Source organism: Hesperophylax consimilis, chromosome 4 (genome assembly GCF_061612785.1).
Source record: "Hesperophylax consimilis isolate HC1 chromosome 4, BYU_Hcon_1.0, whole genome shotgun sequence".
Taxonomy (NCBI): Eukaryota; Metazoa; Arthropoda; class Insecta; order Trichoptera; family Limnephilidae; genus Hesperophylax; species Hesperophylax consimilis.
In genome coordinates, this window is record NC_142839.1 from 15,473,067 (window position 1) to 15,534,014 (window position 60,948).

Here is a 60,948-nt window from a genome sequence, read left to right on the forward strand (position 1 = left end):
TAAATACAAGATTTGGACAAATACAAGCTTTGGACAAATACACTACCAATACCATGCTATAAAGCATTCGACAGGCTAAGACTTGAAAATAAAATAGAGGAAAACAAAAATAAATTCAGACACAAAATGGATAAAAGAACAAAAAAGACAATATTACCAAAATTTTATAACATAAAATAAAAAAACCTACACGTAACACACAAAACCAATATACGAGTAAAACACACATCACTCACAAACACACGAGATTATATTTTAAATGTATTATTTTCTCTTTAAATTTATTATGTATATTATATTTTTATATTATAAAATGAAGGCCTCAGCACGGCTAAGCCACCGAGTGAAGCCAACATTACTGGATAACTCTGAAATGTAAAAAATATTTTTTTTTTTTTCCTATTATTTCTGGCTTTCACCCTTCAAGGGTGTTCTTGGCCATCATTTAAAATTATTGAGAAATGAAAGGTGAATTTAAATATTAATTTTATTTAAATTGGCAAATTTCAAAATTATAATGAAAATTGGAGTCGAGTTCAGACTTAGAAGAGATGAGATGTTGAATGGAGGGGAGGCAATTTTAGATAAGGCTTGATAGAAGAGAGGATATTTGTTTAGAGAGGGACAACCAAAAAATATGTGATCTAAAGTTCCCACTTCTAGACCACAGAATGTACAATCTGGGGAGTCAACAACGTGAATTTTAAAAAGATGGGAAGGAACGGAACAATGTCCGATCCTCATTCGAATGAGTGAAGAAATTTCTTTTTTGGAAAAATGAGGGAATTGCTGAAACCACGGTTTTGATGGAATAGTCCTTTGAATTGAGGCATAGCAGGCTCCCTTGGATTGACTAGCAATGTGCCAATACTCCGACCAAACATTGCGGGATCTATCTTTGATGATGGAAAAAATGTCAGATAGGGGAATGTGGTTTACGAGGGTAACAACAGGGTTGGACGCTCCTTGTTTTGCCAAGGCATCCGCAATATCATTACCCATGACACCAACATGTCCAGGAATCCAAATCAGAGTTACAGTTTTACCAGAGCTTTGAATGGAGGCTATCATCTCTCGAATAAGGCATACAAAGTGATCATCAGGATGAAGAAGAGGACTGGATTTAAGTTTTTGGAGGGAACTGAGAGAGTCAGAGAGAACGAGGGAATGTTCAAAATTTTTTTTGATTATATATTTGAGAGATTCTATTATTGCAATGCACTCGGCTGAAAATATTGAAAATTGATTTGAAATTGAATGAAATATTCTGTCATTAGAATTATTGTGGTAAACGTTAATACCTATACCACAGTTAGGAGAGTCGGGAGATTTGGATCCATCAGTAAATAAAAGAGAAAAGTTGGGCCATTTAGATGAAATAATGTCATTGAACATATTATTGACAGTTCGGGCCGGGAGATTGGAATGGCTTTTAAGGATTCCGATCCCTTCTATTATTGTTGGGGATAGGGTGACGTGACTATATTTTAATTTGTATAAGGGAAGTAGATCATTTTGGATAATGTGAAGCTCTGAGAGAGACTTAAAATTTTTACAGATGTCAGGAAGAGGTTTAGTTGAAGCTCTGATTGTAGATGAATGAGTTGAGTGAATGAACAACGAGACGCTGGGGATAACCTGATGACATTTAGAATTTAAACATTTAAGAACAAATTTGTCAGCAAATAGTTGACGCCTTAAATAAAGAGGAGGATCAGAACATTCTACTTGAAGGGAATTGATGGGTGACGATTGCATCGCTCCAGTTATAATTCGCAAAGATTTAGATTGAATTTTGTCTAATTTATCAAGTACATTTTTTGAGGCAGTACTAAAAAGTGGGCAGGCATAGTCAAGATGGCTTCGAATAAGTGCGTTGTAAAGCAACTTAATGAAAGTAGGGTGAGCACCCCACCAAACGCCAGATAATGATCTGATGATATTTAAATTTTTTTCGCATTTAGTAACTAAATTATTAATATGGGAAGACCATTTAAGTTTCCTATCAAATGTTACTCCCAAAAATTTTACTTCAGAAGCGTTGGGGATTGGAGAATTTTTAAATAAAATTTGAACGGGGGGGTTTTTATGGCGATTTGAGAAGGTGACACACTGAGTCTTTTGGATTGAAAGTTCAAGACCATTTAACGTGAGCCATGTGCAAAGGGCATTCATGGCTTCGTTAAGATATTTGACGGCGAGAGGGATGATTTTGGATGATAAGAAGAAAGCTATGTCATCTGCGAACTCAATAACTTTTACTTGTGGGGGAATAGCGACATGCATATCATATGTGTATATATTATACAGTAAGGGGGACAATACATCGCCCTGTGGTAAACCCTTCCAAATAGACCTACTTTGAGGAAAAATATCTGGAAGTTCAATGAAAATTTTTCTATCTAGAAATAGATTAATAATAGATTGAACAAACATGGGGGGAAGGCCAAGGCCTAGAAGTTTTTTTTTCAAGATTGGGATGGAAACATTGTCAAAGGCGCCTTCTATATCTATAAAGACGGCAAGACAAACTTCGTGTTTAGAAATTGATAAATTAATATCAGTACTGATGATGGCAAGGTTATCTTGAGTGGATTTTTTTTTTCCTAAATCCAAATTGAGATGGAGAGAGAAGCTGTTTACTCTCGACAAAAAATTCTAATCGGTTTTTAATTAATTTTTCATAAAGTTTACTGAGGGTGGATGAAAGAGCGATTGGCCTGTAGTTGGATCCAGAATTTGGTGATTTGTTTGTTTTTAAAATAGGGATGATTATTTGACAACTCCAGTCATCAGGCATTATACCAGTCTGGAAGATTTTATTTAAGATGCTTAAGAAGTGATTTAGAACATTATCATTACTATTTTTGATTATGCTGTAAGGTATACCATCTCTGCCTGGAGATGAGTCCTTGACTGTTGATAAACAATTTTTTAACTCAATTAAGGTGAACGGAGAGTCTAGCCAATGATTAGACATAGGAGTATTATAGATGGGCGTTATTTCATCTAAGTTAGGTACAGAAGGGGGGGCAATTTTGTCCAAAAATTCATCGATCCATTTAGAATGAGACGCTCGAGGAGATGGTGAACTGAAGGAGGATCTAAATCTTCGGATCATAGACCAAACTTCCGAAATTGGAGTGTTCGGAGATACTGAACTGCAGAAGTTGTACCACCCAGATCTTTTTTTTGACCTCAATACCCTTTTGGCATTGGATTCAGCATTTTTGTATATAAGATAGTTCTCCATAGTCATATTGTAACGATAGGAAAGAGATTTAGCTTTCCGAATTCTTACTACTTTGGAACATTCCTCATCCCACCAGGGAGTTGGAGGGAGTTTTTTGAGAGATTTAGTTTTAGGGGGAGGATTTGATTTATTTATTGCAGTTATGAGCATTGATTTGAAGTTATTATAATCATCTTTGACGGAAAATATATCGGTGGCGGGTGAATTTAATAGGAACTTGTCCATATGAGAGTTAAATTCATCCCATTTGGTGTGTTTCGTTTTAATTTTTGTCGAAATATGAGACTTGTCTGATTGGAAAGAAGTTTGATAAGTAATGGTGATTGGGAAATGATCACTGGAGCAAGGGTCGGGGGACACCACCCACGAGGAGAGAGAAGCCAGACTAGTAGAACATATCGATAGATCCACTGCACTGGGGTTTGTGCTGGGGCGTGAGATCCTAGTAGGAGATCCGTCATTCAAAAGGAAAAGGTTGGATTGATCTAGGAAATCCATCACACTTCGACCATCTCGGTCGGAGAAAGCAGAACCCCAGACGGGGGAATGGGCATTAAAATCGCCTAATATAAAGAAAGGAGGGCTTAGTTGACTTACAATTTGCAACCAAGTTTGTTTATTGAAGTGGGCTGTTGGGGGAAGATAGACTGAAATAAAGGATGTGTCCTTTATTTTAGCTGCAACCATTTGAAAGTCAGCATTGGGGGGTTTGATATTATTTATTGGGGAAAATGATATGGATTTTTTAATAAAAAGGGCAGCACCGCCGCCCGAACCTTCCGGGCGGTCGTCGCGGAGACAGGAATACCCTCCCACATTAAAGTGGGTGGATGGAGTAAACCAAGTCTCCGAGATAGCAGCCAAAGAAATAATGTTGGAATTTAATAGGTTAAGGAGATCAGATTTGTTAGAAATAGCACTTCGGCTATTCCACTGAAGTATTCTGACATCCTGAAGAGTCATTTTGAATAAATGATTTTAATGTGGAAATAATAGTAGCAGCGTTGGACGGTAGATTAGTTTGAGAAGAAATAAGGTCAATTAGAAGCATAATAAGAGTTTGGATAAATGAAGAATTGTCTTGGGAGAGTTTTTCAGAAAGTTTAAGAGAGTTCATTGAGGACGGATTATAATTATTTGCACACCCATTTGTGGCATTTGAAAGAGGTGAACCATTGGGATTTAAGAGCAGTGAGTTGTGTTGTGGCTGATCGTATCCAGGAGCCGGTTTAGAGATAGCGTTTTTGTATGTGAATTTAGTTGAACGAGAAGAAGTTGTTGTAGTGGAGGGAAGAGAGTTGGATGAGGAGTTGCTGGATAAAGCCTCAGCAAATGATTTTTTGACAGGCGGGAATAGTTTAGAAGCCTGCAGAAAAGACAAGTTCTGAGAGGCCATAGAAATTTTAATATTTTTTTGGCGAGATTGTTCTGGGCAAGATGTGTTGATAGCTGTATGTGAGCCTGAGCAGTTAAAACATTTAGGTGAGGATGAAGAAGGACATTGGTCAGCTGCGTGGTTTTCTCCACATTTAAAACATCTGGGTTGAGATCTGCATGCAGCTTTGGTATGACCAAAACGGCAGCAATTGAAACATTGAGTGGTGGGATAAGTATACATTTCAACTGGTAATGAGTTGAAGAATAAATATATATGGGAGGGAAGAGATTGACCTTCAAAGGTGATAACGACAGATTGGGAGGGCTTCCAAGAAATTATACCCTCAGAGGAGTCCTTGTAATTTAGCCTCCTGGCTTTTAGGATTGGGATTGGGATTGCCAATGCATTGTCAATTGCATTGGGATTGCCAATGTGTTGGGGGGTTGAAAGTGAAGACAGAATTTCTTCGATGGACAGATCGGTCGAGATACCTCTGACCAAGCCCATGCGAGTGACATTGAAAGTAGGGATATATGCCTTGAACTTTGAATTAGATGAAATGAAGATATTTTTGATGAAACTGTTGGCAGCTGACCCTGAGAGGAATTCGACGGAGATTCGGAAGCGACCCTCGGCTTTTACACCTCCAGGCTTGATTGAAAGATTCTTGCTATTTGATAGGAATTTGCCAAATTCAAGAGGGTGGATGGTTTTTCCTTGCTCAGTTTTTTGGGCGTATACTATGAATGGGCCACGGGAATGAGGAGAATAAAAGTTTGTTGGAGGAAGTTGAGAAAGTGCTGGTGGGGACTGTGAAGTCGAAGGCGAGTCAAGTTTTATTGGGGAAGAAGGAGTAAATTTCCTTTTTTTGGTAGAAGTCAAAATGACAGAATCACTGTCAGAAATTTCTACATTTTCCCCGTCTGGGGGGTCCGGAGAGGGATCTGGGGGCTTTGTAGGGGGTCCAGGAGGGAAATCTCCCTCCATTATTCACAACAGTAAACAACTACAATAATAGTATGAAAAATGACAGAAGTAAAAAAGTTTATAAATATCTGGAAATCAGCAGCGAAAAGTGACTCCTGGAAGATCAGAAGGGAGAAGAAACCTCAAGGCACAACACACTACACTTTTTTTTTGGCCAGAAAACAAAATAGAATGGAAAAAAATTAATTTTAGATAGAGCAAAACAAAACAACTGATGACAGCCAAATGTTCGTAAAAAAAAAAATATTGAACCAAAATAAAAATAAATCATGCCGCCGTTCTTACGATAGTTGACGGTGCATTGGTCAACTTAGTTGCCTTCCAAGGTTCGGAGATCACTTCTCGGCCGTAACAATTTGTTTATTTATATTTGTAAATATGTTTGAATATACCTATATATATTTGTCTGAACTAGTATTATATAAGTGTGAAATGAGGACCTTCTGAGACTCGGAGACCACGCACGAGATGAAGAATTTTATCTTACAAAAGTGACAAAGGTAAAACCATAAATCGAATTCCTAATATGCAAATAATAAATTATTTATTGGTTTCGTCACAATATAGAATGTCTTCACATAACGTATTGAGGTAGGTTATGTGTAATTACGTAAGGGTATAATTAACTATTTTCGTTTTAAAGTCCACACACAAAAGAAATTCTTTGCGTTTGTCAATAAAATGTTGCCAATGAGTTGAATCAGTTAATTATATTATTATAAACATGGTTTATTTATGTGTACAGGCAATCAATCAGTGAAATCACTAATAACCACATTGTTGAATTGTGAATACATTATTCGTACTTATGTATGATCTTTTTATAAAATCTTTGAATGGACTTCGTCGGCTGACACTGCTTCTAAACAATAATTAAAACACATTGTCAGTGACTTGGCCTCGATTCTCGACGGAGTAATTCCACTGGAATAACGAGTGGTTCGACCCACTATGGACCCACTCGTTGTTCGAGTGGAATGTCTTGACGTTTGGCGTTCGTACCATCGACGAGACTAAAGAATAATAATGTCGACCAATGTATGTACTTTCGACGGCGATTGCGAGCGGCCTGAATTGGAGAATTGGGTATTCGAAGACATGAGAAATGGTTCTCTGTGGTAAAGTACCATGCAATTTGGTTAGGTACGTACTCTTCCACAAAATTTGGGGAGGGGGATATATCTAAACATCAGTGATTAAGGCGATGCACTACGTAGTACCTAATGCAAAATCATTTGTTTTTGCCTTGAAAATTTGGTCGTCGTTTCAGATGCTTTAATTATATACTGCGAGTAGAAAACATTCTGGCCTTTGAAATAATCGAGTATTTTTTAGATTAGTCTTTTTATAAGCCCAGAAAAAAAATGTATAAGGCCTATGAAAACTGCTTTAAAGTTCAAAATCTCCCACTTACGAATCCATTTTCGGTTATGGTTTTATTGTATAGTGTGGCAAATTAAGTTATTTATAAAATGATCGAAAAACATAATAAAATAAAAGGCACTTTTTGGCCATGTTTTTTTCTTGAATAAATCAAAACAGGTGGATGGTGTGAAGCGGGAATTTAAGCCTTATCGCCATCTACGTAAGGTGTGTTATTGACAGCGGATCGATTCAAAATATTACACGACGTAGTGCATCGCCTTAATATTTATTACCTACGATAGAATTTCAATTCCCTTAGTTAAAACGGATCCAATTTGACGCGTTCGCCATGGGATAAATTAAAATTTTCGATTTTTATTTAGCACTTTGAAGTATTTTGTAGTTTTCTTGTGAGTCGTTTTATCTGGGAATTGATTTCAAATAAATAATCTTCTTTCAAAAGGGGTGAAAATCGGTCAAACTTCGTAAAAGGATAGGGATAGGATATAAGACGGATTTAAAAAATATTATTTGTTTTCTTATTAAACCTGATTCCCACAGAAATGCAGCACGGCACTGCTTTAAATAAAGTTATGTAATTCCAATAAGATGGATTTCAAATAAATGATTTGTTTTAACTACTAGCGCGGCCACTGCCCAACGTTGTTATGTTTAGTACTGTCCGTCATCGTTCTAATATCTTCTGTGTTATTCATTTTCATACAAGACGCGTGAGATGGAAGAGGACGATCGTCGATGACATACGCACGACCTCTCTCTGGGACTAATACAATATACCGGTATTAGGTATGTAGCAATATTAGGAAATAAGATGCTTTAAAAAAATGGTTTCAACCTTCGCGCACCTACCGCAGAATATCACGGCCTATTAGTGCGAACAGCAGCACGCCACTGCGCAATGTTCTGTAGGTGATTGCTATGGCCATATTAATGGGTAATAGAATGGAGGTTTAACGTGTGATGTAACAGAATGTTTATCGCGACCATCGTGGAATAATACGCAATGGCAGGTGGTTAACTACAGCTAGGGATTTAAAATCCGGAATAGTTTCTGAAAATCCGGATTAATAGATTTTATGAAACTCAAAATCCGAATATCCGGATTTTATGATAACAGATTCTTTAAAAATTTTAAATATCAATGATCAAAAATAATACAATAAAACACAAAAAAGCGTTTTCCTTATTTCATTTTTTTTATTTATTAATAAAAAAGATACACGAATTACATTACATAATATAAAACAGTTTTTAATTACATAATATAATATGATATAATATAAGTATTTGATGTACCCCCATAAATAAGCAAGGCTTGTGTGTATGGGGGGTGTTGTTATTTTGGTTTAAATTTGATATGATTCAGTTCAAGTGTTCGGAATACTTTTTAAGGTGGCTTTTGAATTCGTTTATATTTACATTCATGTTTCTATTTTTTTCTGGTAATGAATTAAAAAAATTAACCCCGAGATATTCGTATTTGAACTGTCCCGTTGTTTTTTTACATAATATTAACATATTATTTTAAAATATATAATAATATTATATAATTATAACATAATATTAAAAGGACGCCCCATTGAAACTTTTAAGAAGTGCTACATCTACTTATCAAGCACTATAATTTGGGTATATTATATGTACCTACATGATTAAAAGAAATGTACGGGTTCTTAAAAAATATATATGAATGTGAATAAATGTGAATATCGAACGAGAGTCCCGACTGTGACGTTGAAGGATAGATATACAGAGGAAGGTGGGGAGTACTTGGCACCAAATCTGGTCACCAAACAGGCCAAAAACATTTATTTAGTTTTAGACAAAATAATATGTTTTTGTAATCCTTATTTATATTGTTAAAACTAATGATCTATTTAATTTTCAGTTGTTAGATACGTTAAATATTTTTTTGATAAATAATAAACTCACCTCCTTGTACTAAATATTGTATTATACGCACTATATGAATATTCGGTATTGGATTAAAACTTAACCTTATTATTGCATATCTTAGAAATTTCTACATCTAAAGCATTTTACGTTACACAAATATGCTTTATTGAAAATTATGAAATCCTTATTTCATATTTGAAAATCCGGATTCTGTGAATAATCCGAAAATCCGGATTTCCGAATCCATCGAAGTAAAGGTGGCATACTTTCATCAGAGCTGTCTCTGTTGCTGAGAAACTTCCGCCTTATTGACTGTTCTTTCAATGTCAACCGACACACTAACTACTATACTCACACTTACAAAGTACACACTCGGAATGTTGCATACGAGATTCCTAGAGACTGACTAAATACGAGTAATAGGCTCTTGGGTTGTTTTCATAAATATGCAGGATAACTGTGAATTCCCGCTATAAATAAGATAATTATTATTCATATAGAAGAATAGAAAAATAAAACCACTATTTCTTGATTTCTTTGGTGACAAGTAGGTAAATGAATAAAGTTCCTTTCCAAAATGTTCCATATTTAAAACCTTACCTAACGTTTTAATAAATTTATTTATTGTTATTGTGTTTTCTATTTGACTTTTTCCCAGTGTCCGACTATTAACTAGGAACGTTTTGACCGGGAACATTTCTAGGTACTGGGGACATTTTCACTAGGAACATTTTGAAAGGGAACATTTCACATTTTTTCCGATCGATCAAGACAGGTAAAAATGGATGTGTCTATACACTGAAATCGATATAATTGATTAATTATTTGGGAATCATTTTTACAGAACAATCTAACATGGTGCTAACTAAAAAAATACGACTACATTCTTTTTTTTTCTATTTTTATACGAAAATTTTGAGGATTATTTCAGTTACTGAAAAATATTCGCTTTAAAATTAAACATATTCGGCTACAACAACATCAATAAATCTGTATTTTTCAATCTTAGCTCTCTAGATCACTTAAAATTACGAGACGCCACTGCTAAAGGTACCATCATGCTAGCAAGTTACCTAGTACGCCCTAATATATTAATATATATCCAGTTTCTTTATTGAGCTTCTGTGACCGAAAGCAATGGGTTCCGCGATAAATCTTCACAATGACAATTCAACACACCTTCAAAACTAACCCATTAACCTAATCAGCATAACCTAGTATTTGTTTAATCCAGAGATGTGCTTTATTTCAAATAAATCCATTTCAAATGGAAATGCAAAATGCAAAATGGGTATATTCCATTTTGCATTTTAAATGCATTTCTAAAAACCATTTTGCATTTTGCATTTTAAATGCTTTTCTCAATGCATTTTCCATTTTAAATGCTTTTTTGCAACATTCTTCCTACTATCTCCTTCACCTTTTTTTCATAAGCCCCAAATATCAGTTGGTTCTCAACCTCGCTATGAGAGATAATTTACATTTGTCAGTTGCTCCCTGGTAGGAGCCCTGGCAATTGAGTGATACCATTACAAAAAATACTGAGCATTGGCCCATGACGCTGTAATATTAAATGTTAGATAGCAGTTTCTATGTTTTTTCGTTGGGAACATTAGTACCGCGCAATTTTTTTTTGTTTTCATAATCTGTAGTCGTGGTGCTTTTGGATTTACCATCATGCAATATGTTTGTTCTACATTGATGTCCATTATTAAATGAAAAAATTGTTTAAAAATTCTATAATTATTTTAATTGTTTGACCTGAGAAACCATTTTGCATTTTCAATGCATTTTGAAAATAGGTATTTTGCATTTTGCATTTGAAATGCCTTTCTAAAAACCATTTTGCATTTTGAATTTTCAAATGGAAAAGTTTTGACCCATTTCCATTTTGCATTTCAAATGGTTTTGGGTACCCATTTTGCACATCTCTGGTTTAATCACTTCTCATTACTTTACAACACTTTATAAAGGTGTGTTGAATTGTCATTGTGCTGAGTTGTCAGATATTTATTTTCAAAAAATAACATTTTAAAAATAGATATTTGATAGATTACATAAATCTCTCAGTAGAATCAATCAAATTAGTAATGTTAATCATTAATGGCAAACCATATGGTTCATGTGGTGGAAAGGTAATGGATTCTGTTCGCAGTACAAACGTTGTATTTCCAAGAGGTTTAGTGTGTTACTGATCGTGTGAGTCGAATATGGGGATATTCGTGTTCGAGCAATAAAGCTCAATTGCATGTTCTTTTTTATAACGGAGGGTGATGGTTTCTAGTTACTAATTAACATGGGATATCTTGCATTCTTTGAGTGAATGGAGGATATGACGCCACATTATGTTTTTTTACCTGAATAATTAATAGGTAATAAATCTAATAAATAATGTATACTTCTAAGTTCTTATCAAGCATAATCATCATATTCTCAACATTTAGCACATACGTACTAAACCCATGACACCAGAGCCCTAGCTTGAACATAATAATAAATGAACTTAATTTTCCTAGTTAAATCTTCCCCACAGGAAAAACTAAACCCTTCCACACACTTTTCCAGAAATTATCATCTATCCACATTATGCAAGTGCATTATATAAATACAAAATAACACAAGAACAACACGTCAAATCACCAGAGATCAAATGGGAACATAATTCACCGACTCCAGATATTTTCATATCAGAGGGTTCGGCTCGGTAGAACTTCTAATTGGACCTATAAATCCTACTAATCCATCAATATAAATATTTAAAAAATCTTTCGTAATCCTACATGTATTTGAAATGACTGATTTTTGCATTCTTATGTATAAATTCTTTGACAGATCTAATACGCCTAAATTTTGAATGAGAGAGTTAGGTATAATGCCAGTAGCCGATATAAAAAATGGTAATATTTTTATAGTCTGAGAATACCAAATTTTTTAATTTCATTTCATAAATCTGTGTATTTTCTTATTTTATTTATTTTTATTTATATATAAATGTATATTTAAAGTAAATCATTATTAAGTTGTGCAAATATTTTAGTTTTTATTATTGTGGCACCTGTTTCGGAGTTCAAGGCCAAGGAACTGTTTGGTAATGGCCTTGAACGCCGAAACAGCTGTCACAATAATAAAAACTAAAATGTTTAATGTACACGAATTAAAATACTTGCATAATTAAAGAATAACATTCAATATTAAAATTAATTTATTTTTAATTACAAAAATATATAAGCGAAGTTCAACAAATCAAATACAATAAATAAGTCGACAGTATTGGTAGCACGACGATTATATTTAGATAATTTATGATTATTTTTATTTTTTTGGACTTTTGCGCGAACTGTATAAAGCACTAGTATTTCCATAGTTGCAAACAGGCGTTTAAAACAATGTGATCATGTCATGTTTTATAAGACATATCATCATCCAATATTATTAAAACATCATCGCTTTGTCAGTACATACATTAGGCTATATACAATGATGAAGCACACGAAAGGTAACAAATTTCAGAGGAACACCTTGAGAATGCACTGAGAATTGCAATCTCTTATATTGAATCATATACATCGATAAAATCGTTTAAGACGAAAAAAAATAACACAATTTTTATAATGCCTTCTCTTTTAAATTTGCAATCATATTAAAATTATAAATTAATTTTTCTTTCTTACATACATTTTTTATTTCAAATTATATGCGATCTAAAGCTGGACACACACGGCTAAGCCAGCGAGCCAAATAGGTCTCAGTAGGCTTGGCGTGGTTCGGCAGCTTGATATTCGGCGAACCCGAAATCCACCGAGCTGAGCCAAAAAGCTGTGTTTAGGCTCGGCTAAAATCCGCTCAGTATGAATTCAAACAAGGACATTATGGCACACAGAACAAAGATAACTTAGTGGTATGGCGTCTTCAAGCGGATGATTTTGTTCTGGATGTTATCGAAAAATATGTACCTATAATATTTTTCATTGCACGATTTTATATAATTTTTTGTTAATTATTTGTAAAATACTATTTTATTCACTTATATCAGCTTTTAATCCTCAATATTTAATAAATCTTTTTTTAATTATTTGTGAAAAAAAACCTCTTTTATGAGAACATTTACTACTTTAGTTCACAAGTGCGAATTGTGCACTCGATGGTGACGTAGATAGTGATGTCATCCCTAAAAAATTCCCGGGAAAGTTTTCTTTCTGAAGTTCTCTAGCCACCAGAAATATAACAACTAGCCCCTATAAATCTTTGACAACCTACCGATTTTAATTTTTGCTCATGGCATCATTGCCCAGCTCCTCGGCTCGGTCGTGTGTGCTCACCCAATTGGCACCATGTCAAATAGATTCAGCCAAATGCTTCTGGCCAAATGGCTCTGCCGTGTGCGTCCAGCGTAAGACAAGTTTTCCATTCAAGTGGTTGAGTACGTTGAGTACCTATGTATTAAACACCTAAACAATGCAGGAAGGAACGGCCAAAGTAATGTTAAAAAGAGAGAAGCTACATAAGTAACAGAAACGGGAATGGTATTCTATTATTTTATATACCTACTATTAATAAAACATAGGCACCGATTGATGAGCCAGTTTAATTAAAATGAATATTTAAGGTATATAAAATACCTAGAAAAGGTATTGGGTGGGTATTTCAACAATACAACATGTAACATCCTGTTTTCGGAATAAAATATCAATTATTTATTATTATTATTATTGCATTTGGTTAAGCCATGAGCCATTGGCGCTCCAAAACTGATAATATTGCTAATAAATATAACATTCAATATTTTAATGACCGTATTTTAGGTGAAGGTTAGTGGTCAATATTTAATTTGATGAGTATGCATAACCTTTGAAAAGCAATATTAATATTATTATTTGTGATTTCTCTCTCATCTGCTTTCTCTCTTCTTATGTTTATTCATTGTACTTTTAAGCATTGTGCGTAGAAATTTTAAAGTGATCAGTTCTCAGTACCAATCTAGAAATTCGTTCTGGATCTACATTTAATCGATTTTGAGTTCCAATCGTAATCTTGAACAGTGTTAAATAAATAAATCGTACGGTAATTTGGATTCTAATTGAACCACTGTGAGTTTAAATTGCACCAACTTTTTTTATTATTATTTTGGTACAATATTTTACATTTCGTAGTATAATCCAGTAATATTGGCCTCACTGGGTGGCTTACCATTTTATAATACGAAAAAATTATACATAAAACATTTAAAGAAAATATATATAATGTTGGTAAAGAAAAAAAAACATAAGATTAAGATAAATTTAAACTAAAAATTAAAGTTTATGTAAAATTAAATAAAAATAAAAAGAAATAAAGTTAAAATCGGTATATTTATATTGTTTGTTGTGTGTTTGTGAGTGATGTGTGTTTTATATTGATTGTGTGTGTTACGTGTAGGTTTTATTATTTTATGTTATGAAATTTTGGTAATATTTTCTTTTTTTTAATTTAATGAAAATAAAATTTAATAATATAATTATTAAGTTCTGCAAGTATTTTTTGCTTTTTTTATTGTTACAGCTGTTTCGTTTTTCAACGAAAAAGAAACAGAAAGAAGAAATAAAATTTATTTTTTGTTCTTTGAACCATTTTGTAATTTTGGGTTTGAACTTATTTTTGTTTTCCTCAATTTTATTTTCAAGTGTTAGACTGTTGAATGCTTTTATAATTGCTTTTGTTAAATGTTTTTTATACTTTTTAAAAATAAATTGCTATTTGTGTACATCCATTAGTTTTACACACACTCCATTTAGTTGGTTGGTTGGGCAAGTGGAAACCAAATCTATTTTCAGTTTTCTTAAGTTTTAATCAATATTCTACTGTTTTTAAAAGCAGACTAATTTTGCACCATTTTCAATGGTAATAGTCATGTAAATGTTCTTGAAATTATAATTTGAATAATGTTCAAAAGTGACCGACCGAAGTTTAAGTTTCGGCCAATCTATGCAAATAAATGAGTTTCGGTCGCGGCTTCGGTTTCGGCCAACAATTAGCCGAAACCCAGGTTCATGATGTGTCGGATCACGTTCGGCTTACTCGTATTCATACGAGTTTTCTTGTTTCTAGAATAATTTGAATTTTTTTTAAAGATGCTGTTATAAAAAAGCTTAAAGAGTTTGTAATTTAAACTTATTAATTATTTTTGTCAAAGTATAATGTATTTTTTACTGTAATTATTAGTTCTAATTTATTTTTTAATTCATTACAAGTAAAATTATGCATAGCTTACATTAAAGATTTTTTACAAAACAATTGCCCAAAATGCGCAAAAAGTAAATCAATTCACTCATATAATTATTAATGTTTATTTTTTCTTTGTGCTCTTTTCTTTTTCTTTTATTTAACACTAACTTTACTGAACTCTCACAAGTTAAATAATAGAAACGCTTAATTTTGGGGTAGATAATGTTTTTTTAAAGAGTTACGGTTCCAGTTTCAGCCGAAACTCGAACAGAAGCCAACACTAGATTACGGTTTCGGTTTCGGCTTTCAGCATTTTCAAATGTAGTTTCGATTGATCACTAGTGTTAAATGTTTGATAAAACATATGTACAATAAAACCAACATTTCGAGAGACTAAAAACCCACGTTTTTGTGCAAACTTTCGAAATAAAAGATTATTTTAAATATTAGGCTCAATTACAAGTATTTTATTTTATTGTAGAGTTTTAACATTGTGCTCTTAAGCTCGACGCTGTAAAAAAATATATCGGTGACTAAACCACACCAAATTCTTATTACCACACCAAGCAATTTTTCGTCATGTATTTGAATTAGAGGTGAGGCGTATTTATCGTACCTCCTTTTTCGGGCCAAGGGGATTGCCAAGGAGAAGGGATTCCAGTTCACGTGGATAAAAAACACCAGGATATTTGTGAGAAAAATTCCCACTTCGCCTCCCATACCAATTTTCAAGGAAGAGGACCTAAAGAAAATAGCCTGAGTCGATCTGCATTCTCTTCGCGTCGTAAAATGGATTTTTCATACACTCTTGTGTCTCCCCATACATTTCCCCCCCTCCTTTTATCCACTCTTATTACACTCACCCTCCCTCTACCATTTCACCCTCTCCCACAAACTTTCTAATTATTTTCTAAATCAGTCTACACTTCTCAAGAACCAACCTGGAATACATTTTACCGCATGTTGGCGACCCCCTGCACTCCCGACAATCAGACCTACTCGACGGACAATCGCGGTCTCACACACACTAATTATATTCTCTGCCGTGGTAAGCAAATTACCGTATACTCATTTGTCAACAAATATTTCACTCAAATATAAACTGAATAGTATTATTAACCGCTTTTACCTCAAATATGGATATCTACCTCTATCTAATTATATCAACATCAGAATAATATTATCACTAGCCGAGCCAGAGATGCGTATTACAAGATTTTTATACCATTATTATTTTAAACTACTTTATGCACCCATACCAAGAAATTATTGTGTTAGATGTATTTACTTTGTAAAACTGCATGACCACTATAACCGAACTCACTTATTGAAGTTATCATTTATATGTATAACTTACCGCCTACTCACTAATATTTATTCGAATACTCCCCATGTCTTTAGCAATATATCACCAGAACTGTAGAGGTCTTCGTACCAAGACTACGACGATCCTTCAAAATACCTTTTCAAACGATTACGATTTAATTGCCCTCACAGAATCATGGCTCACCAAAGGTATCAGAGACGAAGAACTTTTCGATCCTCGATACTATGTATATCGTAGAGACCGCGATTACGCTTCCACCGGTCAGCGTCTTGGCGGTGGTCAAATAATCAAATGATCAAATAACCCCAATGATTCTTTTATTATCTTAGGTGACTTTAATCTTCCTGAAATTTCATGGATCCAAACTTCGCCATCTGCTCATTATGCAGCTAGTAATTACTCTACTCACGTTAGTAATTACTTCGTAGACTGTATGCATTTTCTGAACCTCTCTCAATATAACGGTGAACTAAACTCAAGCGGCCATATCCTAGATCTGATTCTGTCAAATCTACTAATCTCCGTCGAATCTAATGACGACCCGCTAGTTCCTGAAGATGAACATCATAAAGCTCTGTCCATTAGTGTGCCATTTCAGGAAACTCCTTCATTGACAAATGCGAAAAGAAAAGTTTTTCTATGTAATCGTGGAGACTACGATTCAATTAATTTCGCCCTTGAACAAGCTGACTGGGCTTCCATTTTTTCTACCTCTCAAATAGAACCAGCGCTTGACGGTTTCTATACGTTTTTGAAATACCTCATAAATCTTCATATTCCTCATAAACTCTCGTGGAACTCGAAATATCCTCCTTGGTACAGTGCTGCCCTTATTAAGGTAACTAAGGAAAAATCAAAATACTTTAGCAAATATAAAAAACACAAGAACCAGGCTGACTATGACGCATTTTTCCTGCTTCGTAAACGGCACAAAGACTTATGTCGGAAAAGCAAATCCCGTTTCTTGAGTAATATTGAAAACAGTATTTCCAAAACTTCTGGAGCCACGTCAAATCTTCTACCGCATCCCAAGGTGTCCCAAAATGTATGTATTTTGGAGAGCTGAAAGCCAATAATGGAACGGAAATTGCAAATTTATTTTCAAAATATTTCAGTTCAGTTTCAAGCCCTTCGATCCACTTACCCTTGATCCAACTGACGTCGGGAACCATACATCCAATATAAGCAATATTGAGGTGACACGAGAAATTGTCTTAAAATACCTTAAGGAAATTGATACTCGCAAAGGTGCCGGTCCTGACGAAATACCTTCAATCTTTATCAAACAATGTGCACACAATCTAGCCTTACCCCTTTCTTTAATTTTCAATCGTTCCCTAACCGATTGCACTGTCCCTGTTATATGGAAATCTGCTTATGTGTCTCCTATTTTCAAAAATGGCAAAAAAACAGACGTTAAAAACTACAGGCCAATCTCCAAACTTTGTATATTTAACAAAATTTTTGAAAAAATAGTCTATGACCAACTATATTCTGCTCTTAAGCCCAGCCTGAATACGACCCAACACGGTTTCATTAGTGGTAAATCTACAACCACAAATCTTTTAACCTTCACAGAGTACCTGCAGGATAATTTGGATAACAGAATACAAGTGGACACTGTCTATACCGACTATAGTAAGGCGTTTGACAAGGTCGATCACTCAACCTTGTTGAACAAGCTTTTAAAATTGGTATTCACGGCAATCTTTATCGTTGGCTCTCTTCTTATATCTCCAACCGTAGTCAAATAGTAGTGGTTGCTGGATTTAAATCCGACTCTGTTGCTGTAACATCGGGAGTTCCTCAAGGCAGCCTGTTAGGACCGTTACTATTTAATATCTATATCAATGATATTGGTCACTGCTTTTTACACTCGCAGACCATCCTATATGCAGATGACATGAAAATCTTCTCACCTATAAAATCAATCGAAGACTGTCACAAGCTGCAAAAGGATTTACAACGTTTAAACGCGTATGTTAATGCCCATTGTCTGGAATTAAATATATCCAAATGCTTCATCGTACGCTTTACTAGAAACAAAAACATATTTATACACGAATACTCAATTAATCATCAACCTTTATCTACCAAATCAGAAATTAAGGACCTTGGGGTTATACTTGATAGTAAACTGAATTTCAATAAACATGTTGACCACGTAGTCACTAACGCATCTTCTATGCTGGGTTTCATAATCCGTTCCTGTAAACAATTCAAAGATATTGCTACTTTCAAAACACTGTATTTCTCATACGTTCGTAGTATCCTTGAATACGCATCACAAGTGTGGAACCCAGGCTATGCAATACATAAAAATAGAATTGAAAGTGTTCAAAATAGATTTTTAAGGTACCTTAATTTCCGCTCTTTTCGATCTCATATCAGTAATGAAGACTCTGCAAAGTTCTTCAATATACAGACGTTAACTTTCCGAAGAAATATAGCAGATTCGGTAATGTTATTCAAAATTACACACAATTTAATCGATAGTCCTGATCTTCTTCAACGCCTATTATTCCATGTTCCCAATCGCAACAGCAGACAGTCGCTTACTTTTAATCTCCCTCTTTGTAAGACGAATTCCAAACAAAACTCATTTATCTACAGATCCACACACTCTTTTAACTTAAATTATTACCATATTGACATATTTAACTCGACTTTACGCGACATAAAACATAAACTCAATAATCAACAAAACTCAAACTAAAAGTTCAATTCCTATATATTCCCGTCCTTTGCCTCTTAATCCTTATCCTATATTTCCCCCTCCTCCCCCCCACCCTTCTTTATTTTAATATTTTTAATATTTTCTAACTAAACAAGAAATTAATTTAAGAGAACATCTCTATGCCATTGTACACCATTGTAACACCATTAACTATTCATCAGTGGAAAGTTCATAATTGGCATAATTAATAATATTATTATTGTATCATTATATAATTAAAGATTTGCTGTCAACTTTTCCAAATAAATAAATAAATAAAAGTACCGGGTATTTCAATACGATACTTTGTACTTGTGACAGATCTCTAAAATACCTGGTTCCAAAATACTCATGAGTATTTTATACCGGGACTAAATATTTTTAATAGGTACTTTTACCAGGTATTTTTGATAGGTATTTTTGACAAGTATTTTTAATAGGTATTTTTGATGGGTATTTTCAGTAGGTATTTTTGATAGGTATTTCCGATGGGTATTTTTGATGGGTATTTTCAGTAGGTATTTTTGATAGGTATTTTCGATGGGTATTTTTGATGGGTATTTTTGATGGCGGAATTTTTTTCAGTGAAGATGCGTAACAACCCCCTCCCCCCTCCACGGATTTCAAATACTTTTATTAAATACTTTTGAGTATTTTGTCACCGGTATTTTTACCAGGTATTTTTTTTGTACCTGTACTCATTGTACCCAGTAACGAAAAGTACTCATAGGACCCACCTCTGATTTGAATCCGGCAAATTCAGTAATCCTGGCTGTGGGTCGTCTCACTATAGAGGTTGGTGGCACCGGTGCCGGGTCAAAGGTGTTTAATTACAAGACAAGTAATAAACTCCGCTATTGCCGCAGAATCAAGTAGGATATAAATATAAAAAACTCATTCAATAAAATCGAGAAAAAAAATTTAAGTACGTAAAACGTAAGATCCGCAACATATTATTTCAAAACACAAACAACAACGTTTTTTGGGTCGAATACCTGCTAGTTTTTGAACCTGCTATGAAAATCTTAGGAATTATTGTGAAAATTTAAATGTTATTGTAACTTTTTATGGCGTAATACGGGGCGGTAGTTTATTGTGTCATAATACGATCTTTCCAATAAACCATCGCTTGTGTAAAGTGTAAACAATGAAAAAATGTGAAATAATAGGTTTGTAATATTTTTTTATCTAATGAAGCACTCGCTCCAGGGGTGGACTTGAAAGTAAATCACGCATTATTTTTTTTTATAAATAATATAAATTACAATTTTGGTGATTTTCTCAACCACCATACTACGCTTATGCCCGTATTATAGTAGTCGTACATGATTAATGTAAGAATAACAACAATAAAACGTAAGGGAAAAGGAAATTGTTTTAGTAAAACAAAAATTTAAAAAATATATATTTTTATGGAAACCATATTAGAAATAAAAATAAAATATTAAAATTCAGATTAAAATAGTTCATGCAAAATTATACCAAATTATTTGATATATTTTTTTTAAACCGTTAAATCTTGGTACGTACTTATCTAGAAATGTACCTATTTACGGTCACATTTGAATTTAGCGATATAAAAAAAATAAATGAAAGAGTAAAAAATTTTTTACAATGTTAGGAAATCATGTATTTATATTATGTAGATAATGAAAAATTATGATTCATTAATCTTTTTTCTTTTAACCAGACTACCCAGGAGATAAATATACGTTTACTTGCTGGAGACACATACTAGTGATGCTACCATCCTGTAAGGGATTACTGGGGTGGAAAAAACTTTGCAAAACAACCGAATCACTTAAGTACTCATTATTTTCGGATGCTGGTGCATGGGTAAGTAAGATGAAATATTACTGCGTAATGCGTAAAATTATTTTTAATTCTCAAAACTACTTCTCATATCAGACAAGCGAAGTAGTGGATACCAAAACTACCTATCAAATCAGACAAGCGATGTAGGTAATACTAAAATAATGTTTTGAATTAATAATTATTTATTTGTAATGCGTATTTTATGTTCAAATGTTTGAGAGATTCTTTAATGAATTAATAGAGTGAATACAATTTTCTCAGACCCTTGGCTTCACTGAACTATGTAGGTCCAGTGGACATACTTTAGCGGCCTGTTCAAGATAGATATTATTTTAATGACTAGATATCCATTTCATAAGCGGTGCTACATTTTTTGTTCGATTAATATCAATAAAAGGTGTCTTGTATTTTTATAATTTATGGATGTTGTAATTTTTCAAGTTTACCAACATTCAAACGGTAAACTGCTAATGCAAAATATCCAGAGCGAAATATCCATTTATCAGAACCACATGTTACATACGTTTGTGAGTTGTGAGACATTGTGCCTAACGCACAATGATGAAGCCAAGCTGGCAATCTTTCAACGTAAAAGTCCACGAAAAATCTACCTACCTGCGTTAGAAAATTAATCTTTTAAGACAGAGAAGAATAGTGAACTCGTAAACCTAATAAATATGTAAAGCATTATGAGGTTCTATTGGTCTCAAAAACTGCGGTGGGCTGGTCATGTAAAAACAGTACCAGATGATGACAAATGGTTGGACGCCATTAAAATTATACAAGTATTTACTATTATTACACACTCAGAGATGTGAACGGCATCCGTCAACCGCATCTTATTTTTCTCGTGGTACGAGGCGGCATATTGGTACCAAGATCATTTATACGCTGGGAGCTGTATCGTAGGAGCAATAGCGGGGGAGCCGTACCGGGGAACTGTTCTGGGGGAGCCGTATCGGGGAACTGTTCCGGGGGAGCCGCATCGCGGAACTGTTCCGGGGAGCCGTATCGGGGAACTGTTCCGGGGGAGCCGCATCGCGGAACTGTTCCGGGGAGCCGTATCGGGGAACTGTTCCGGGGGAGCCGTATCGGAGGAGCCGTATCGGGGAACTGTTCCGGGGGAGCCGCATCGCGGAACTGTTCCGGGGAGCCGTATCGGGGAACTGTTCCGGGGGAGCCGCATCGCGGAACTGTTCCGGGGAGCCGTATCGGGGAACTGTTCCGGGGGAGCCGTATCGGGGGAGCCGAATCGGGGAACTGTTCCGGGGGAGCCGCATCGCGGAACTGTTCCGGGGAGCCGTATCGGGGAACTGTTTCGGGGGAGCCGTATCGGGGGAGCCGTATCGGGGAACTGTTCCGGGGGAGCCGCATCGCGGAACTGTTCCGGGGAGCCGTATCGGGGAACTGTTCCGGGGGAGCCGCATCGCGGAACTGTTCCGGGGAGCCGTATCGGGGAACTATTCCGGGGGAGCCGTATCGGGGGAGCCGTATCGGGGAACTGTTCCGGGGGAGCCGCATCGCGGAACTTTTTCGGGGAGCCGTATCGGGGAACTGTTCCGGGGGAGCCGCATCGGGGGAGCCGTATCGGGCGCACGCAGTATTCTCATTGCTCATTTCTGAGCTTACAGTTATCGTTCGACTGAGCCGTCGTTCAATTAAGCCATACGAAAATATTGAGCTATCGTGGCTCCTGTCTTCAACGAGTCATAACCCATCGCTAGCGTGGAGCATTGGTGAAGGTCGGAGAGGACAAGGGACTGGAGGCAAATAGCAAGGGACCACCGCCTGTGAAGGACATTTATGAAGGTAGTCAAATCCCCTCCTGTGATGTACATATTGATGATGATGAAACCTTTGTGTCCCTTAAGTTATTACTTCGGAAATAGAGACCGATATATCAGACCTGTAAAAAATCACGGGATAGGCTGAATTCCATAAATATCTATTCAATTTTGATAATGACAAAAATAAAATAATTTTCTGTTAAAAATAAATTAGCAATACTCATTTTTCTCCAGTTTGTATTTTGAAAATGATACTTAAATTCATAGAATATTTGAATTTATTAAACCATAATTCACGCAGGACTAACGTACGGACAACCGGAATTATTCTGTTTGATTAGATCAAAGATATTAGAAGAACGAGATATGCTATGTTGGCCGCCGGACCGTAGCCGGAGTACTACCTAATTAGGGTACTTTGAACGGTATCGGGACGTGTACGTACAGAAATCTGTTCTATGTATTAGTGCGGATACCTTAGCGTAAGCGAAGGTTTGCAGTAGTATTGGTGAACAAAACCGGCGACACTCGGCAAAACAATTCCACACAGTATGAACTACTCTTAGCACATCTCATTCTTCTAATATCTTTGGATTAGATACTCGGGAGTAGGTATATTTGGCCAGTGTTAACAACTAGGGGGTTTTCGGAAATCCGTTGTTTTAAATGCCATCATAAGTAAACTTTAGCTTGCCAACAATGCGTTTATCTATAGGTACCTATAAATATGTAATATAGATACTTCTTGCATTCGGTGCATAGTTTGTGAACGCCCATTGAACCAGTTCGCTCCTGACTTTGTAATAAAAGTAATGCAACAAACAAAAAACGCGAAGTAATATATTTTAAAGCCCAGCCAAACGATTATTTATACTTTACAACATGTGAAGCCAAAATTCAAATTGATGAATAAATTCAACTTTCGTTTGCTGAAAACTCATGATTTCGTGTAATGGTAAATGATATATTTTAGCGGTTAGTTCAGAAAAACGTAAAAATATGGACTATTTGCAGTATATTTGCAGTATATTAGCACTTGCCAAAAAACTTCTCAACAATTTTACAATCTAGGTTCCTACTTACTAATAAAGAATCTGTCAAAAGTTCGTGGTTTCGTCGCTCTAGTTCGTTTTTCCAACAGACCATTTTTGGCGAAATTGAGGTTGTTCTCATAAAGCATTTATTTAACGATACAAGTAAATAAAAAAAAAATATATATATTTTTAGTGTGTTTTCAAGACAAGTTTTTCTTAATTCCACCAAAATGAAATCAATATTCCGAGCTTGTTTATCCAACTCTGTGTCATAGAATGAGCTAATTTCATTGTATATGCGTTTTTCGTTCCTCCCGATTTACGTTTTGGTCTGTTGGACAAAAACGAACTAGAGCGACGGTTTGTCAAACATTCTTTAACGCCCGTCAAAGATCAAACAAATACTTTAAAAATTAAAGTTTTTCATCTTTACAATAATATTATTTCTACCTTAAAAATGCACCCATTACGTACACTAAAATTCTAAACCTCAAAACTTTACTCCAAATCATTCATAACCCCGAGCAACGCCGGGTTAAACGTCGTTTGAACCTAGCTAGTAGTTTATAATTCAGAGCATTTTATAATCCAACAGAACATAACACATTATATAAAAATAATAGAATTTGAACAAACTTCATTTATATTATTGCGTGTCATCTTATGTCTGGGTTCTTATGATTAAAATAACAATATTTCGTCGTGTTCTCTTCCTCGATTGTCGATTATCCTCAAATTACACTAGGTTCTTATTATTACATCATTTCCACAACACATTATTCTAACGTCTAACCTCCAACCAATATTAAAACTTAAACTTTTCTCTAAATCCACAGTATTTTGAAGTATTTTACCTACAGGAATCCATCTACCAAATCAAAAGCATGAATTATTTGTTACCAAAAAGATGCGACGGTTAAGTTTGCAGCCGATTGCTAACTGCTTTAGTAGTTACTAAGTTACTACAAGTGGTGAAGGGATGAACATTTGGTGAGGTAAGGAGTAGGAACCAGGGAAAATATTGGACGAGGGATTTAGGGAAATGGGGAAGTAGGAATGCGGGGAAGTAGGGATGCGGGGAAGTAGGTAACTAAGTATAGGTATAATAGGTATCTAGAACTAGAAATAGTGAAGAAGTTAGTTTAGAAATTAGATATTAAATTTTTGACTGAAACTAAGTCAGTGCTAGGATATGCAGTTTTTTTCAATATCTACTCTGCCTATGTCATCTTTGGGGATTCTTTGTGTAGGGTCTTTTAGGGAAAGACGGAGAGCAAGATGTGGGAACAAAAAAGGCGTGAGGGGTGGGTAGGAATCTGGGGGTCAGTGTGTCCAGGAGTAACAGACTTATGAATCCATCCCCGTACATCCATTTGAGAGTTCAAAATAACTCTCTCAACGATTCTCTCGCGATCTGGCCTGCCACGAAGTTGTGGGTAGAAGCATCCGCCACTAAGACCTGGACAAACCACACTACATAAACCCGGGCAACCCTAACCCAAACCAAACGTAGCGAATCACTTGTGGTGACCTATATCAGAAATGTTTTCCAATAAATTAATTGATAGTTATTTTTAACGAAAGATAGGAGTAAAAGTTGACGAGACCCATGTTGTAGGATTGATGAAATACAGGGGCCGGTAAATCATTCTACCGCCGAGCAATTGAAAATAAGATAAATTCTTTACAACGACTCGTTCGCATGGCGCAGTGCCCCGCTACCAAAGGGATCAATGACGCTAGTTCTTCGAAGCACCTTCCGCTGAATTACCAGTAGAACAAGGACAGCATTCTTTAAAACAATTTTTTGACAGATTTTAAAGAAGTTAAATGCCTTGCTGCTTTTCGTGGGTTATACCCAAATACTATAAAGAATGAGTTTTAGATGTATTGTAAAGTGACCTTAATGTCATAGAAATAAGTTGTTGAAAGGTATATACTACATATAAAAATGTAGTTTTTTACAACTAAATAAAAAAACATGCAAAAAGTGTAAATAAATTAGAAAAGTAAGTTCATTAAAAATTTAAGCCAAAAAACATTTTTGACAGCAACTTTATATCCACATGAATGACATAAAACATACGTGCGGTACTTAAACACATAACTACTTAATTATAAACCATAACTCCATTAACATACACACAAGTCTAGCTTTTATATGGTGGTACAACTGGTACATCTTATGCTGCGCATACATTTGCACATCCGAAACTCGGGCCGAGCAGAATTATGGGTAAGGAACATTGATGTAAATGGTAAAGAACGAAGAAACAGCAAATCGCGCCAAACGCCGTTTGCGGTTGCTTCGTTCCTTTCCCATAATTCGAATACTATTAGAAATTATTGTTATTTACATGGCAACATATTTTCTGTAAATGACGTATTAGTCTTTTGAATAAACGAACAAAAAATAATTAATATATATCTTACGTTATTTTTTTATTTAAAATAAGGAATTATTAAACAATTTGCCCAAAGAAATGTTATAACGTCATAACATTACTTTTTTCAAACTTTCTTCAAGTCGGTAGGTACCGTAATATTGATTATTCCGATTTGACAGCTCGTAGTACGAACCACGATCATGCGAACACTGGAGGGATAAAAATGTAGTATCCAACAGCGCAACAACCTTGAACCGGAGGGGGAACGTAACAAACAAATTTTTAATTTTGCCAAATGGTCGAGTTAAAACAAAACTTCGCTACACCCATTCAACAAAAATATATTAATAACAGGTAGGTGTCAGATTTTCAATAATTCATTGAAGTTGATGGCGAATTGTTTTCTAACCAATTGCGTACAGCGGCCACAAAGATTTCTCATAATTTGATTGCAGTATATTAGCATACAAATGCACTGGCGGCCTTCAACTGGTTTGTTTACAACTTTTAGCCAAATGATTTTTATTTATTTATTTTAAGCATTAACATTTTTAGCATTTTTGCTTTTGTTTATATTAGAATATTGAGGTCTCGTGCAGTTTTATATTTATTTATAAGCGAAATATACGAATATCCCAGAAAAACATTTTAATATATAGTATTTTTTAAATTTAATATGTGTTTTTTTAAAAAACATAAATACACAGTTATTATTAATTTTTTACAATGAATTATAAAGTAAAATCATAAGAGATTTTCCTCGCCACAATGAAATCTCTAATCATCTCTAATCTAAATAAGTGGCGGAATTCATGGTCAAATAAAAATAAAATCATGTAAGTAATAATAATAACAGGAAAGTAAATAAGAAAACCTCAAGCTTTATTGAAAACAGAAAAATAATAAAAAAGCAAAAATGAACTCTTACCGCAGTTCGTAATTTTTCAATTTGAGCAGAAATTCTTGAATATTATTTTAAATTTATAGGAAAGTTAAGTTATTCCTAGAGAAAGGTAGATATTTTGAATGTGCTTGGTATACAACTTTGGGCTTTAAATACGAGGGTGGTCTGAAAATTTTCCGACCTAACAATGAAACAAGAGTTTTTTTTCTTAAGTTTTTTATTTATTTTTCTACATAGTCTCCTTGTAACTCTACACGCTTTTCCCAGCGACGCTCCCATCTCTCTAACCCATTCAAATAGTACTTGGAGTTTTTCTCTACATAATAATTGTTTACAAAGGTGATTGCCTCCTCATTTGACGAAAATCTCTGTCCTCCGAGCGCAGTTTTTAGATTAGGGTACAAAAATAAGTCGCTTGGGGATAGATCTGGTTAGTAAGGCGGATGGTCAAGCAGTTCAAACCGTAATTTGTTGATTTTTGCCATGGAAATTTTTGAAACTTAGGTGAGTAACTGTCAAAAGATGCACAACTAGATTCACTAGCTTTTATTGACGAGTACCGCCATCTTTGCGTTGAGATCGGAAACTTTTCAGACCACCCTCGTATTATTCTGATGTCTTGCTGATGTCTTAAATTGTAGGTTATTTACATTTGTTTTTTTTTCTATTGTAGGTAGATTGAATATTGTAAAAAGGATTACCACTAGGAAACGTAGATTGTTTTTTAAGGTTACTTTAATTATTATCAGTCTATGAATTATTTTCAGCGGCTTTAAAATATTATCGAATGTTCCTCCCCAGCCAACACTTATTGTAATATAGAACAACAACTTACATTTATTGTAATATAGATTCTACAATTACATAGTACTTGTGCTCGTTTTAGGTTTTCTAGTATGGGAATATTTTGAAGTCTTAATATATAAATTCATTTCCTAATTTGTTTCAAAGTTCACAAACAAATTTTGGAAGTTGGACTAAGAACAAACCATGCTTGTTTGCAATTAGTTCTGTTAAATTTACTTTGGTATACAATTTATAAATTCTAATTCTTGTTTTGATTTAAATTTATCTATATGGTATATTATATATTTAGTTTTTTCGGTGTTTAAGAGAAGAGATTTTTCTTTAACCATTTAAAAAATATATCAGTATTTGCTAGGTTTTTAACAGTATTCCAGTTAGTATTTTCAATAATTATGACAGTGTCGTCAGCATAAGAGATTATTTTTCCATTTAGCTTTTGTATGAATATTTCATTTACATTGATAATAAACAGTATAAGTCCCAGGATAGTACCTTGAAGTATGCCGAAATGAGGTAATTTTGGCTGAAGCATTTTGTTTATTTTTACCATTTTTTTTAAAAGGTAGCTCTTTATTTATTCTGGATGTACTGTTGAATTGGATGTTAATTAATTTACTTGTAAATTTGTCCTGCGGCATGCCATCAAACATTCTTTTTAACTATATAATTTGTAATGATTTTATCGATTTATTTAATGAATTAAACTGCATCCTGTGTGCTTCTACCTCCCATAAAGCCGAATTGATTTTGATGAAATATGCATTTACATTTTAAATTAGGAAACTAGTTCAATTAGAAACTAGTAAATTAGTTCATTTTCTCTATTAACTAGTTTTTCAAAAAAAATCTTTATTTGAGATTACTGAAATGAGTTGGTAATTATTAATTTCTGGATTACCAGATTTTAACATTTCCTTCATTGTGTTTGTTTTTTAACTCATTGATAAGTTTAATGTTGTTTTCGTCTTCTTGGGTTCTTCCTTCATTTTGTCGTAGAATCCAATCTATAATTTCCCATTTGGTTAAATTAGCATTAAAGTCTTTTCATCATTAGGAATGGTTTCTTTTTCTAATTTCTTCGGCCAATATTTATTTATCACCTTGTTCTTTCTTTCGGCACGAAATTAATTATTTTTTTCGTCAATCTACACTCTTTACACTCCGATCTTCACTTTTGTCGACAAATTTAGTTACGTAGTTTTTAAATGTCAGTTCAATTCTCGAGAGTAGCAACAAAAAACTGGAAGCAAAAATAAAAAAAAAAGACTGCAATGGCGTGAACTGATGTCTTTTGAGAAAAGCTTTTCAAATAATAGAAAATATTTTCCTTTCGATCGCATTGTCAGAGATTTTTTTTTGGTGAAAGAGTTTTTAAAAGTGGAATCTTAAATGGCTTAAAAATTTCCTATCCATGATCAACTCAACCCTTTAAAAATGTTTCAATAATACAAAATAGCTTTTTTCCAGTTTTTTTTCATTTTCTCTCCATAATATCCTTTATCCTTTTTTGAATTAGAATCTGAAATGGCAAAAATTTCCTTTCCATGATAGCCTTCCCATTTAAGAAAAGTTTTTTTTTTAATTAGTGTTGGAATTTTCTTTTACATTTTCCTTACCATGAAGCTAGTAACTAAAAACGTTTCATTCAACGTTTATAGCATAGTTTGTTTGATAATAAAGTTATCCTTCAATAATTCTAAGCGAGTATTTCAAATTGGCGGTGAACATGTTTCGTTACGCCAAGTTAAAATACGAACACGTCTGACCCTCTTACATATGTAACACGTCGGATACCAGCTGGAAAATATACTCATCACGACATAAATTATACGTTATGATTTAAATGCGATTGTTGGTGTATTCACAAAATGAATCAAGGTGATTGCATTCGTTCAAAGATACTCATTTTGAATGCATTAACATAAGTTAACTAATGCACAACACATGTTTACCGTCTGACAGAAGCTTCGGGAATTATGGAATCCGGAAAATAAGAATACAAACGAATCTTCTATATTACGTCATGTTAATCGTAATAAGCATTTTCCAAAACAAATACGAAAGCTTTAGGTTTGGGCCTTTGGGCTAGTGAAAATCCTGTTGGTTTGAATAGAATGTGCTTTCAATAAATTGGCTTCAATACGGTCTAAATAAATAGGTAACAAAAAGGATTTGCACTAATAGTTGATTGAACTTGTAGGTTTTATTTTTCACAACAGTTTTCCTCAGAAAACAGAATATTTTTTTCTCAACCAAGATAATTGTAGAGATTTCGATAGAAATAATGTGTGTAATTAAGTTTTTAGTTAGACTGACTTAAAAAATGTAAATGTTCGTTTGTCCAATTTATTAAATTTCCGAAAGCTCTTGACCGATTTCTTTGAAATGTTGACACAACGCGAGGGTGTTTTATATAACTACATTTTATAAATGTTACCTGTGACAGATAAAATGATGATTGAAAATAGCACCATCTGTTGGACGGAAAAGCAACACGCGATATTGTTTTTCTATCTACACAGACAGACTGAGCCACAGCAACGCTTGGCGGGGTACTTAAAACCAAAGGGCGCTTTACATAAGTTATAAATTACATACAAGAAAATTTGTACAAAACCCGACTCATAATACAAATGAACGGACCTACTCGTACGTATCGTACATTGGAATTATTTGTACAATACTTTTTTACAAAATAGGGAAGGGGGCTTTATAAAGTACAAAATATAATATTCTTTCTTAGAAAAACGTTACGTTGTGGTTCAAAATTACATGTGAAAAATGCGGTAAGTTTGTATTACGCAACAATATTTAATAATGGGGTAGATTTAAAGTTAATTTTTCTGATTCTGATCATTGTACATTGTAATTTGTAAATTAGTATTTTCATTCGTAATTATTAATTTGAAAAATCGCACATTCTGAAACCGTTCCAACTGGCAGCAACGTCATTATGACATAGAAGTCGTCACTGTCTAGAAAGACGGCTGTCACCAACGGTGGCCGGCGTGACGTCAACGCCGCTGAATTCACGAACACGTTGTTTTGTGCAGCAAATCAAAAATGGCACATTTTAAATCGTTAACATAAAAATTTATTCATAGTCGTAATTTTTTACGAAAATAAATAAAACACTGTGAAAATACCTAATGCGATGTTATTGTTTTATTTCATAAGTCGGTTTTCTAATTTTTATAACTACATACACAAGACCTCACAATTAATACCTTCTTTAAAACATATACCATTTTTAATGTGTGAAAAATTAAACTCTTCCCAATGGACATGACTCTTAAATTTAAAATTCTGCGAGCTATAAAAATACCCGTATATACTATTGAGGATGATAGTCAGAATTAAAAAAAACTCTCGTTTTAGCTCTGTCCATCTTAAGAATGGCAACTGTCAAGTTTTCAGTCCAAATGAGGAGATAAATACTTAAATAAATAGCACCATTAATAAGACACTAGAAAAATAAATATTCGCAAGTACAGCAAAATGCTAGATTGAGAGGTATTAATTGTGGGCATCTCTTAAAGAAATATGGAAGAATGTCTTTGATTAGCATTGTTTACGTTGGAGGTTGGGAAATGTCTTGTCCCTAGCTACTAAAGGAGGCCTGAAAGATGGTGATGACCTCGGGTTCAGGAAGATGAGGGTGGTACAACTGCAGGTGATAAGGTGAAGGCTGCAGATGAGATGGATGGATGCTGTGTGCTGAGTAGTGTTGTGCGGGTCCAGCGGGCCCAGGTGTCCTCAGCCTCTCCCCTCCCCCTCCCCCACCCCGCGGCGCTCCCACTCTCCCCCCCGGTATATAAGAGAAGGCACCTCGCCCTCTCTGTGTACTCCACTCTACTCGTCACTGTGTTTCACGCATCAGTTCACCCCACACCTCTCACCTCACAAGGTAAGTCCTCAGTGCAGTGTTCTTCCTTCGGATTTCCACCTTCCAATCCTCAATCATCAAGTGCTTCGTCCCTACCGCGAAACATAACACAAACATTTATATTATTTTTATTATTACATAATATAGAACCGATTTTCGAAAGAAATAATTAAAAATAATTATCATTGTTTTTTTTTTGTTTCGTTTCATTTCACATTAATGAAGTCATTTCACATTAATGTTTAATATAATAAAACAACGGGTAAATAAATAATGATCGTTACTCGCTTAATAATCTGTTGTGGGAATTGCATCCCAATCAGTGATATCATCTTCATTAAAACGAAACAGAAATTAAATTCGTCAACATAAATTAACGATATTTGTATTGTGATACTAGAATTAATATTGTGTAAACTATGAACTTTTTGGGATACGATTTTCCATATCTATGAATCCTACGTTTCGGACAGCATTACAGTTTCTATCATTAAGGCAGATGTATAATCCAATTACACATCTGCCCTGATGTGACACTATAATACTGTCAAAAAAGTCGACTGAAAAATAAGGTAGCGCAACACGGCATAGCACCCCAAAAATTTCACTGTGTGAACTTTTTTGTTTAAAAAGTGGTAGTCGCATTTGGGATGGCATTTTACAAGAATATAAAGTGCTAAATACTTGAATAATTGTTTAGATACTCCCGAAAGCTGGATAGGGGTTTCCCGTTTTTTCGCTAGAATAAAATTTATGTACGGAAAGTAATATCGGCTTGCAAATAACTAATGATTATTATTTGTGTTGTAAACATTGAAGTAATCTAATTAAAATATGTAAAACCGAACCAAAAAAAATTCATTGAAATTATGTATATTTTCAAGAGAAAACTTTCGTAATATATTTTAAATAATTTTACTAGATATTTATCAATAGGATATTATCTCCTTTCGTTCGATATTATGTCATACCATAATGTCAGGGTTCACGATTCGGGAGATTAATTAAATACAGGTTTCCGAACGATGACTTTTTCATCACTGTGAGATTTCAAAATTCTCGGAAGTATGTATTTTTCTACTTAAATTTGTTATTCGCTTTTTGCGCGATTTTCTCGTGGCCCTGCAAATTCTGCCACAAAAACACACCAAGTTTGTTTTTTAATTATGAGAACTCATAATTATTCAATTTTCTCGAAACTTTTGGTGTTATGTAATGATTTTTTTTCATAACACAATATCTTGTTATTAATTTATGCGAATAGCCAATAACGAATTTGTGTAAGCGAATTTAATTTAACACCTGACTCTTCCACTCATCTCCTGAGGCTGTGTGGGAAAAAGTGGTCCGATTCCGAGCGATTGTTTGGCATTTAAAATGCACACTACGGGAAATGCATTAACCATAACAATGCAATGTTAAATGGATCTAACCTATATAAACACTTTAAAATATCTACCTAACTCCATGGATTAACTAGATGTTAGATATAATATACTTAGATACCTCAATAATTTTACGTAAGCTTGTTAAACACGACTTAGAAATTTCATTCATGTTTCATTGTGCCATTAAAATGGCAAACCAGTGTAAACATAATGAGCTTACACGTTTTTTGTAACTTCAGGAAACTACTAATAGAAGTTTTTTTTCTTTAAACTGTTCAGAAAACTTTCTTGTTATATTAAAAAAAAACCTACTTTAAAGATTAGTGGTGGTAACGTATTATGATAATAAATAATATTTGGTAACATTTAATAATTTACGACTTGAAAGCGATAGTGTATGCAATGTTGTACTAAAAACAAAGTTCATACACACAAGGAAGTGTCCCTTGCAATCCCATTTTACCTTCGGATTCAGCCTTCGAAAGGAAAACCCACCTCTCTGACCTTTCGTCACATCCTTGTTAATTATTATCGTGGCTCAAGGCACTTACAGCTTCTTCTCGATTATCTGTTAGTCCGCTTTTTATGAGCCAATTTTATGACTTTAACTTTTGATGTTAGATACGAGTATATCGTCGGTATGTATTAAGATTCTCGAGTGGAAGGCGTTACCTTAAATAATTATTATCTCACAAATGATTCACGTGATTCTAATAAAATTTGTCTTCATTTAAAGGCAGGTCTTTACTGTAACATACTAGAGCTTTAACGACTGCGATGATCCGGGACTAGAGGTCAACAGCCAAGTTTTTAACCTGTGTTGTACACATTAGCATAATAATAGACATGTTGTTATCTCATTCATCTGCCTTTGTCTCGACTTCATCCCGCTGAATTCTCGGTAGGATGATCGTCTTGAAAGCGAGGTCCGGGTGTAAATGCCTAACATACTAGCTAGTAACTGGTAACTGACTGACTAAACCGACTGCTAATCCTCGCACCTTGCCGTATGGCTGTATCGGGTCGGTGTTTGTGGTGCAGTGTCAGTACTATTTGAGTAGCGTTACATCACTACATAATGTATTAGATAATGTTTGCCTCTTTGTTGTTCAACTCCGTCAACATCTGTGTCAAGAGAGATTGTTTGTTAGTAATGTTGGGTTTCGTAACCGAAACTTTGATTTCTTCGACTCACGTGCTATTAGAGATGATCGAATGCCATTATTATAGCCGCATGTCAAAGAATGTAGGCGCATGCCACACTAATCAATTGATAAAGTTCTGTGTATACTTGACATCTGAAGTATAGTGAAGAGGCGAGAAAGATAGTTTATATGCATCGAGAAAGTGTGGCGTAGGTTAAAGGCAGGCCATGGTCAACCAGTACCTATTATTACACCGTGGGAATCGTGAAATATCCATTCCTCTCTTCACCTACGATGCAAAGTATAGGTTATTGTAACACTTACAGAGATGTTCAAAATGGGTACCCAAAACCATTTGAAATGCAAAATGAAAATGGGTCAAAACTTTTCCATTTGAAAATGCAAAATGCAAAATGGTTTTTAGAAAAGCATTTCAAATGCAAAATGCAAAATACCTATTTTCAAAATGCATTCAAAATGCAAAATGGTTTCTCAGGTCAAACAATTAAAATAATTATAGAATTTTTTAAACAATTTTGTCATTTAATAATGGACATCAATGTAGAAAAAACATATTACATGATGGTAAATCAAAAAACACCACGACTACAGATTATGAAACGACAAAAAATTTGCGCGGGACTAATGCTGCCAACGTAAAAACATAGAAACTGCTATCTAACATTTAATATTACAGCGTCATGGCCCTATGTTCAGTATTTTTTGTAATGGTATCACTCAATTGCCAGGGCTCCTACTAGGGAGCAACTTGAAAAATGTAAATTATCTCTCATAGCGAGGTTGAGGACCGACTGATATTTGGGGCTTATGAAAACAGATGAGTGGAGATAGTAGAAGAATGTTGCAAAAAAGCATTTATAATGGAAAATGCATTGAGAAAAGCATTTAAAATGCAAAATGCAAAATGGTTTTTAGAAAAGCATTTAAAATGCAAAATGGAAAATACCCATTTTGCATTTTGCATTTCCATATGAAATGGATTTATTTGAAATAAAGCACATCTCTGAACACATAGCACATATGTAGATGTATATACGTCATACAGATGTGAATTTAGTCACTATAAAAACTCAATAACAACTGCTTATCAGTTTTTATTAGCGTACTTAGCACTTTCCCAATGACAAAAACCCTCCAAAAATGTACTTTCAATGATTTTTTGTCTAACAATATTAACCTATTTGCGGAATCAATGAAAGTCCATGAACAAAACGCTTGGTTATATTATTTGCCATTGTTGTTTTTATTTTTCTGTTTCAATTGTTAAGCTTTCGAAAGAAAGCAGTTTTGCGATGTTCATGTCGGTCGTATTTTGTATGGTTTGTAACAAATCCCGCAGCCTTGGCAGCCATGACCAAAATACTTCCTGCCAATTACTCATATTTAAAAGTCACGTGAATCGTGGTCTCGTGGAGAGTAAAAGCTTTTTTACAACAAAATATACTCATTGTTTACGAGTTCGCTTAATCCCAAGGCAAATAGGCAATCAAACTTGCCGTACATCTTATGTGGATACAATATTATTTATTATGTTTTGTTAATTAAATTATTTTAGAATTCAAAGAAACACTTTGTGGTTTATACCTCAAATAAAACAATTATAAGATTATGTGAAAACCTCAAATTATAAACGTACTTGACATCTTCAAAGGTGTTCTAGATCTTAGCCATCGTTTGGTAAAATAAGTTTTTAAGAAAATGACATTTTAAGATTGTGAGAGTCAGAGAATGTAGAGAATTTTTAAATAGTTTAGTGAAAAAGTTCCCAACCTTTTGTTCTTCAAAACTTTACCATTTGACAGATAAGCGCGAAGCAAAATCAAATTGTCTTGGGACTAGGATATATTTTTACATCCATAATTTTAATTTTAAAATATGGGTTAGTAATTATTTTCGACCACATTTAGCTCTGCAATCGACCTTTGAGGAGCCCTTGGTTTAGTGAAGGAGTAAAACATTATTTTGAAGAATTTGGTTAATTGTATAATTGATATAGTATGCACGATGGAATATTTTGTATTCAGTTCTTACCATTAGTTTTGTATAGAAATAAAAAAAAGTTATGTGTAGGATAGAAATTTTGATTCGTGAGATATTTTTTAGCTTCATTTAATCACTACATAAATTCCAAGCAATAAACCGGCCAGAAGTTGGGCATAAAAGAAGCCAGATTGCATCTTGCTTTCGAGATCTTAAAAAAAACTCTCACGAATATAAACTGGAATTTTAACAGAACATTTATGCATTACTAAAATAGTCTTACTAACAACACTTGCAGCTCTGACTTATTCACAAAGTTCTCGCAATTATTACAAGATTACGACATTTTTATGTGGTTTTATTTCATAGGAAAAAAAAATTGAAATAGTCAGCTTAATTAAATAATATTAACAAAGTTTGTACTAAGGTCAGTTGGGGCAAATGCGTTTTGCTGGGCAGTTATGTCATCTTCCATATACTCTTGATTTGACGCAATCCTCTCGAGGGACACATTTAACCCAACTGAACCAACCCAAAATTTTAAGTTAAAAAAATTGAAATATAACTTAAAATCTTTGAGGAATTAATTGTTTTGAACGATATTTTCATTTCGTACGCGTACCCACGAATTTTGACTCGTAATAACATTTTATCGGATTCTGTCTTCACTAACAGACGCCTTAACATACCTGCAATCAATTATCATTTGAATGCACTTCAGATCCTGACTTGGAAATATTGTCGCAATAGGTCACGCAGGTCGCCGATTTATTTAGCCGTTGCGCGATTAGAAACAAACACATCTTAGGAAATCAGTCGCAGATCAAATAGTGGATTAGACAATTCCGAGAAGAACGTGGGAAAAGTCAACGCAACGAAAAATCGTTTTTACTCTCCATTGGGTTTACGGTTGCGTATTTTTAAACTACAACTTGTAACGAGCCCAAAAAAGACCAGTGGATTTCTATTCAGAATCCAATCTGCAGTCAGATTCATATCCTATTTATGCACCGCATACTTCTTATCATTGCTATCACGTTGACTCCAGTCAAATAAAAACTTTCTCTGAGTTTGTAAATGTACTTGGGTACATTGTAAATGTACCTAATGGACTTGAATTCGTGCACGTTGTGGGTAATCGTAATTCCACAGAGCAGGGATGCTCAGACCTGTAATAAAACATAAATCTATGTACAATAAAACTAAGTATAGATACGTAATTAAACCAATTTCAAAGTTGAGAAAATAAAATTTAAAAAATCCAGTAAAATCTCGGGCCGGTAAGCAAGCGCCATAAACCAAATGCTGTAAACCCTGCACAGAAAAGTTCCACACTGAACAACGAACTTAATTTTCTGCGCGTCTTACAGCACTCGTTTTATATCAATTGCTTTCCAACCCGTGGGAAGACGGGCTAAAACTGTTATAATATTATATTATTATTTTATATAATCTTTTGTTTTGTATTTTTTAATTCATAGTCCTTTCTCACAAATTTAAATAACTTATTTCATATTATGCTGCCTCAGTTAAAGCCACAAGGAGGAAATCCATATTTGGTTTTATTTTTCTATATAATACTTATGTACAAACTGATTAAATGTAAACTGTCAATTTCCCGAAAATGAATAAATAAATAAATAAATGGCAGACGATCGACTAAATGTAACGAAAAACAAGCGTTGATTTATGTAAGTCCACTTTATTAAACGTAAAACCTACTTATACACGGTATCTGTAACTAGCATTGCATGTGGGAAACTGGCGAATACATAACGTAGAGATTTAATTAGAGGGTAAAAAAAAACATTAGAAGACGGATCCACGTTTCGAAGCATTTTAAAAGACATTACACAGCTGATATTAAACCCCCTAGCCAAATTTCTACTTCGGACTCGGAAAACATAAACTCAAATAAAAAAAATTACACCACAAAATCCACTCCAAATGTGATGTGTATTTATCAGTTTCCCGCTTGTACCACGAGTTTCCGGACACCGTGTATGGCTACAAACTAACTTACGCAATCGTCTCATAATGTTTTAATCGACAATTTGAGCACCCCTGCTCTACAGGAATCCGTATTCTTTTACTCACCACCGATAAAGATTGCTTCGAGACTTTACAAAGCATATAATTTGTTCCATAAAATTGTTAGTATCGACTGTACCTAATTAAGTTACCTATACAATTTATTACTTTCTCAAATTTAAAAGCGTGTGGGCATTTAAACATCGAACCATCAGAGAATATAATATATGTTTATTTAATTGGTATAAAAAACTTAATCAAATTGAAATTGAAAGTGATGCGAATGAAGTCATCAACCGCGAATGTTTTGTCAATGGGGTTATTAAATTGCAAATAGCTAAGTATTTTGAATAATCCCACGCCAGATATGGCCACCATGATAAATGGAGTGTTACCAATATGTCATATTTGTTTTCACCGTTATTGATCGTGACGATAATATGAAATAATCGTGATATTTCCAAAATGTCAAATTACGATTGCGCATCGTGTCGTGTAAGTAATGCTCGCAGTATGTTGTAACGCTTGCATTTATAAATTAAAAGTGGACAGGAAATTGGTAACGGTCTATATTCCATCGGTTAGCTCAAGGATGCAGTTATATTTCATTAAGGCGATGCACTACGTCATTTATTTGAAATCAATTCCCAGATAAAATGACTCACAAGAAAACTACAAAATACTTCAAAGTGCTAAATAAAAATCGAAAATTTTAATTTATCCCATGGCGAACGCGTCAAATTGGATCCGTTTTAACTAAGGGAATTGAAATTCTATCGTAGGTAATAAATATTAAGGTGATGCACTACGTCGTGTAATATTTTATATATTTAGCCGCTATCAATAACAACCCTTACGTAGATGGCGATAAGGTTTAAATTCCCGCTTAACACCATCCGCCTGTTTTGATTTTTCCAGGAAAAAAACATGGCCAAAAACAGCCTTTTATTTTATTTTGTGGATGTTCAGGCATAAATATTTAATTTTTTTTCTAACATTTTATAGATAACTTAATTTTCCACATTATGCAATAAAATCATAACCGAAACTGGGGTCGTAAGTAGGAGATTTTGAACTAAAGAAGTTTTCATAGGCCTTATACATTATTTTTTTCTGGGCTTATAAAAAGACTTATCCAAAAAATACTCGATTATTTCAAAGGTCAGGATGTATTCTACTCGCAGTATTTAATTAAAGCATCTGAAACATTTCTAGACGACCAAATTTTCAAACCAAAAACACATGATTTTGCATTACTACGTATGGCATCGCCTTAACTGTGATAGATTTGAAATGTACGTAGCGTAAACTACGTGATTCAATCACGGGTTGCCCATGACTGTATCACGTCTGCGATTATATAATATTATCATAATGTATGTAAAACCAATTCTGTAGGATACAAATTTAATATAACTTCTTTTTTCAGTGACATCATATTAATAGTATTTTATTCGTAAATACCCGAGTGTCTACATCTTTGCCTAACATATCCGGATACATGTAACGCATAGGTTAATAGGTACTCAACTCGAATGGACAAAATGAATACATCACGTTTCTTTAAAGCAGCTGCATTATACACATACACATGCAGGATGTGGCTAACAAAGCGATAAACAGCAAAGAGTGTGTGGTCGCCAGGGCCGGAGTGTCCTTAGGCCTAGTACCTACCCCTAATCCATTTAAAAAGGACCTCCAAAATCATTCTTACTCCTAAACACGTGTCCCCTTACTAAAAAGCGTGATTTAAATTTTACACAACAGATGAACAACCGTTGAACCTAGACTAATGGTTGTTTATCAGTTGTGATATTTAAAGCACGTTTGTTAGTAAGGCCCGTTTATATAGGTAAAGGTAAAATCCAGGGGTAAAGTGCACAAACTTTGGGAGGTGATTCTGCATGATGGTAGAAGCAAAAGACAAATAACTTTTTTTTTAATTTCAACTTTTCAGATATATAAATATTTTTTTACAAACAATTAAACCTGAGAACTACCTTAAAACGTTGAAATTCCAACATTTTAAAATATTATTTGCTCGTTTAATCACGTAGAAAGTTAATGCACTTTACCTCCGGACACCCTGAATTTATATTTAAGTGTATATGGGAAAAATTAAGTAATGTAACAAAGCGCTTACTGATAAATTTGTAAATAATTATTCATTATTCCATTACATATTTTGAAAGTGTGAAATTTTTCCCGTCCTTTCGGAACCCCAAGATATTTAATTTTCTTCGGTCGCGGCATCCTCTGTATAGTTTTTCGGTTTTTATAGATTTTCGGACCACAGCACATGCGAAGTTTGGGACCCTGAGGTTATTAGAAGTATTACACGATGCTTTTTTTAAATGATGCCCCATACATAAACCATATCGGTCCAATATGGAAAATCTTTGCTTTACACAGACATTATTTTCATTATTTACGATTTCATATAGATAGTTAGAGAATAACTATCGAATGCCATTACAGAAAAAAATATATTTTGGAAAGGTACCAAATCTATAAAAATGACAACACCTGGAACATAACCATAGATCACATGAAATCATCTGTCATTTGCCTTTGTGAACAAATTATCAAAAATTCACGAGAAATTCTTAATACCGAATTTCACAAAACATGTTAACAATGAGTAATGAAGAATTGTTATAATTTGTATCAATATTTTAAATGTATAACGAATTAAACACGCAACATTTCCATAAAAAAAATAAAGTTACGTAAAACATGACAGACGATAGATGTAAAATAATGTCCGCCATCTTTTAATGTACGAAAATCTATACCACAAGAGAGCACATGCTTTTTTGTTACCTTGAATTCATATCGAAGGATGACCCATCGTGTAAAGCGCCCACAGTGCTAAAGTCCCTTTAGCCCCATGGCCAACACGGGCCTGGTAGCTACTCCGTATGATTTTTCTCCCTCCAGAGAAGGCTGGAGAATACTAGTAATTCTGCGAAAAATTAATAGATATCGCGTTCAAAAAGTATGTTTCTAATTTTCTAAGGTTTAATAAATGAAAACTAGAATTTCCTCGGAAATCGTACGATTGTACCTACTTAATTATAAACCCTGTCGACTATGGTTCAAAAACCCTTCAAGCCATTAAATGAAAATTTTACAGGAGGCGATAAAAACGAACACTTACAAATTCGAAAAAGTAACACGTTATATGAAAGTGGTTATATATTTTACAAAATATTGCAATTCAATTTATAATTATGAGAGATTTAAGGGTTGACTAATTTCATCTCGAAATAACCTAAAAAATGTACGCACAATTTAAGTTTTTAGTATCAAAAATAAAATTATCAACAAAAGTTCATTTACGATATTTGAAGACTATTCTAAATTAAACTGAAAAGTATCATTCCCAAAAAAATGTGGCTTGAAGTGGTTTTTGTTTTTAATTTCAAATTAGGAATAATACAATTTGTTCAAAGAAACGTCACTATCTCCATAATAACTCTTTTTTTAAACTTTCTTCCGGCAGGTCTACCATAATCTACTATAATATTGAAAAAAATGCGGATAAGACAGTTCAGCAAAAAAAGAAGATTTCACATTTGAATAAAGAATCTTTACTGAACCATTAAAACGGCCACCATTTTGAAATAAAAATCGGTCGTGTTAAAATAGAACTTCGCTTCGCTCAGCCAATAATTATTCCGTCCTGAACCTCTTTTATCCCCAAATATAGTCCAAATATGTATTTAGATGAATGTTTAATAATGGAATATTGTGTTTTTTACAGATGAAGTTGACGTGCGTACTGCTGTGTGCGCTGGCCACGATAGTGGGAGGCGCTATTAATGAAATAAGGGCACAGTCCAATCGCCCCGGTCGCTTCCTCACCCTCCCCAATGCACAGAAATGCTCTTCAAGTAAGTACAATCATCATTAAAAAAAACCCAATCAAAAGCCGTTGTTCCTCAGTCATTTTGGGTTGGAATTAAATCTGTGACAATAGGAAACAACTTTATTAATCGCCGATTTATTAGTGAGTTTATGCTTTATGTTTAGATTTAACGATTGGCCATAAATACTATTTTACTATCCTCACAAGATCCTTGTAGAATTATGAACTATTTATCAACGATGTAACATAATACATATTTCAATATAATGTAAGAATATGCTAGATTACAATACTTATTTCGTTATATCGATTAGAAGTGGATTTAAAAATATAAGTTGTAATTGAAATTAACAAATTTTATGTAGGATTTTAACATTAAAATTCAGAAATTTACCTCGGCTACTGAAAAAATTGATTCAAAACTACTTCATCGAATCTGACATGCATATCTTCAAAGCATCCAATTAAATAAGGACTTTTTTTATAAACATGTATTACAGAAGAAGCTGTGAAAGTTTCAAATCAAATTTATCGTATGTTAAAAAAATACTATAAATTATTATTGAGATCTTACTAATACAGGTCAAACAGTCGCTAACTATTATATATTATATTATATACTATATTATATCAAATCATCTGATTTCTAATTTAATAAAAAAATGAGATCACCAATATTCATCGTAGACTCATTTTGGAAATGTCAAATAAGTAGTTGACGGTCGGAACACGAAATAAGCAGAATTTAAATGTTTTTTTACGTAAATGTTAGGTTAGTTCTCCCACGTCCACTGATAACAAGAATCGCAGCGCCAATATTCACTTTTATTTTTTTCTCGGAACCGGTATTCCAAAACTTGTCAGAAGTGACTTTAAATAATGAGACACGGTACCTACACACGCGAGTTGAAATGTTATAGGCAGCTACACATTTATAACCCGTGGGTGAATGGACAAATTAATTCAAACAATTTCACTCTCATCACATGCGGTAGGTAACTGTTTTTGACATTGTACAATGTACACTTTACAGCGTAAAAATGTGTAATGTAATGAATACTGAACAACGTATTACACGATTCAAATGTCTAATGACAATTAAATACCAACAATCTGACATTTTTCTAAATGTTTCAACATTTTTATTTAACAATAATAGCATTAATATTTGTAAGAAGTTGGGTCGAGGCACCTTTCAATGGTGACTTCTGATGCCAATCTGCTATGAAACTCGCTAATGGCCATTTAAGCATTAGCTGAACGCTTCTATCTCACCATCCAACGAAAATAACACGAAGATCTTGCGAAATTTCCTCTCGAACGGTTTGGGAAAACACCTCGATCAACTGGTCTTGTAAGAAGTATCTAAGTACATTATATACCGGCTGTAGGCAGATACTATACTAATATGTTAGTATTTTAGGAAAATGTGATTATTATATCGGTTTAATATTTTGTACTTAATCTTAAATTATACGAAACAATGTCCCACTGTCCGTCTTCACCCAGTTCGACGGTCTCCTACATAATATTATTACTGACAATATTTATGTAGACATTCGTAGATTCGTAGGTACTCCAGAATTCAATATATTTGGTTAATTTATTTTTCAAATCTCTCGACGCAGCTTCGTAATGTGTTTCTTTTACCTGTGTGAATTCCAATTGAAAGCGGTGCATCATCGCTGTGAATTAAAGGAATTCTTGGTATCTTTGCTCGTTTATTATTTTCACGAAGAATTTAAGTTCGCGGGATCAAAAGTCCCTCATATCAGACAGCATTTACGTAGAATTAACTTATCTGGGCCTATTTAAAATTCGAATTGATGATTTCTAATTCAATAATTTATATAAATTTACAGGGACAGTGGAAAGAGTGGTTTCTTATTGTTATTAAGGTAATTAAATGTTAATATTATTGCACGATTTCGTACCTATATCATTTAGATAAAAGTAATAAGTAGGTATCGACTTGCTCAAGCTTTGTCCAATATGACCTTAGAGATGTGAAATCTTTATGCACCACAGAAGTAATCCACGACAACACTATGTAAGATCTACATTCCTCAGATCAGATGTATCGAATCAATACATCTGATTTCACTCGTAAAAATAAATACAAATTTAAAGCGTTCATAATGCATAAAGAATGCTTTAACAATACTGGATCGACAAATAAGTAGATAGCTGTATGTGAAATGAGGTGGCAATATAAGCTAATAAATATTACAACAACAAAAAAAGTATTCGAAAGGTAGGGCCCCTAAAATTACGATGTCACAATATACTATACATCTACCAATTACTTTGACTGGTCGCTTCACAATATACTATAAATCTACCAATTACTTTGACGGGTCGCTTCACAATATACCTACTATAAATCTACCAATTACTTTGACGGGTCGCTTCACAATATACTATAAATCTACCAATTACTTTGACGGGTCACTTCACAATATAATATAAATCTACCAATTACTTTGACGAGCCACTTTACAATATACTATAAATCTACCAATTACTTTGACAGGTAGCTTCACAATATACTATAAATATACCAATTACTTTGACGGGTCGCTTCACAATACACTATAAATCTACCAATTACTTTGACGAGCCACTTCACAATATACTATAAATCTACCGATTACTTTGACGAGCCACATGATATACTATAATTCCACCGATTACTCTGACGAGCCATTTCATAAAATCTAACGATATACTATAAATCCACCGATTACTTTGACGAGCCACAGACTTCAAAATTATATAGTGCAGTGACGATTCAAAATCATTTCTTCATACTATAACTAGGCCAAACTGCCTCTCAGAATGGATGGAATTGATATAGGGAAGTGGAATGTTCACGATTTTCATGTCTAAAAGATTGAATGTAAGAAATATTACCGTGCAAGCCACCTACGAGGTAATTAAGCATCGTAATTCATCATTTGTTCACACGTTTTATCCTAACTTACAACCTAATACATCATCTACAAACTCGGAGAAGGAATAGCAAAATATATATTTTTAATGGTAATAAAATGTGAACATATTACATTATCGGTGTATACACTGTCTACATATGTATACGCATTATAATTTAAACATTCCCCGGATAAAGACACCGAGCTACTTTTTCGCAGGTTACTGTGATTATTTTTTTTTATTTGCCACGGCAAAATATTATCTCACAATACGTGCTGTGTATTTTGCCGCATTGCCGGGCGCATGTCTTGCGAAACAACATTCGAAGCGACATTGAACTTTGATAATAATGACCGTATCTGACTATTACTTCAAAATGTGAGTGAACTTTGCACTCTGAAACAGCTGTAGGAATGCTAGACGCTGGCGTATTACAGAACAAACATGAAAACATGACAGCAGCCACAAAACTGTTCGAGTGTTCAATAGATTTGATTTGCGCGTAAACGCTCTTCAAATTAACTCGTGGCTTTCCAGTCACGACCACAGTGGTATCATCAAACTAAAATAAATGTGAATATTATTTTAGTTAGACTAATATATGGGTTGTGTTTTGCTAATGCTAAACGTGTACTCATAATTGAATGGATCTCGACTTTTTCCTATGTTTTTTGCAGTTCCCTTTCAATAGGTACCGTGCATTGTTCGTGTTCACGATTGAGGCTAGTTATTATAAAGAGACCAACTCACACCAAACGTGGCTCGTACTTAAATGTACCGGATTACATCACAAGCTATAAGTTTTGGTACGAAGCTACTATGTACAATGTACATGTACCAATAAACTATAGAGATACATACCGAGATGTTCTATTAAATATTTAGCGCAATAGTTTATTGCTGGTTACTTCAAATATCTCGAACTTATCGCTTTAAGCTAGCAAAAATTCTGATACTTATTAAACAAATTCTTTTTCATTGGGGTACCACATTCCTTCGTCGGACGGCCAGGTTTTTGTATTTTTTTATCAAACAGGATCTAGGATACAGAGTGATTTGTCAGAGTTGTTACAATGGTCGCATGACATGTGTTGTTACGTGGTTAGTTGTATTGTTAATTGATACAATATGAATCATTTAATTGTTTCAACATTTTGCCTACTTGCCTTCAGTTAAGTAAGTACCTTACACGTTAAGAATTTGAATAATTTTCCTGTGAAAAAAAGGCTGTGTAACACGATCTATTGTGTTGCATTGTCTGCAAACATAAAGTATAGGGCATTGGCGGGTTCCTGATTAGGTACTATGTATTAATGCGGCTATGTATTACAATGGAGGAATAGAGCCTTCAATGGAAAACACCATTAACTAGGTACCAGGTATTTGCCGCAGATGTTTCGTCAGTGCGATACTCGACATTTACTTCTCTTTGAAATCTGTTGATGATTAAGCACGGCGATTATTCCTCCACGATCAAATGGTGATTATTGGAATGCGAGAAAGAATTATAATTGCGGCAACATTATTTATATATGTAAACCTATAATTTTATAATTGATGTCAACATAGGCAATATCTGTTATACCCATTTATCCATTGATCCTACTCGTCGTCATTCCTTAAATGTTGAAAGGTAGGTACCTACCAACTCTCCAAGTTTGCGATGTAATTTTATGATTACCTTTTATAATATTATTTTTTTTGTTATTGTATATTTTGTATTTACACATTGCAAGAGTCACAACTACCTATATTCATATTGTCAAGCCTAGTTTCCTAACTTGGGTCTAAGATTGATGGATGCAAGTACAAAGAGCGGGCAGAATGAGGCAATTCGTGTCGATATACGAGCGATAAAATACTACGTGAAATTTAATAGACCGCAGTGATGTGCTTTGGAGATGAGCAAACGGAGGACGAGCCGAACGAAGGTTCCTCCCTCGAAGTAGGTCGCTCGGACTTCTCCTGCTGATTTAATAACGTTCGCGATCGAAATATTTCTTTACTTACTCCTATTTACGAAGTTAGTGATGATTGGTAAGAGCCGCGGCAGACGAAACTCCTTGGCCTCATTTCCATATCGAGTTACACAATGCAGGGGACATCGCTCTCTGTACCTTACCAGATACAGCTACTAGCTGGCAGCTTGCAGCTAGAAACTACCATGGCCTCCTCTGCCTCTGGCAGCAGTCAGCACCTATCAGAACACGCGTGCATTGCCAATCCTGCTAATTATTTCCTTCCAAATACCACTGTCGTTATTAAGCATTGCGCAACTCTTGATCGATGTGTTTTCTGAATGCTTCACTAAAACACTCCGGGCAGAGAGGAAACTGACACAACCTGAACACTATTTTCTCGAATGAAAAAGATTTTATCGGTCCTTCGAAAAGGAATGCTGGCATCGCGATACGTGCGAGATGGGATCAAAAGCGAAAAAGCTGCGAATCTTAAATTATTCTTAAAATGTTGAAAGATTAGTCCTTAATTTGCATAAAATGAGATATGAGTTCTTGACCCCCGGATACTGTCTGACGTCGCTTTGCCTCTAGACCACAACAGCCTATAAAACCATTTAAAAAATAATGACGATAGTGTGGTCATAAAACAAGTGTTTTTTTTAAAATAAGAATCGCATAATTTACACGGAATTCTAGATCTGTTTATCCATTATCATTAACAAGCTTAACTTTGACTAAGTTTCTGAATATATTGTACCTATATTGAATATATTGTATCAATCGAATAAGACATTAAAAATAACAAATTACGACGCGAAATACAGGATTAAATATTAGTCAACATGTTACCAAGAATATTTACAGTGGCCCGAAAAGAAAGAATCGGAGAGGAATAATATGTATGAAAGATTTATCTTTCAGGATTAGTTAATTACTCTTTTTTCATATAAGAATTAGTATTAGAATTATAACTGGAAATATTAAGATAACTATTGGCAATGGCCTTTGATTTATTTGTTGAACTGATATAATATTATTGAAGCGTAATTGGTATTGAACATAACTGAAATGCGAAGATTTGGTTACTGTTTAAAATTACAACATAAACAATTAAGTAAAAGTATTGAAATATATTATGTAAGGGATAAATACTTTTCAATGAAGGTAACAAAGTTTTACAGATTTAGAAAGAAACCTATTCGAACTATTTTTGTAAAACTTACATTGGAAATGAAAAGCATACACACGCGTCTTTAATTAAATAGTAAGCTAGCCATTAGCCACTGAAATAAAAAATTTAATGTTTATGTTGCATATATAAAAATCATAAATAAATTAGTCAACACGTTTTAGTGAAGGGCATGCGGTTACGTTAATTATAGGTATTTTTCGATCTTACCTTTAAACGAGTATATACATATTTACTGTCATCATTAAACGACGTTGATTTTATTTGAGATAATTACTTACATAAATAAGAATCAGGTTTATTTTATTTTAAAATATGCTCATTTTTAAGGTTTCATGTTTTTATTATCTTTGAATTCTTGGGCCATAACAATCTGTCAACCTATCTAACACCCATTGATATAATATATTTAGATGAGACATGTAGCGAAAAAATAGGTTCCGCTTTTTTAACTTCAACTGACCTCCAACTCTCCCAACGCTCAACTAAAACTACAGGATCACGTTCTAATAGTGGAGTAAGTTTTAACGGGAAATGAATACGCAGAAGAACCTCTAACTGTAGCTCTATACTGACACCATGTTACGGGAATTTTCACATACAAAATTATACTTTAAGGTTTGTATTTTCTCGCCTGCGCGGTATTTTTTATACAAAAAATAAATTTGAATTTGAGGTCAAAATACTTTTTGGAATTTTTTTAAAATCAACAGCTGTAGCAAATATCTAGTACGGATATGTTCATTTTTTTTCTTTTTTCAGATTATAAAATACAGGCCATTAAAGAATTGAATTTTTCATTATTTTGGGGGCAACTTTGGCAATTTTTATAAACACCAACATTTTAGAACAGTATCTACCTACAACCGGTAATATCTCTTACACGTCTTACAGGACTAGTTGATCCAGATAATTCTCCAAGAGAGGAAATTTCGCGAGATCTTCGTGTTATATCTTGTCACACATCCGTACTAGATATTTGCTGTATTGTAAACAAATATTTTTTTTAGTTTGGTAAAGTATTTTAGCCTCAAATCCAAATTTAAGTTTTGTATGAAAAAAAACACGAAATAATATGCAAACTTACGTAGCGCCTTTTTTGTTGTTTGTTTTTGGGGTGTTATGCCGTGTTGCGCTAACTCCTTCTTTAGCCGACGTTTCGGACAGCGTTGCAGTGTCCATCATCAGGGCAGATCCGGTAGATCCGAAGATGAGAACACATCTTCGAACAGAATCTAAAAACTTACCTTACGTAGCGCCGTTTCGTTCAGACCGTCACGGATGTTTGTGACCAGAAGAGTCTAACGGAAAAATATGAACGAAACTGGGAAAAACAAATAAATAACACATTTGTATCCGTAATAAATCAACCCAAAATCCTTTATCTGAGGTATTTGAATAATGTAGTAGGTAGCGTCTGCCACTATTCATGGACAAGGACAAACATGTTAAATAAAAACAAACAGGTACCAATAATATGTCAGAAGATCTCAAGGTCAATGGTACGACAAAATCACGAGAAATAAAAACGAGTAGAACACCTTGAAAATGTAAAATCTTCTTTTAAGTGGATATTGTCCAAACGAATTGATCGTCCTGCAAGCGAATGGATGTAATTACATTCGTATCAGGAGCGGGTCCGGTGCCCTTGACCGTCTCTACCCACTACTCTAGAGATGGGACAGGATGGTAGATGCAGATGGAATCTGGTAGTGATAGTTGCTTTAAGGTCACATTAACCGCACTTCTTGTTGCCAATCTGAACGACCCTGTTGCCTGACATTGTAGTGACCAGATATATCCGATAATAATTAGGCTGCAAGTTAAAGTAATTGACTTGAGGATGCGCGAGGTCTTTCCATTCCGGTACGTGAGAACGTAGGAAGTTACTTTGACTCTGTTTGCTTTTTTTAATTCCACTAACAAACTAGCTAAACAATCTCAAAATTTCGGGAGCGCTACACAACTTTGTCCTTCTATAAACTCCTAGTTATTCTCCTATGTAAATATTTATTCATCTTCTTCTTCTGACCAAGTAGACAAATGTGTCGGATTCAATCCTATCCTCATCACAAACAACGTTTTCCACTTTTAGTAAAAGTTAGAAGAGTTTTTTTTGTTAATTGTCAGGTTATTCATAATCTGGGAATGTTTGTCTTTCTTTAAAAATATATAATATATTGGTCCCCCTCTATAAATAATTTATTTTCCCCATATTTAAGGTTTTAGAATTTTGGAACTTTAAAGACAATATAATTTACTCATATAAATTTGTCTGTAGTAAATTTCCAAAAGTAGAAATATCGCTAGAAATAAACCTTAATAGCTATTCCTCCAGGGAAAGTCAGAGAAGATGAAACGCCACACAACTAAATCTTTGCACACACTAATTATTCCTTCGAGTTACTTTTTGAAGTGAAACTTCTTTACGCGCGTCATGCAATTTCGAGGACCGGAGTAAAACCGACTCATGACCGAAACGAAAATGCGGGTACCCCCACCACCGATTAAAGTTCATTTGATCTAGTCAAAGTTTTGAAGTAACATATAAATGCTTCTTAGCTCATCCCGACAACTGGCGTTGGTGGTGTAATGGTCAGCATAGTTGCCTTCCAAGCAGTTGATCCGAGTTCGATTCTCGGCCATCGCACATTATTTTTTTGTTTTTAACGCCTTTTTCATTCAATATCTTATTTTTTAGTAGGTCAGAACATTTTTTAAAAGAAAATAATATTGCAAAATAATAAAAACACTTATCTCACTGTGATAAAACATTACTCCGCTAGAGCGCGCTTTGCGTTATTGTGTTGGATTAAAATTATTATCTAATCCGTATATTATGATAATTGTATTACATTTATTTAATTAATTTATTTATTTTGATAATATGTAATAATTTACAGAAAAAAAAATTAAAACTATCTCCCTCTGATAAAATATCCGTTCGCTAGAGCGCACTACGCGATCTTGTGTGGGATTCTATTTCTGTACATTGTACATTATTTTTAAAAATATATTATATTTTGGGTGTGATGTAGGTAACATTATAAAACATAACAAGCTCTCATATTTTCAGAACCTACATAATATAATCAATTTATGCGGCTTTGCTTACAGTTGGTGCTCAGCGTGGTTGGCTTTCAATCAGTTAAGCGAGGTTCGATTCTCGGCTGTGGCATTTTTGAAGTGAAACCTTGTTGAGGTGGGGGAGCCGCTCACGAACGTTCTCTCTCTTCTCTTCTTTCCTCTCTCTCAGACACCAGCGAACTGCGCCACGCCAAGCATCAGCTGAAACTAGAAGTTTCACTTCTGTCTTGCGTAGGCTTGACACACCCACTTTTTTTTTTTAAGAATGACAAACATTCCCGGGTTACGAATAACCTGACTTATTTGAAAATCTCCTACTACCACCACAGTAAGCTGAAAATGTTGCTTGTGTTGTGATGGAGGACTTAGCCAGCCGAGGAATTGAACACACTACGCCTGAGTGGGACCCAAGCGCGATGTGGACCCGACCGGTGGCCGAGTTGACATCATTATCTTCCAATGCACAATATTTTGTAATTCCTACTCATATTAAAAGCCGACGAAAACATTTGTTTTACTTAGTCGTGTCATATCGTTGGAGGTGACTGGATAACTCATCAAAATGACAATTCAACACACCTTTAAAAAGTGATATAAAGTCATGAAAAGTGATGAAACAAAAACTAGGTTAAATAGTTTACGTAAGTAAGGTCTGTATGTTAGTTTTTTCATCACTTTTAATGACTTTATAACGCTTTTAAAAGGGTATTGAATTGTCATTGTGTTGTGTTATCGTGGAACCCTTTCTAAGATGGTTCTGGATCATCTCCAGTTGTAAACGTATAACAGTTTCTCCAATCAAAAAGACAGAGTCAAAAATCGTTGGTGTACGGAGCAACTTAGCGATTTACTGGAGGAAATTGAATTTGAAGAAAATATAAACAAATTAATATTAAAATTACGAAATTAAAATTAAAAATACATTTTTTTTTATTTTTTTTATTTTTTATTGTTTAACTTATAACATTGTTACATTGTACATAAAATAAGTTAAAAATAAGTAATAGTGTAAAACATATGTTGTTGAATTTCTACTCCAATGAAGAGTGCTAGCTCTTGAGCTTGGCGTAGGAGTTATTTGACAATTATTTCATGTTTATATCTGTAATTAACATTATTACAGTACAATAAATATAAACTTAAAAGAGGATTGTGACATGTTTATAAGAATTGTTTTAGGACACAGGTATCGTATCTATGTAATTTATTTTTTTTTTAAATAAAATTGAATTGGTTTTTGAAGACTTATTGGCTACAAAAAGCTGTTAATGCCTTTTCTTAATTTCTAGCGGAAATTTCACATCTATTGGAATTTAAGATCAGTGAACTCTAGTATATTTTTTTTGCCGTTTCCAAACAGGATTCACAGAAATTTACGACATCACATTAATTCATTTTATGTGGGTATTTTTTTATCGAATTAATATTATTTGACAGGCTCGCAGGCTGGCAGCACTAATATACATATTTCCTGTTAAACTATTTTCGATCAGGGAAACCAAAAGGATGCATGTATTTTTTTACCTTTGGTAATTAACGTTTGACATAATCTAAACTTTTAACTAAATATTTCAACTTCTTTCTATTTCTAGTTTGTTGAAAACGGTGCCACGGTGTGGCGAAACCGAGTAGTAACTACATACTGTATAAATGGAAACTATACATTTTCAGATTCTTGGCAATTAGTATACAGGGTAACCGGATAAAACAGAGAACCGTGAGAAAACAGAACATGATAAAATAATAGATTAGGTTAGGTGATGTCGTAAGGTTACGAGTTATTTTACACGGAGAAAACTTACTGTTATGAAATACTGTTAATTTGTTAAGAATCTGGTCAAATTATTCGTTTTCCTGTTAAAAATTAATCTGCGGGTCGATAATGAACGAATTGAAAGAGTTCCTAACAAAGTATCAGTCAAAAGCTAATTTTTATGAGGACGGCGGAACACGTGTTCATACAAATACTGATATTGTCGCATTCCGTCGTGATATTTATTAGGAAAAGAACTCTAAATATTTATTAATATAAATAATAACTAAATAAATATTTATTAGGAAAACTTCTCGATATATTCTGAATGACTAATATTTTATCAGGATCACTTTATTCATTTTAACAGCATTATTTTTCTCCGTGTAGATTATTTTTTCCTGTACCTATCTTCAATGTTCTTTTTTATCACATTTCTATTTTGTCATGGAGCCGCGTATATATGAAACGAACCGTATTTAAAGACATCTATTTCATTGACTTTCAGGACCTAAAGAATTCTTCTACCGAGGCCACAACTACTTCTTCAGCGACCACGTTCCCGGGCTGAAGGGGCGCAAGGTGGACTGGTTAGACGCCAGGAACATCTGCAGAGAATACTGCATGGACCTGGTCTCTATGGAGACCCAGGAGGAGAACAATCTGGTCTTCAGGGTTATCCAACAAAGTGAGTTTTATTTTCGCACCATCTTTTATTTTAAATCTTTTTCACCTCTTATCATTTTTTTATTCGTTTTGATATTTAACCATTTGTATATTTATGCACCTTTTTAATCTTTTCAACCATCTTAAGGTGCCTTATACATTAATATTTATTGGGCAATCCTTCAGATAGGTAGGTAAAATAATCAATTACCTTTTAAAGGGTTCACCAGGTTGCCACGTTAAAAGATTTTTCAGAAAAAAATGTTTTTTAACAATATAATATTGATAGTGTTCCCCTCACCTCCGTCAATGAAATAAATAACATTTGCGATTTTTGTCATTCCAATTTTTTTTTTCGCAAATCAAAATGGTATTAAATAAAGGATTAAAAACGCTTAAGGGCAGAGATTTAAAAAATATATTTAAACATTAAAAATGTTATATTCTTATTTTATTAAATGTTATGATTCTTCTGTCTGATATCCTTACTTTAAAATTCGCATTGATTCTAAGATATATTAACTATAAACTCGGTCTACTTATAAGAACCACAAATTACATCCACTTACATAGTGAAAGAATTAAAATGATTAAAACTCTAAGATAGAAGATTTTTTTTCAACTTGACTTATATGTTTGAAATTGTTAATGGTATTATAGACAGCCCTGATTTGCTTAGCTTAGTTACCAACTAGAAAAACTCGATCAAAAATTATTTCTTGTTGGAATAACAATATTAGGACTGAGTCATTTAGATAATCGCTTTACCTAGATTGCACGCAGTTGGCAATACTTTCTCTGAAATACTAGATGTGTTTAACAGCACGAAATTTAGTTACAAGAAGGCTATAACAACATAACTCATAAACAAATACCACTCTTAGCTTTTATTATTCTTTAGTCTGTGTTATATTTTATCATTTTTTTTTATTTTTTAATTAATATTTGGAAACAATATTTTTTTACATAGATACAATAAAAATTAAAGTAGCCTTTCCGCACCATAAAGAGACAATGCTCTTGTGTTTGGTGAGGGAATTTTAGTTCAATTATATATATGTTAGTATTAAGGTAAATAAATTATTAAGAAACAACACAAGATTTAAACAATATTACTTCTAGATGTAAGTAGTGAACGTATTTTGGACTTATAATAGTTTAAGGTAATTTTTTTAATTTAAGGTGAAATTCCTGAATATTTTCGATATTTTTTAAATTCAATGGAAGGTTATTAAAATAAATTATGTCTAGATAAAGATAGGTATTTTGAATGAGCTTAGTGTTAAATTTTGGGATTTTAATAGTTTTCTGGTATCTAAAAAACGTTTAAACTAGTTTCTTTAACAAATTTCACTTCTTCAATTCTTCACTTCACAAAATTATAATATCACATGTTGGTAAAAGCCGATATGGGGGTATAATTTAAATAATATAAAATATTTTGATGGTGTGAACACATAACACACAGTAGATATCACAGGAAAATAAGTCAGACCTTCACCAAACTCTTTTCGCCTTCGTCAACAGCATGTTGTCGCCAGTAGCGACATATTCATAATTGTTTTAACTAAGTGTTTTAGTATCCCGTATTTAAAGTACATTTAAGCTTTCCTTGTTTTAAAAATATGAACTTTCGTTAATAAAATAACCTTTTAGCTTCTATCAAAACACGGCAAAAGATTACAACGCTGGCGTAAAGATTCATATTACTTACCCCATTATTATTGTTGAAGTGGTTATGAAATTTGGTGCATATCTCCTTTTATCGACTTGGGTACTTTCAGCAATAAGCCGTCAGTATTACGCTTACTTAAAACCAGTTTGAGATGTCCGTAATCTCCGTGTATTTACAATCTGTTCATTAACATTTATTTTCTGGCAAATAATTTATAATATTGCAAATCCTTATTATTGTACTCAGAATCAAAGCGCTGAATAACTGAACAGTTGCACAATACACACTGCATCACTTGGGAGTCAGTTGGGAAAATAAGACAGTAATATTATTATTAGTTATGTCGTAGGCAGAACCTATAAGAAATTCAGCTTCTCTCTTCTAGGATAAGATGACACTATTGTGCGTATGCGTAATGTAATATTATGCGCATATTTTAATGTATTCCGTTATAATGTCACGTTTGAACATAATAACATCCATCAAGCAAAGGCCAAGAGGAGAAAACAAGCGTGACGAAGGTATCCGCACTTTCCAATTCCAAGATTCAAATAAATAAACATACGTCAACAGGATAATTTTATCCACATGTGTATAATATTCATTTTACCTACTGACAATGTTCAAATTCTATGAGAGTTTAAAAAGTTAATTTCATTATTTCATACGACTTCTCCACAACGCCATCTGCCACAAAGCATGGTAAAAATTGTGTACCTAACAAAATTATTCCAAGACTGATTTCAACTTTTGTCTTTAATGAATATTTTTTAAATAAATATAGGTACTACTGGTTCTACGAACAGTAGACCTCGTGTCCAAAAAAGTTTTCTTGTGTCTAATTTTCTCTTATTCCATAATGCCTGTGACAGACCACACTGTAAGAGCAATATATGCATTATTCTCGTGGCTTGTCTTACTTCGGCATATCGATCGCCATACATTCCCAATGGGATGAGAGCATAGTGCAAGTGTGTCAGCCCCATAAATCACGAAAATTTCCTGAGAAATCATAAGATTTGTAAAGGAGGTACTTAAATACCTACTTACTTAATTATAAACCATTTATTTTATGAATATTTTTTTAATTTTAAAATGAATCTTACAAATTGTCCAAAGAAACGTCACTACCCCAATGACAACCATTTTTTCAAACTTTCTTCAAGCAGGTGGGTAGGTACCATAATATTGAAAAAATGTAAATAAGAAAGTAAATGTAAATAAGCAAGACAATTTCGAATTTGATAAAAGAATGAGAACTGAACCATTAAAACTTCCACCATCTTGAAACGGAAACGGAATGTACAAACAGATAAAAAGCAAGACCGTTTAGTTAAAACAGGACTAAAAAACCTCTTTACGACCTCCGTTACTGAACTGTAAGTTAATTGGATTTGGGTGACACGGCGTGAATTTGACACAAAAATTGTCATAAAATTTATGAACCCCTCGTTCCAGACTGGAAAAATATTCCTCCCTATCGCACTGGTAACCTGGCATCATGAGAGATAGTCATTCAGATTAAAAACGTTGATTGTAATGCTTTTATGTTTTAAAGGTCTGAATAGTCAGGTATTTTCCAAAAACCCTCTTCTGCATCCTCTTTCCCATTCCCTTCAGCCTACCAACATTCCCTAAATGAGATGCCATAAACATGGTGCGCATGACCTAGTTTCAAAGCATTGTCTTCAATGATGTCCAGATGAACATCAAGATGTTCATATACCTACATAGATACAGCATCAGCATGCATTAATACAGCAGCTATCTTGGTCGATTTTGATCGTTCCAGAAGTTTGAATTCTGCGCCGAAAAAATGATTTTATTTAATGAAAAAAATCTTTTCAAATAATTCATATTCCAGTTAAAAATGCAAGAATCTACGGGTTTTACCCTCGTAGGCGCTCTAAAAGATGTTTCACATCATAAAATGTTTTTCATTTATTTTTTAGACGATGCTCCCTACATCTGGACCAGCGGACGCCTGTGCGACTTCAAGGGATGCGAGGGCCGCAACGACCTGGTACCCAAGGCGATCCTGGGGTGGTTCTGGTCCGCTAACAGAGTGAAAGTCTCCCCCACCAACCAGGTATGTTACGACCATCGAGCAAGCCGGCGTGACGCGTCTGCAGAGGAATTTCTCATAAGAAACACATGTGACGAAACTCAACCGACATACTTCTGATATAATATCTGAGCCTACCTACTTCTACTTGCTCAAATGTTATGTTACGAGTTTGTTCTACATTGTACAATCATTATTTTGCACGTGTTCTAATCTCTTAAATGGCTCTTTTTTAGATAGATTTGCACTTCACCTACCAGTAAATAAAATAGGTGTAAAAGACAGAAATGTCCACATATTTTGTAAAGTCGTTTTTTGCAAAGGTTACGTAATTTTTTTTCTTCGCAATGTTGCTATTTTATATTCAAATTAAATTCGTTTAAATATTTATTTGTCTTTCCACTGATGAGAAATGCGTTTCTGGGAAGGCTAAATAAGACCGTTTCTTTGCCTGTAATTTTTCAGTACACTTTTCATCTGGCAATTTATCCGCTATAAAATAGGACATCCCTAGCCTAGTATGGCGGGCAAAAAAATACCTACTTCTTTTTATATTTGCAATAAAAATAAAAAGGGATTTGAATTTATGCCTTTGAAAAGTTTCATGGAAAAACGCAATTTTAAATATGTTTTTTTAATAATCTTACAAAACGAGCCAACTTAAAATTCAGATGTCATTTGAATGGTAATCATTTGACGTGGGTTCGTTTGTCGTCAGAACTCCTCCAAAGCGTTTAGATTTGTTATCATAATATTATAACCTTACAAATTATCTGCAATGAAACATACTTACATATTCAGAAAGGGTGTTTATTAATCTGCTCCTGGCTTTAGTACAGTAGGTACTATTTGTAACTACGAACACAAAACCATGAGTAGATCAAATACAATCAATTAAATGTTACACCTTATAAACCATAGTGACGCCACTCACCAATTCAAACAAGAGAAATAATTTTTTAATTGAGTTGGGCAGTTTCGTTAAAAAAAATCATTTTTTCGCAATTAGCGTCGAATTATCTATATTTGTAAATTATTGTACTGTGTTTGAATATATAATTTTTAAAAATATATTGGGTACATAGTACCTATTGAGGGTAGCGACACATTACTCTATTCGCATCAAAGCGTTTTATGTAACACCATATCGCTCACCATACAATTTCATATAGTTGTCACATCTGACAGATGTGTTATAAGTGTGGGCGTGGCGACGATGATACGTCATGCTAGCCAGGTGATATTTGAAAGTGATCTGAACCCCTCATCACGCAGCTGTTCAAAAAAAATTCCATTCAAAAATTCCGAAGATTCCATTCAAAAAAATTATATTCCGCGGCAGTTCCCCAATTGATCCGACCCCCTCTCCGGAGGAAGATTATAGCGTAGTGTGACACCACAACATAATATAATTTGCATAGGCCACTCCCAAATAAGACTTGACGCGTACAGGGCTTTTTGTGTTTATGTCAGTAGATGGATATTTTCTGGGCTACTAGCATGTTGCAATTCAAAACAGTTTTGTAATTTCAGATCTATTGCTTTATTCACTTGTTCAGTACAAGCAGAGGCGGATTTGCAGTCTTGGCCGCCCTAGGCCCCAGACCATGTAGCCGCCCCTTTCTCAGTACCCATCATATTGACCAGGAGTATCCAAACTTTTCAGTATGTTCCTAGGGTCAAAACCGTTTTAATTTTCGCTATTTCGTACGTAGAATATTTGGGTACTTAGGAAGTAATTTCTTGTTAACATCTGTGACTTTTTTGTCACGATTGGCCGCCCCTAATATCTGGCCGCCCTAGGCCCGGGCCTACATAGGCCTAAGGGCAAATCCGCCTCTGAGTACAAGTTGTTCACATCACTTTACAATCCTGATTTAGTTTTTTAGAGTTATACCGACACAAACTAAGCGTTATTCTGAAGAAACCCTTTGAGATATCTAATTCTTTGGTGTTTTAAAATGGAAGAGATTGATTTACTGAAATGATTTGTTGGTGTAATCAATTCAAATGTACCCATCTCACATTCGTGTCGGTAGGTAATGCAGTTATTTACTTAGCACATTTAGTAGAAATCTGTATGTTTCTGAATCCGTAATTGGTAATCCGTAATCCGTAATTGATCATCAGCTAAGACGTTGCGCCTAGAATAATATTTTAACTTGATTTGTATGTTGTAACATGTTTGCCGTGTTTGACAGATTCCATCCGGCTGGGGCTACAATCCCTGGAGCCAGACTGGACACAAGAAGACCCGCCAGCCAGACGACGCGGAATACGACATCAACCAGACGCACGAGTCGTGTCTGAGCGTGCTCAACAACGTGTACAATGACGGCATCGCATGGCACGACGTGGCCTGTTACCACGAGAAGCCCTTCATCTGCGAGGACTCCGAAGAACTGCTCAACTACATCGCTGCCACCAACAAAGGAATCCGCCTTTAAACGAAAATTAAAAAATAATTAATTAAATGTAATTTTTATCCACCATCTTAAAAAAGCACGATGTGCATATCACCTGCTCACCGTCAACACGTTGTTAAGTTGAAGATATTTATGTATAATTTTAATATATTATATTCTTACATATTTCACTCCAGTGATGTCACGGTGGAAATGAATTGTATTTCAATTTTACATTGAAACAGGTTATCGTAGTGATGGTAAAAACTTTAATTGAAAACATATAAAGTTGTTTTCCGCCGTTTGCTGCGATGCCGCACATTTTTTGTCTTGACTGTAAAAATTCTTGATCAATCGACTTATGATTTCAATATTGAACTCAAGTGTTTTTAATTTATTTTTAGGAAAACCAATTCGAAAATAAATAACATTTTCTTTTTACGTGCTGTTTTATTTGTCTTCTCCTATAAATACACGCAGTGGCAGACTAAGGTAAGGGCGGAGGGGGCGGCCCGCCCGGGCCCCCGGTCCTGGGGGGCCCCCAAACGCCTCCATGTTCCCTTGATCAAATCCTAAACAAGGCTTTAAGGCACCAGGACACTGTAAAAAAAATAAACTTTTTTTTTAATTATTGTTATTTATTTTTGGGGTGTTATGCCGTGTTGCGCTAACTCCTTTAGCCAACGTTTCGGACAGCATTGCAGTGTCCATCATCAGGGCAAATGTGTTATTTAACACACCATAATGACTGAATTTTCAAACAGTTCTTAGACCATTCGAAAATCCAGTGTCTATGACACCATGTAGGCGGAATTTTGATATCTAAAAAAAATGGCGGACCAGCGAATTTTATTTTCGTTTTTTATGGAAAATTTTCGACGTTCATAAAAATTCAAAAAAATAGAATGGGGGCCCTTTATAAAACAATCCTTATGTGGTGTCATAGTCGGGGCCCATTGGCAATACACGTATCGGGGCTCCTTTACCCTAGGGGCCCCTAGCCGATGCGTGGT

At 34.1% G+C, this 60,948-nt stretch overlaps 1 protein-coding gene across 1 annotated transcript; it reads left to right on the plus strand.

Annotated features, from left to right (window-relative positions):
- Positions 1-31,706: 31,706 nt before the first annotated feature.
- LOC149424278 (uncharacterized) lies at positions 31,707-60,376 on the plus strand. Its single transcript, XM_089631256.1, has 5 exons — positions 31,707-31,785; positions 42,096-42,225; positions 53,633-53,812; positions 57,418-57,554; positions 59,732-60,376. Exons 2-5 carry the CDS (start codon positions 42,096-42,098, stop codon positions 59,975-59,977), a joined length of 693 nt encoding a protein of 230 aa, XP_089487382.1. The 5' UTR covers positions 31,707-31,785; the 3' UTR covers positions 59,978-60,376.
- The last annotated feature ends 572 nt before the right edge of the window (positions 60,377-60,948 follow it).

Coding starts and splice junctions, on each gene's coding strand:
- LOC149424278 (XM_089631256.1), top strand. CDS start 42,096: ATGAAGTTGACGTGCGTACTGCTGTGTGCGCTGGCCACGATAGTGGGA. Junction 42,226..53,632: donor TGCACAGAAATGCTCTTCAA/GTAAGTACAATC, acceptor ATTGACTTTCAG/GACCTAAAGAATTCTTCTAC. Junction 57,555..59,731: donor AAGTCTCCCCCACCAACCAG/GTATGTTACGAC, acceptor CGTGTTTGACAG/ATTCCATCCGGCTGGGGCTA.